Source organism: Phaseolus vulgaris, chromosome 9, assembly GCF_051622355.1.
Source record: "Phaseolus vulgaris cultivar YP4 chromosome 9, ASM5162235v1, whole genome shotgun sequence".
Classification (NCBI taxonomy): domain Eukaryota; kingdom Viridiplantae; phylum Streptophyta; class Magnoliopsida; order Fabales; family Fabaceae; genus Phaseolus; species Phaseolus vulgaris.
Genome location: NC_143506.1, coordinates 26,782,949 through 26,853,863, shown reverse-complemented (window position 1 = coordinate 26,853,863; position 70,915 = coordinate 26,782,949). Strand labels below are relative to the sequence as shown.

General features: G+C 31.3%; 7 protein-coding genes, 1 non-coding gene and 1 pseudogene across 13 annotated transcripts in view; 4 read left to right on the top strand and 5 right to left on the bottom strand.

Moving 5' to 3' along the window:
* LOC137820508 (nuclear transcription factor Y subunit C-1) overlaps positions 1 to 4,804 on the bottom strand; it is a 5,711-nt gene extending 907 nt beyond the window's left edge. Inside the window, exon 1 of the mRNA XM_068624632.2 lies at positions 3,910 to 4,804. Within this exon, the coding sequence (XP_068480733.2) occupies positions 3,910 to 4,577 (668 nt within the window). The 5' untranslated portion in view covers positions 4,578 to 4,804. The remainder of the gene's footprint in view (positions 1 to 3,909) is intronic.
* A 5,347-nt stretch (positions 4,805 to 10,151) lies between these two features.
* Positions 10,152 to 14,352, bottom strand: LOC137822616 (uncharacterized). 2 transcript variants are annotated; one of them, XM_068627529.2, is made up of 2 exons: positions 14,177 to 14,352; positions 10,152 to 12,740 (listed from the first exon to the last, which is right to left on the bottom strand). In XM_068627529.2, the coding sequence occupies exon 2, from the start codon at positions 12,722 to 12,724 to the stop codon at positions 10,397 to 10,399; it is 2,328 nt and encodes a 775-aa protein (XP_068483630.1). In that variant the 5' UTR covers positions 12,725 to 12,740; positions 14,177 to 14,352; the 3' UTR covers positions 10,152 to 10,396. The 2 variants fall into 2 exon arrangements, with proteins under 2 accessions (XP_068483630.1, XP_068483629.1); XM_068627528.2 differs by having other exon boundaries at positions 10,152 to 12,914; positions 14,177 to 14,320.
* A 6,270-nt stretch (positions 14,353 to 20,622) lies between these two features.
* Positions 20,623 to 20,696, top strand: TRNAR-UCG (transfer RNA arginine (anticodon UCG)). Its single transcript has one exon. It is a non-coding gene; the product is annotated as a tRNA-Arg (tRNA).
* A 3,680-nt stretch (positions 20,697 to 24,376) lies between these two features.
* On the bottom strand, positions 24,377 to 25,932 carry LOC137822578 (thylakoid lumenal 17.9 kDa protein, chloroplast). Its single transcript, XM_068627489.1, has 4 exons — positions 25,552 to 25,932; positions 25,340 to 25,454; positions 25,143 to 25,212; positions 24,377 to 24,746 (listed from the first exon to the last, which is right to left on the bottom strand). The coding sequence occupies exons 1-4, from the start codon at positions 25,809 to 25,811 to the stop codon at positions 24,526 to 24,528; spliced, it is 666 nt and encodes a 221-aa protein (XP_068483590.1). The 5' UTR covers positions 25,812 to 25,932; the 3' UTR covers positions 24,377 to 24,525.
* A 9,462-nt stretch (positions 25,933 to 35,394) lies between these two features.
* LOC137820998 (mediator of RNA polymerase II transcription subunit) lies at positions 35,395 to 40,188 on the top strand. 3 transcript variants are annotated; one of them, XM_068625382.1, is made up of 3 exons: positions 35,395 to 35,926; positions 39,345 to 39,434; positions 39,738 to 40,188. In XM_068625382.1, the coding sequence occupies exons 1-3, from the start codon at positions 35,570 to 35,572 to the stop codon at positions 39,834 to 39,836; spliced, it is 546 nt and encodes a 181-aa protein (XP_068481483.1). In that variant the 5' UTR covers positions 35,395 to 35,569; the 3' UTR covers positions 39,837 to 40,188. The 3 variants fall into 3 exon arrangements, with proteins under 3 accessions (XP_068481483.1, XP_068481482.1, XP_090151171.1); XM_090295045.1 differs by having other exon boundaries at positions 35,426 to 35,926; positions 39,370 to 39,434; XM_068625381.2 differs by lacking the exons at positions 39,345 to 39,434; positions 39,738 to 40,188 and adding an exon at positions 37,949 to 38,738 and having other exon boundaries at positions 35,424 to 35,926.
* Positions 40,189 to 41,422: 1,234 nt separating this feature from the next.
* NPC6 (non-specific phospholipase C6) lies at positions 41,423 to 44,577 on the bottom strand. The gene is made up of 3 exons (XM_068625365.1): positions 43,104 to 44,577; positions 42,427 to 42,603; positions 41,423 to 42,080 (listed from the first exon to the last, which is right to left on the bottom strand). The coding sequence occupies exons 1-3, from the start codon at positions 44,173 to 44,175 to the stop codon at positions 41,782 to 41,784; spliced, it is 1,548 nt and encodes a 515-aa protein (XP_068481466.1). The 5' UTR covers positions 44,176 to 44,577; the 3' UTR covers positions 41,423 to 41,781.
* A 7,615-nt stretch (positions 44,578 to 52,192) lies between these two features.
* LOC137820060 (uncharacterized) lies at positions 52,193 to 53,760 on the top strand. Its single transcript, XM_068623839.2, has 3 exons — positions 52,193 to 53,050; positions 53,198 to 53,341; positions 53,521 to 53,760. Exons 1-3 carry the CDS (start codon positions 52,193 to 52,195, stop codon positions 53,758 to 53,760), a joined length of 1,242 nt encoding a protein of 413 aa, XP_068479940.1.
* A 2,280-nt stretch (positions 53,761 to 56,040) lies between these two features.
* On the top strand, positions 56,041 to 57,006 carry LOC150025227 (uncharacterized; annotated as a pseudogene).
* Positions 57,007 to 63,373: 6,367 nt separating this feature from the next.
* Positions 63,374 to 68,905, bottom strand: LOC137820405 (CBS / octicosapeptide/Phox/Bemp1 (PB1) domains-containing protein). Of its 3 annotated transcripts, none has more exons than XR_016515357.1 (15): positions 68,668 to 68,899; positions 68,454 to 68,587; positions 67,362 to 67,530; positions 67,109 to 67,241; positions 66,855 to 67,019; positions 66,633 to 66,714; positions 66,412 to 66,525; positions 66,228 to 66,294; positions 65,937 to 66,042; positions 65,776 to 65,857; positions 65,102 to 65,196; positions 64,891 to 65,024; positions 64,493 to 64,578; positions 64,318 to 64,407; positions 63,374 to 63,885 (listed from the first exon to the last, which is right to left on the bottom strand). XR_016515357.1 is itself a non-coding variant. In XM_090294792.1 (15 exons), the coding sequence occupies exons 5-15, from the start codon at positions 66,945 to 66,947 to the stop codon at positions 63,718 to 63,720; spliced, it is 1,107 nt and encodes a 368-aa protein (XP_090150918.1). In that variant the 5' UTR covers positions 66,948 to 67,019; positions 67,109 to 67,241; positions 67,362 to 67,530; positions 68,454 to 68,587; positions 68,668 to 68,905; the 3' UTR covers positions 63,374 to 63,717. The 3 variants fall into 3 exon arrangements, 2 of the variants coding, with proteins under 2 accessions (XP_090150918.1, XP_068480585.1); XM_090294792.1 differs by having other exon boundaries at positions 65,776 to 65,843; positions 66,629 to 66,714; positions 68,668 to 68,905; XM_068624484.1 differs by having other exon boundaries at positions 65,776 to 65,843; positions 68,668 to 68,848.
* Between the last annotated feature and the right edge of the window lie 2,010 nt (positions 68,906 to 70,915).

The window sequence follows — 70,915 nt, the reverse complement described above, 5'->3', positions numbered from 1 at the left end:
CCCACACTTAAATCTTGTATTTCTAACATGAGACTCAAATCCCCATATCTTGCAATTGAATCCCCAAACATTGGACTCAAATCCTCATTCCTTGCAATTGAATCCTAAGAGGATCTCCAATAGTAAAACTCATTTTGGCTTCTTAAAACACTTTTTATGATCCCTCAATGCCATATAAGATTTAAGAACTTCATCTATTTTTCACTCCAGTATAAGAACCTAACTTGGATTCTTAATCCACGATGTGGGTTCCACTTTTGTCCTTAATGTGATTAAGAATCAGTTTTTATGGGTTCTTGTAGAATAACAAGTTTTCCACTTGGTATCTCACTCAAAAACACATCTAAAAACCATCATAGAAGATGAGCTAACATTTTACTGCAATCTCACAAAAGGCATAACTTGGTGTTAGATCAGATGAATAAAGACACATTAACAATGCAACTTGATTTAAGTTGAAGCCATATTTACAAATTTGTGCAAGTAGATATGCTAATAGATATGATTGATATATAGCTCAAAAACAAATCAATCAATCAATCAACCTCTAAAAGAGTTATCAAGTTATCAATGTGCTACATCCTTTCTGACTTCTGTTCATAAAGTCTGAAAACTTCCTTCTCCTCCTATTCCTCCCCCAAAAGGAAGATAAATAAAAAAACAGAAACCGTAACATTAAAATTGCAGAGAACAAATAACAATTTTCTGGTAAGTGTACCCTATCGGTTTTAGGCTGAGCCATATGTTAGTTATGTTATTCATATTTGATCTTTTAAGCTTTGTTCATTCGTTTGGCTCAAGATATGAGGGTTGTGTACCCTCCCAAATGTAGACACACATCTTTGATACAAGATCCTAAACTGGCTTATCACCATATGTCGGACCTGTTCTGAAATACTTATTGGGTCCAAGAGAGAGTATGTTAGTCATTATCTAAAACATTTGATAGTCAATAATATAAGATTGACAATAACAAGAGGGTGCCCAGAATTCAAATAATTGTGAACCAACTCAAATTTAAAAACCCTCTGATTGGAAAAAACCCGGACAGAACACACTTTTGAATGGACTGATCATAGGAAACCTTCAGGTCATTCTCTAGGGATTTGATAACTTTCAACTAACTGTTGAGGCAATATGTACCACTATATAATCCACCCATACCAAGATGCAACAAAAATAACATCCTAACAAACTGTAAATAAACTAGAAAAAAATTCCAAAGTAAAGCATATCAAATGGAAAGATAGATTATGCTACTAAAATCAGCTTCAATAAAGTAACACCATTACCATAAAATATGACAATAGAACAAAGTGCATGTATTTAACATATCAATTTTTCTCATATTATATTACAGAATACCTGTTATAGCAAATAATATTTATATTATCTATATTTAAAGGCCAAGAGACACATTATTTCATTGTCCCCTCAGATGGGACAGTGGGGGTGAAAAATATGCAATAACTATCTTTATTAGTAAAAAATAGTTATCAAGCTTGGACCAAGTATCAACTTGATTAAGGCATTAGGCCAACAGAACACTATTCTGAAAAGTTAGTAATCAAGTGTATATTTAAATTATACATATTAAAGAATACATGACTGAAAAATATGAAGATTGTTCTCTAATAAACTGTGAGCAAATCTCATGCTGATTAAATAGTCAATGAATTCAGAAAATATCTTAAATTGATAATCATATGGAGGTTATGCACAACATTGCCCGCCCGCTATGAAAATGAACTAGTTTGAACCCACTTAAAATATAGGTGACCTCCACCAGCTACCTCAAATATTATGGTCTTAGCAAGTGTTAAAACACTCAAACACGTCAATAACCTGACATTATCCATACTTACTTTGGCACTAAAAAAAGGGTTTGGTGGCATCTCAGCTCTCAACTACCAAATATGACCGACAAAAACAAAGTTGCATTTAACTGTTCCGAGATCAGAAAAACACTGGCTTTGCATATTCCAAATACCAAGTTGCAAATATTTCAAAAGTCTAAAAGTATGAGGAAATAAAAAGAACCTTAGCCGTGTTTAACCCTGTCAAGAATCTAAAGCTTGTTTAACCCTGTCAAGAATCTCTAAAGTTAATTTAATCATACTTTTTGCTCCCTAGAAAGACAGCCCATTAGCTAGTAATAATAAGGGACACCTGTCTCATAGTTAATGGTTGTTCCATAATGGAGTTCAACCGGTAACAACAACATGGATTGTTCACTAAATACACCATAATTACAAGTCTTATGGATTTCTTCAGATTCTTATTCCTATGGCGAAATGTAATATTAAAATATGACAATAACAAGTTTGAAGATATATGTTTTTGGTGATAGGCACAGATCACAGCTTTGAATTTTTACCCAATGAGTGTGATTGTGGGATTGTCACGGTGAGACATGGAGAAGTCTTTTGTGTGACACTCATAAAACATGGTAATGTCCAACATTGAAGTGACACACGACCACTTATTAGAACTCAAATGAACACCTATATTATATATAAGGCTTCGAAACATATAATATCTTATGCTCGGAAACATATAATATCTTATGTTCCAATAAAAGTTATTCTTTAGCTTTTTTCTAACAGTTATTACATTGTTTCAATTAAATTTTAAATTAGAGGGACACTGTTTCTAAATATTTTTCTATTTGTAATTTAATTTAATTTTTTTTAAATCTCTCTATTAATTAGCTTTTTTTCAAGAATATAATTGACCAACTATTTGTTTATATCTTTAGTTCCTTATATTTTGGGATTTTATTTGACTAGATTAGTTTTAAGTTTCCTGTTGGTATCTCTTCCGTCGCGTCGGAGGTATTTATTATTTACATCACCACAGATTATGTTGGTATCTCTTCCTATACCTCGGAGGTATTTATTATTTACATCACCACAGATTATGTTGGTATCTCTTCCTATACCTCGGAGGTATCTATTATTTACATCACTACAAATTATGTTGGTATCTTTTCCTATACCTCGGAGGTACGGAGCTACATCACTACAAATTATGCCTAAGATCTTGAGACTGATGCAGGTTAGAGTATTATAAAATAAATGTAAATAGTTCGGCTATCTTGAAAAAAATCAACTCTCTTTCTAAAAAATTCTGAATTAGTTCGGCTATCTTGAAAAAAGATCAACTCTCTTTCTAAAAAATTCTGAATTAGTTCGGCTATCTGAAAAAAAAAATCAATTCTTTCTAAAAAATTCTGAATTAGTTCGGCTATCTTAAAAAAAATCAACTCTTTCTAAAAAATTCTGAATTAGTTCGGCTATCTGAAAAAAAAAAATCAACTCTTTCTAAAAGATTCTGAATTAGTTCGGCTATCTTAAAAAAAATCAACTCTTTCTAAAAGATTCTGAATTAGTTCGGCTATCTTAAAAAAAATCAACTCTTTCTAAAAAATTCTGAATTAGTTCGTCTATCTTAATAAAAATCGTCTCTTTCTAAAAAATTCTGAATTCTGCTATGAATTCTGATACTTTATACATAACTACTCCGGAACAGAGTTGATTGGTTCGGAGATCTTAATTAGCACAAGATTGATTCACAAGTATTTTGGAAGAGGAACTCATCATGCATGTACAGATTTACCAATGTAGTGCTTTACACTCTTCAACCCGTACTTCCATAAGATGAAAAAAATATAATCTGTGTTCCACTGTTGAAGTATTAAATTTTATCTAATACAACACTTTACCTAGTTTGATTAAAGAGAGGAAGAAGAATTTTATCCTACCTACTTTTGTTCTATTGAACATCTAAAGATTTAGGTTTAGTTGTATATATTATTCATTCCTCAACTTATTTATTCTCTGTCTGCATTTCATCTCTCATTGTTTCTTCAAGATCAAACAGGACATAAGTGAGAAGTGAGTTATGTACCTCTGGCCATCAATGCTCCCCTGGGCACCGGCTCCGCCAGCGCCACCGTAGGAGGCGTCGTCGGCAGCGGACTGCCAGACTGACTGCCAGGCCTGGGACGGGGGCTGGACGTAGACTCCAGTGGCGGGATCAACAGCGGGACGGCCAATCATCATGCCGGCAGGCTGGCCAATGGGAGGGTAGTAGTAGGGCACACCACTAGCAGTGGCCCCGACGAGCGCAGCATCGTCCTTGATCTCGTCGCGAGGGACGATGTCAACAAGGAAGTCGAAAATGTCGGTGCGGGTGATGGCGGCGGCGATGTCGTTCTTCTGGAGGGTGCGGCGCTTGTTCTCCTCGGCGTGGAGCCAGGAGCGGATGGTGAGCTCAAGGATGAAGAGCTCGCAGGCCTTGGCGAAGAGGATTGGGGCCTCAGCGGAGATCATGCGGACGTCCTCGTCGGCCTTCATGATCTTCTTGATGCGAGCGAGGGGTAGCTGGTGGTTCTTGAAGTCGTTGACGTGCTCGATCTCTTGGCGTTGGTAGGACCAGAACATCTGAAGCTGCTGCTGCTGCTGGTGGAGGAGGTGCTGGAAGGGGGGCGCTCCTGCAGCTGCACCTGCACTTCCGGCGGCCGCACCGGCGTGGGGTCCCGATTGGCCTTGGCCTCCTTGCTGGGTGTTCTCCATTCCCCCAATTCTGATAATTGCGGTGCTTCTGAGTTTTGTGTTGAGTGTGGTGTGTGAGTGATTCAGAAAATGGGAAATAAAATAGAAGAGTGCGTGATGTGGTGTGGTGGGATAAGGTAAACAAAGAAAGGACCAGACCTACCCTAGGCCAACCAAGGCCTTCAACAATTCAACGGAACAACAACAACCGTAACTGCGTTATGTTGTAATTGTAAATGCCTTTTCCCTTTTCCCTTTTCTCATTTCATTCTCTATTCACCCTTTTTTTCTTTTTTTATTTCAAATTATTTATTAATAATATCATTATCTTTTCTTCCATTTCCTACACTTTTCAACTCCGTCAAACACGTACCTCAAAGAGCCAATACAATTTTAACAAATATATGACTTTTACTTTTACACCACAATAATTTTAATACTGAATAATAAATTCCAAAAATGATAAAAATAACTTTATATTTTTTCGATATTAAAAATAGTATCTGTCCATGTTCATGTAAAAGATATGACAATGCTTGTTAAAGAGAACTTTGTGAATAAGACTTCTAAATGAAGTAACGTTGAAAACTTATATATCTAAAGAATAGTAGCATCATCAACAACACCTTACTCAAACTAAATTAGCTTTTTTTCTTCAAAGAGAGTTGACTGATTGAAAGATTATTTATATATAAAGACAAAAGTAAATATCAAATTTATATAATTGGTTTAGATAAAATTTAAGTTCAAATTTTCCTACGTGGTTCAAAATTGTCTGATGATATATCGATTCAAGGGTATCAGTGTCTATTGAAGAATTATTATTTTGGATTGTCTAACCCTTCTATTTAATTTCCTTTAATTGTTGATGTCTCGTGTTATTTTGAAATTGAACTAATGTACATGTATTTGATTTGTATGAGAAAGTGTCTTGAAATCAAATTTGTATGAGAAACCGTAAGATAAATCATTTTTGTCTTCTATTTACGAACTTAAACTTGACAGTTTTAGTGGGAGGATTTAGAGAGAAACTTCGAGTTGTAAATCTAATAAATTGTCATAGTAAACTTTATTATGGACATAGACAAGTTATAGTTGAACCACGTGAATTGTTTGTGTGTGGTTTTTTGTACTCTATTTTATCCTCATTCTTAGTTTATGCATTTTCCTATTACGTTAATTAATTAAACGATCCAGTAAATTGTGTTTGTGCCCTACGCGGTGAACATGGAACAAAGAAACTCAATCAAAATTACTTATGCAAAGTATGAGGTTAAGAAATTCACTAGCTTAAATGATTTCGGGGTATGGCGGTTGAAGATGCGTGCTCTTCTGGTTCAATAGGGCCTTCTTGAGGTTTTGGAAGGAGATTTCAAGTCTGACAAATCCATGACTGAAAAGGACAGGATTGTATCTTTAGAAATAGTTCTTACTGCAAGTTTTGGAGAAGACTACAACGGCGTTATGGACAAGCTTGAAAGCTTGTATATGACCAAGTCTCTGATTAACCGTTTATACCTAAAGTAGACGCTATATTCATTTTAGATGTGTAGTGATAAGGTTGTTAGTGAGCAACTAGATAAATTTAATAAATTGATACTTGATCTTGAGAACATTGATGTTCAAATTGATGATGAAGATCAAGCATTATTGTTACTGTGTGCTTTTCCAAAGACGCATAATATTAAAAAAATATTAGTATAATGTAATTTAAAATTTATCTTTTTATTATTTTTGTGTGATAAAAGATTATTATTAACTTTTTTAATGTTAGGCTTATGTTTTTAATTCTTCATTAATTTTAGGGGTGGTAATGCAAGCTGGCCTACCCCGTGTTTCGCCCGTAAAATGCAGGTTGGGTTGACCCACCCCACGCTAGGAGTGCGGGCTCATTTCACTAGCCGTCCCGCATAAGATGTAACTCGCGGGCTTGCGGGCCAGCTCACATAAGATTTTTTTTTTCAAAAATTAAAATTTCATTAATTATAAAAAAACTTATTTCTACTACTGAAAAATTAAAATTTTATCCGTTTTTCAATTTATTTAATTAAGATAAAAATATAAATTCAAGTATGACGGTTGTTAAAAGGCTTGATTAAAAATAATTAAAGTTTTGTTTTGCATCCATTTTTTCCTATGTATGTATGTAAATGTATAAGAGTATCTTATCAAAATTTTGCTACAAAATATTTTAATGAAGAAGACTAATTTTTTAACTATCCTATTAAAATCTCTTCTTTATATTATTTTTTATTAACAAATTTTAAATATAAGACTTTACTTAAAACTAAATCCAATGTCACTCTTAATACTAACTCTTTTATATGATTAAAATAAAACATTCATTTTTTAGTATATTAAATTTATTTTTTTTAAATAAAATAAAATAAATGTCACAAATGTCACACTGCAATAATAGATGAATGGAGTATGATTTTTTTTAGAAAAAAATTAAATAACTATTTTTTTATTTACGCGGGCCAATCTGCCCCGCCCCGCTGTTGGCCCTTGGCCTGCGTGGATTGCAGGTTATGCGGGACGGGCCAAAGCGAGTTAGCGGGCTAGATTAGTGAGTCCGCTACGTACTTTTTGGTAGCGGGCCGCGAACCGACCCGCATGGCTTGCCCCACCCCGCATTGCCAGTCCTAATTAATTTTAATATTTTATTTTATGCATTTATTATTTACTTATATATATTTAAATAAGTAAGTTTGATTTTAGGATAATTTTTTTATCCTTATTTCACTCTTTTTTTTATATCTATTCAGATAAATATAAATTAAATAATTTTAATATGTTTAATTTTTTTTTAAATCTTATTACGCACATCTTAATTTTGATAAAAAAATATGCTTAAAAGAAAATTACTCCACTATTTTGTTAAGATAAAAAATTCTCTCATTTTCTATTTTTTTTAAAAAATCATTTAATTTTTAAAATACTAAAAATAAATTGTATAAAAGGAATCAATTTTCATTTATTAGATGCCAATTCGGTAGGAAAATTTTATTCTTCATAATTTTAAAATGAATATTTTCCATTTTCTCTCTTCAATGAAAAATAAAAATTTAATATTTTTATTTCATGTATCTCTTTTATTCTCTACTTAAAAAAACTGTTGAAGCGCATCATGTCCAAGAAGTGTGAGCGCAAGTGAACTTCTTCAGTACACTGTTGAGGGTCCAGGAAGTATGAGTGCAAGAGCTAGTGTTGAGGGTGTTCTTGAATTTAGATTGGAAATTTAGATTTTTTAATTTTTAAAATTTGTAAACAAAATAGAAATTTGGTTTGAAAAAAATTATAAAATATGAATTAAATTAAAAACTAAATTTAAATAAATGGATTGTTGGAGATCTCACATCGACTAGAGATTAGAGTCTTTCATTATATATAAGTGGGTGCAAACCTCAACCCTGTGAGCCGGTTTTATGGGGTTGAGTTAGGCTTAAAGTCCACTTTGTAACATGGTATCAGAGTCATTTCGAGCCTATCCTAGCGAGTATTTGTTGGGCCTATCATGCCACCCGCTATCGGGCCGCTATCGGACCACCCATAATATATAGTCTCACGCACGAGTTGGCAGTCTCGGCGTGAGGGGGGTGTGTTGGAGATCCCACATCGACTAGAGATTAGATATGAACTGTCACCTAAAACAGTGGAGGAACAACGTTATATTATGGATGGTATTCCATATGTAAATTTGGTTGGTTCACTAATTTATGCAATGGTCTACAAGCGCCCTAACATAACTTATGTTGTGAGTGTTGTTAGCAGGTTTATGTCTAACCTTGAAAGAGCATATTGGCAAGCTCTTAAGTGAATCCTTCGATACTTGAAGGGGTCACTTGGAAGAGACTTTGTTTATGGTGGAGCTAGATGATTAGTCGAAGATGTTCCATAGAAGTGTATGTTGACTCACATTTGGGTGTATGGACACAAGAAAATATCTAACATAATATGTTATTAATGCTTATGGTACTGCCATCAATTGGAATATCAGTCTCTAGAAGGTAGTGGTTTTGTCAACCACTAAAGCAGAGTATATTGTCATGACAGAAGCAATAAATAGAAGTCTTGTGACTTAAGGGTCCAGTCAAAGAGTTGAAGGTGCAAGACCAAGTGGTAATTATTCAATGTGATAATAGTATTGCAATACAATTGTCAAAGAACCAAGTTTTTCATTATAGAACGAAGCACATTGATGTGAAGTTGCACTTCATGAGAGAAAAGATAGCTCGAGGATTTGTGAAGGTAAGGTCTCGACAGATTACAATTTGTCTGATATGATCACGAAGGTATTGCTTGACAACAAGTTCTTTCATTGTTTGAATTTAATCCAGTTGATGGGTGATTAAGTATGTAATGGGCTTAGATAAATTATGAATGTTTTATCACTCAAGAGATTTGTACTGAACCAAGGTGAAGATTTGTGAAGATTGGTTCAGATAAAATCTAAGCTCAAGTTTTCCTAGACCGTCTAGAAGTGCTAGAGTGTGTAGTGGTTCAAGATCGTCGTCACATGGTATCATCATCTGATGTGTATTAGTGTTGGTTGAAGAACTGCTATTTTGGATCGTCTAGGCCTTATGTTCAATTTCCCTGTAACTGTTGGCGCCTCATGTTATTTTGAAATTGAACCATTATACACGTGTTTTGTTTGTATGAGAAACGTCTTTGGTGAAAATTTGTAAGATCATTGTTTTTTGTTTTGTACTTAAGAATTTGAACTTGACCGTTATTGATCAATGTAAAGAGTTGAGAGTTCAGTGTAGGAATTTAGAGAGAAACTTATAGTTGTAAATCTCAAAGATTATCATAATGAACTCTATCATGGACGTAAACTGGTTATAAACAAAATACATAAATTGTTTGTATGTGATTTTTCGTATTCTATTCTCTCATGTTTTATGTTCTCATTCTTAGTTTCTACATTTGTATATTATGTTAATTGATTTAGACGATGATAATGTGAATTGTCTTTGTGCTATACAATAACATTAAAACAAATTATTAAATTTTTTAGAATTTATTCATTTTGGGACTAGATTTTTATAGTTTAAAATTGTGATTTCATTTTTATACTTTCAAAAGAAAATTAAACAAACTCTTCCATCTTAATCACATTACCATCTAAACTCCATTAACCTATATAGAGTGCCGTATTTAAAAATTAAATGTGCACCAAACTATTTGATATACAACATAATTGTAATCACATATCCTATATACTTAAAATAGCATCTTCAATTTGACAAAAATAATAACCATAGTTAATAAGAATCTAGAAGAAAGTAATAACTTTTTCTACTGTGGAAACTCATTTAAAAATGTGACAAAGTTACAAGTATAGAACGATAATAGTGGATCCACAACAACAATTTAACCACATAATTATAGAACAAATAACCTCTACTCATTATAATATCACGAAGTATTTTATAAAAAAGAAAACTGAATATTACTAGTATTGCAATCAAATTTGTGAGGAACTTGTAAGCTATGATGCTTTTGATCCGTGAGGTGTAAGAAAAAAGAATGCATGTCCCCAGTCGAAAGAACTAAAAACGATGCTGAAAATTATTGAGTTGCAGAAACTAATAAGAACCGTAATTGGCATTTCATAGAGTTTCATAGATACAACTGAAATAAGTCCTGAGGGCAATGGCAATACTAATAAATGCAAAACTGTAGCCCCGCCAATATACAGCAAAAACAACAAAAAACTGTTCTAATGTATGTTGAGTTGGTGACTGTAAGCTATAGTTTTGCTGACTAATTAAATTTGCTATCTCTGGCTAAATGGAACACAGAATCTCTTCCAGTCATTAACAATACTTTAATTAACACTTCACAGCTCTCTTTTCCCCCAGACGTCTCCGCTTATATACAAACAAAATCTCCGGCTTGCTTCTCTTCTCTCCCAATCCTGCATCAGAACCTTCTTCCTTAGTTGTCTGGCACCCCTTAAGCATGCCCTCCTCCGTCAAATTCTCTTTGTGTTTCAATTCATCTTCCACAGATTTTTCAGTTGTCATTGTTATTTCTTGCTCCAGATCTTCAGCTAACACCTGAAGAAGCTCCATCGGCGTAGCAGCAGGATCAAGCTCCAAGCAACCTTTAGGAGCATTGGGACCCTCTTCACCAGTAAGCATGTATGAAGGTACCTGATATGAGAAACGAAACATCTGCGCCTTTGAAATATTCCTGATTTTTGTTGGATCAACATTCTGGCGAAATACCGTCTTGAAACCTGCAAGCTTGACAAGTGGGGCAACATTCACTCCTTGCTCTTCACTGTAGTCTTCAAGCACCTCCACCATGTCATATTTCTGTATGATTTCATCTTCGGTGAATTCATTCCAGTCAAGGGACCAGTTCCGATACAATGCCCATACATCACCTTTCTTCGGATATATATTGACAACCCCTCTCGAACCTTTTGTCCACTTCACCCTGTGCGAGAAGGAGTTAAGAGTGCTATAGGACACACGCTTTCCTATTCTGAAATCTCCACTGGTCTTTAGAAAGCCAGAACTGATCCACTTTATTGGGGCCAATTCGTCATTGCTTTTGGTATTCAACCAGCTTATCCTCATATTGAAAGGATTCTTCGAGATTACATCATGGATTAAACAATAGAAGCGGGGCATGCCATCATCGTTGTCATATGCAGCCCACACCTGGTTCTCACCAAAAGCATTTTCAATACGGTCTCCATCAAAATCATGGAAATCTGGGTCTGGAACATTCATAGAGAGAGAACCAGGCAGCTCAGGATCTGGATGAACAGAAAAACACTTCTTGCCTGCAGCCTTAGAAGCAACAAATTCTTGTGCACCAGGTTTTAAACCATTAGTTTCCCAACTTTTCCCCTTCTCACTGATTTCTGTGTCAGTATTCTTTGACTTGTCTAGACTCTTTGATGCAGAGGAAGCTTTCCATTCATCAAGCTTTTTAAGAATCTCCTTCCGAGCCTTTTCCACCAATAACTGCTTCATTTGAAGCTGTGATCCGTCCCTAACACCATTGCGTTTGTAATTTCCGGCAGCATTTACCCTTCCTGACCCAAATTCATTAGCCAAGTTTGTTCCCTCATTTTGAGATACTGTTTTGCTTTCCATATCTCTTCTATCGCTACCTACTTTATGTTCATCAGTGGACCTTCTCTTCCTTGGCTTGTCACCTTTCATAATAGAATATGATCCAATACAAGAGGACTGAAAAACTGAACCTGTTTTCTCTGCAGAATGAATTTTCCCAAAATGAGCATCCTCCCTCGACACAGCTGAATCTTCATACCTTCTCTTCAAGGCTTCGTAAGACATCCTAAAAGAACCAAGAGCTTCTGCAGCACTAGAAGCTGATGTTGGTATGTGGGAAATGCCACTAGGCATAGAGAAAGGACCTGATCCATGTGCTGAATTGACAGAAGACATTGTTGTCCTTCCGGGAACATGATTTCCATTACTTCTTTCCATTCTGCTTGAGTTGAAGTTATGTTGCTTCATCTGAGAAATTCTTGAAGTGGATGAACCACTTCTGTATCCAGGTGGAGTTGAAGTCTCAGAAGCCACAAATGGCTTATGACAGCATGTACAGACCAGGTCGGAATTAATATAAATTTTATGGTACTCAAACTTTGTCTTACAGAAATTGCAAATGGTCCAAAATGTGGGTTTCAACAACACAGGAGTGAATAAATTACTATATAAACCATTCTGAGTAGCTGCCACAGATGGTTTCCCACCAGGATTTCCAAGATATGTACGCCATAAGTTGTACTTTTGGTCATATGTGACTCTCTTGGCTTTATCAGATAATAAACTCCAAGCCTGTGAGATAAGGTTAAACGCCCCATCTGCACCAACGGATTTATTTTTATCAGGATGCAGAGTAAGAGCCAGTTTCCTATATCGTCTTCGAATTGTTTCTTCATCAGCCAAGGGTTGCACACCAAGGATCCTATACCAATCAACTTCTCCATTAACTTTTTTATCGGCTGAGATATACACCTCAATAGTTGCCAGAAATCGAGGAAGGCCATCAAGATTGGGATATAAATCTAGAGCCTTCATTGCGAGCATTCTTGCCCCACCAAAGTCCTTCTGTAAAAGCATCTTCTCTGCAAGTTCTTTTGCCCTTAAGGCACCATCCTTTTTACAGTCCATGCTAGCCAGTGCGTTTCTGCAAATGGCCACTAATTACTCTTCTTTATTTCCTTAATTAGAAGTATATATCATAGTGATACCAACAAGGAGGGAGGACAGTGCCCAACAATAAATATTTAGACCCAGAATCTGACAACTCCACATGCACAATAAAGATGTTTCCTTCAATTACAGAAGCCCCAAATAAACCCTATAAACATTAAAAAATGATACAACTACATTAGCAACAAAGGAAAGAAAAAACAAACCAATCAGGCCTAATGAATAATGGAATTTTGCCGAATGTTTATTTCTCAACATTGACTTCCAACATTCTTTTCTAAACAATTAGGTAACTACAAATTCAATATTTGAGTACTGAATTTTCAAATTAAGCTTAACAATATCATGATATTAGATTTCCATCACAATTCCACATCCTCAGTCGCTTGCAACCTTCCCCAACCACAATCCAGGGAACAACCAAACCCTTGCTGATCGTGGAGAATGAAATTGCAAAAGAAAGGATCATGATGCAATAAAAATGCTTAAATGCCAAAACACAGTTTCTACTTTCAATAAGTTCTTTCATTATCAGGGTAACAAAACCAAGCATGCTTCTTTAAATCTCTTACAAGTAAATTCTCGCTCATGCATTTCTTCAAGTGACCAGCTTTAATTTAACAACCATCCACAATTAACAACAAAGGAGATTAAAAACTAAATTCAAAATCTAAGGGTTTATCCGATTCCTTTCCACCTTTTGTTTTTCAAAACTAAACAATTCCATACTACTTAATACCAATTTCTCATGTAAAATCTATCTAGTTTTGAAAATTATTTCCAGAGAAAGTCTTTTTAGGAAACAAAAAATTGAAACAAAAGAGCAAATGGTTTCCCATCTTCATTTTCAATTTTCATCTTTTGCAACCTTTCATTCAATTCGGCACGCTACTTTGTGCCTTGCACCACCCTTGACAATCCGTCTGAGCAACCTTGTGCAATTGAATTTTGAAAACTAAAAAACTTATTGGAAAAAAAATAATCAAACAAACCCTAAGGCTCTCACCAAAAAAGGGCGAAGCACTCCTGCAGCCCTTTAAATGAACAAACAAAACCCGCAACGAAGGAACGATCAAGAACAGAAAAAAAAAGTTCAAAATTTCGAATACTTCTAATCACATAAAATTCAAGGTTTCAGAATTGTCCACGGCAATAGGTTGCAATGTCGCACCGTTGTGGCTGTGACAGCCACATTGGAGGTTCCGTTACGTTTACAAAAAAAAAAAAAAAATCAAATAAACAAACACCGTCTAAGAAACAGAAAATCCCTTGAATATTGTTACCCCAATGGAATCTACTAGTAACACTACAGATATCAAGAAACCGAAAAGCAAAACGCAATCACAGAATTCAAAACTACATTGATTCAGAAAAAGAGAATGCAAAATGAGAATCAGGTAAAGGCCAAACCTGGAGGCACACGAGCGAAGCGTAGCGGGAAATTGAGTAGAGAAAGCTCTTTATGTTTTGTGAATGATTTGGAAAACGGTGGCTCGAGAGTTGAGCGAATTTGGGCTCCGATCAGAGTTTCAAAGCTTACTCTGTGCGGTGCATGTTAGGCCTTCATGGTGAGATGTTTTTATACTGTGTTTCTCATTCTTCACCTCTGAAATTTTTTAAATAAGGCATTTTTGTTTTGTTTTGACCTGATAAATAACCACAATGATGAAATAATAAATAAATAAATAGCCTACAAAAATCCATCAGATTCATAAAAATCTTACCTGGCTTTTGATTAAGATAATATATTAATATGATTGTTATTAGGCGTTTCCCATAAATGATTTTCAATTCAAATCTATTTTAATAACTTTAAAACTCATGTAATATAACTTTTTTTCTATTGAAAGATATATCACATAAAAATTTAAGACTTGGATCATAAGAATAAAAAAAAAATCTAATAATGCATCTTAAAATTATTTTACAGAAACTACATAAATCAAATTTTTCTATATCATTTTTTAAATCTTCACATTTATATTTTCACCCACTATAAATATTTTTCAGTTTTCGTCAGCATAAGATAAGATGATTTAAAGTATCATTAACTTTGATTCTTAGTAAATGTACAACTACTAGTAAACTTATCAGAAAGTATAGAGGATTAAAGGAATAAATTTTTTATTTACACGAGATAACATAGAATCAATTATATCTTTGAAAGAATCAATTATATCTTTGAAATATTATTTATTTTAGAATTTCATCACAGTTTTATTTTTTAAAGATAACTCAATAAAAGTTAAAAAAATATATATTTAAAATTTTCTTTACTTTACCTTCCCTCTTAAAACTATGTAAAATTATTAGAAATATTAGAATACAACAAAATTCGGATTTCACATGCTACTAGAAAACATTATATACAGTCTTTGATTTCTGCATGTAATCATCATACTAAATGCATAGTTAACATTAAATGCATAGTTAACATTACCCTTGTTGATGTAATATTATTCCACTCAATTCTTTTAAATATGTCTCAATTTTAATTTTATGAGTAAAAAAATAATTAGAATGAGAAACTCCGCCAAAAATATTAATCTATCCACAAAATCGATAAATTCTATTGTACTAACTACATAGTTAAAAAAACATTATCTTAACATGTTTTTCTGCTTGTATTGTGTAAGGTTGTGTTCTAAAAAAATCTGAACGAGTAAAATAATTATTGTATGATTGTATTTCTTATATATGGTAACTTCAATTAAAGACATTTTTAAAAGAAAAAAAAATTAAGGCTATTAATTATATCTCCCTTATATTTTATTTTCCCTTTTCTTCAGCAGCAACAGTATACAAATATTATAAATGCATATCCTCTTTCAAATGTATCATATGGATATATTTTTATTAATTCGTTTCCATATTTAAAATGAACATTAAAATTTAAAAATCCTTTATCACATTACATTACCATGTTTTGTGTTTGTGAAAAGTTGTGTTGTTTTGTGAAAGGTTTCAATGAATTAACTAGTAAAGTGATGATTTTGTATGATTGATTTTCTTATATATGGTGGCTTCAATCAAAGATATTTTATCTTCGTCAATAAAAAGTAATACAATTCATAATTATCCTTATATTTTATTTTCCTTTTTTAGCCATTATTATGCAAATATTATAAATGCATTCCCTCCATCAAATAAGCCTTACATTTTTATTAACTTTCTTTACATATTTTAAATCAATATTAATTGAAACATTACATTACCATGTGTGCAGGATGAGATAAATTTGTGTTGTGAAATGAAGTTTTTTCAACTAACTAATTCTTGAAGTAATTGTTGTATAATTGAACTTATTATAAAGAGTAACTTCAATTGAAAATATTTTTATTTTTAAAGATATAAAAAGTAATGTTATTAATTTGATTAGCCTTATATTTTATTTTCCTTTTTTTTTTCTTCAGTTATATGAGACATTGTACAAATATACTACAAATGTGCCCCCCATTTATCAAATGCACAAATTGATTAGTCATTGAACAAACATTCTTCAGGATAGAAGAGATTATTTAATATAAATAAATATTATTTATCAATATAATGTTTGACTACACATAAATTGAGACAGAATTGTATTTTTCTAACAGTAACCCATTTTAGTATAATCTAACTGACATTGTATGTTTAAAAAATAATAATCTTCACGTTATTAATTAATATAATTATTTTTCTATCTTTATTCTAAAATGTATTTGAGTTAGTTTAAATGAGTTTCTCCGTAAACGTATTTAAACAAGAAAAAAAAACAATAAGAAATAAATGAAATTTACGTTTTAGATCAATTATAGAATTTTCTAAGAAAATAATTATGTATCAGTTAATTTTAATTTATTGATAAACTAAATTTATTTTTTCTATTTTCCACTTTTGAAAGTATTTATTAGTTTACAAATACAGATAACATGCATGTTATAGTTTATCATTAATCCTTTTCAACACAAATATAATTATATATATGTACATGTCTTAAAAAGTAACTTTTATATATGATTAGATTTTTTGAGAAATTTGTTAATTCAACTTAAATGCTATAGGATCTTCTTTTATAATTGGAAGGTATTGATATATCAGAATCCTAACAAAAATAATGTTAATTTTTATTTATAAAAATTTAAAATATTCTTCCTAGATTGTATGACAATTAAATTCACAATAAATGCTCAATATGCATGATAAACACTGAAGAATTATAAACAAGCAAACATCACTCAAGGTAAATTAAAGGAATTTCTTTATAATGTTAAATCTAACATATTTATTGAAAACGTGACAAGTTTTAGTATGTATCAACACTAATATATTTAGTTTTCCTGTTATAAAACGAGCACGTACGGTATATTTGTAGTATAACAAACTAAAATCTCCTCGTTCTCTTTTCTACTATTTTATTATTTAAGTAATTGAGAAAAAATTAAAAGGGAAATTAGTTTTTTCTTTAAGATTCTCTTTTGTAGTAGTATTTTCTATTTTCAATATAGAGAGTCTTATTTGGTATTGTAATATTTTCTTTTAGTAAAATTGCATTATTGTTTATTGTTTGTTTTGTTTTTTTACTTTAGTTATGAGTTCTAGTGTTGTTATTCTAGTACCCAATAGTGGTTTATGATTATATTTCCCTACTTGTCTTTATAATAGAGTTGTAAAAAAAATGAGTATTTTTTTTTTTTTATTGTAGGTAGTATTTTTCTCAAAAAAAAGAGAATTATTCTAGTTGCTGGAAATAAAGTGTGGTAGTGTGAAAATGTATGTCTAGCAAAGTAGTAGCAAGAAAAAACTTGGTATTTAAGTGTGTCCATTAGTAACCCACTTCTCATTCTTAGAAACTTACCTGGTGTATTGGTTCAAGGTTTATCGTCATTGTTCTAGTAGAAAGTTTCAATGGAAATAATTTCTCATTGTGGAAACTAGAGATGAAGACAATTTTGAGAAAGGACAATTGTGCAAAAGAAATTGAAGAAAGACATGTGGACATCATAAATCAAAGGTGGAAATAAATTAATGACAATATTATCGCAAATTTACAGTTACGAATTATAAATGCGGTTTTATGCAGAGCTTCTGCTTTAGAGTTTAGTTAATTCGTATGATCGGCTCATCATCAATATAACACATAACAATATTGATGGGCACCTACACTTTGAGGATGTTGTCAAAGTTATTCTTGAAGAAGAATTTAGGCGAAAAAGCAAGGTAAGGGTGAAAAGTTCAAAGCAAGCATACACTACCAAAAAAAAAAGACATTAAATAAAAATCAATTTGAGAGATCAAAATAATTAGTTACTATATTGACTAAATTAGATACTATTCTAGAGACTACAAAATTATTGGTATCTAAAGTGATTTTTATTATTAATAAAAAATTATAAAATAATTTCCTAATTGGTAACTAATAATGGTGATAATGGTAACTAAATTGGTAACTAATTTGGTAACCAAAAATAGTCATTGTATTGACTAAATTATATGTCAATTTAGAAACTAAAATAATTATTGGTATTTATAAAATGATATCTAATTTAGTCAATATAGTGACTAATTTTGGTTGTTATTTAATGGTTTTCTTATAGTGAGAGACTTTAATGGTGATGGAGGTAGATCAACAAAATGTGACTCTAGTGGAGTCAAACTCATGGTAGATCAAATTCTTCAAAAAGAAGCATCTCAAAATTGTAGCAAAAGTGGGCACGTAAAAAAAATGTTAACATTAAAATAATGTAGGAAAGAACTTTGAAGCATCAACCACACCAGGTGTTGTTACAAGTACCTCAGACGATAGAGTTATTCTAGTGAACGGAGTAGTAATTAATTCTAATGGTGGAAAACAACATGATAAGTGGATTCAAGTGCAACTAGACACATGACTTCACATTGAGATTGACTTATGTCAAGAATACTCAAAGGAGTAGCTAGAAGTGACTAAATGCCCAAAAAAATACTTAAGTGTACTTAGCAACAATAACCTACATAATTAAAATTGACTTGTTGGTCAAAAATTAGATGTTGTTTGTGCGACAAACAAACTATAATATAAATTATTATGTATGTGTTCTTTCCTCTTTATCTCTTTTACATTATATATTATTATCATCTCACTAACTTAAGAAGGAAAGTTACTATGTGAATACATATTAGAAATGTTTTATCAAAATCCTATTAAATCTAAGTATTTGATTAATATTTATACAGTCAGATGTTAGAACTATGATATAATCACTTGTTAAAGTAAACACAAAATATGTTAGTCAAGTGATTTAGTTAAATTTTAAATTTTTTGTTTGATGTAACCATTTAAACCGGAAGAAATAAGGGTAAAATAAACTTTTAAATACGTTTCTCTTATCATGTTTTTTTATAACATATTAAGGAAGGTTGTTGTGAAGAATTATGAATAAGCAAACATTACTTAAGATAAATTCAATAGGATTTTCTTATGTTGTATGCTGTAACTTACTCGTTAGAACTCCTAATAACATAAAATATATGACAAAGTTTTGGTACACACAAATCTAGATATTTTATCAACAAATAAAAAAGACTAACTGACTTAAACTCATACGATATTTTTAAGTGCTTTGTATATATTCTGATTCTATTAGGTGTTATAGATCACAGTAAAAAGCTATAACTGATTATTTAATTAAAAGTTATCTATCTCTAAATTAATTGTAATTTTTATTCCTATATTTTATAAATTTTCCTATTTTGGTCCTTAATTTTATTTTTCGCAATTTTAGTCCTTTAAATTTTAAAAATAAGTCATTTTTATCTTTAAATTTTGTTTTACACAATTTTAACCTCTTTATTTTTAAATATTTGTAACTTTGTCAAATATCCAATTCAATTACTTGTAACTTGTTTTACTTTACATATAACACAGTGAAATTGGAATTGCATGATACTTATGTTTTTTTTTTCTATAGTGAAAATGATAGCACTTGTAGAATTTAAGATGATATTTTTGTAATCTGAAAACTAAAAAAAGTTACAAATAATTAAAAATTATGAAAAATAAATTAGGGACCAAAGTTGTGGATCTTATAAAATAGAGGGCCACAAATTATAATTAAACTTTTAGTTTCGTATAATTAATTATTACATGTAATTTTTAAAAATTACAATGCTTAAATAGTTCATCTTTAAAAGTTAAAAAATAAGTAGCACTTGTACATTTATATTAAATATAATTTTAATATAAGAATTATTTAGGTAGTTTTATTTATTTAAATTTTATGTTTTTATATAGAAGGTCTCCGAACTTCGTCTTATAATGGTATGAATCAATGAATATTGAACCACCAAATATCAAATTCTTGTTTCCTTTTATTCTGTCATGTAAATATTCTTATCTTCAAATTTTGGTTAAATGTGATTTCTGAATATAAAATAATATCAAATTTTATTTAATAAAAAACATTAAATAAATATTAATATATTTTATTTTTAATATAATAAAAAGATTTAATCATTTTAATTTTATTAATAATTAATATAATTAAATATATTTCTTTAATAATTGTCATATATATATATTAATAAATAAATTTAACAATTATTAAAAATCAAACATATGCTTAATTATATTAACTACTAACAAAGTTCAAATAAAATTAAAGAAATTAAAGTTTTTTTTATTGTAATAAAAATAAAATATATATAATTTTTTATTGTACCTAAAAAAAAATAATATTTAGATAAATTTATTCATAAATTATTTTAAAATAAAAATATAAGAAAAAGAAAATTAATATTTTCATAATTTAAAATAAATTATAATAAAACCTTTACATTATTGGGTTTACGGATTAAAAGTATCAATTTATAAATATAAATGATAAATATAAACATAAGACCGCATAGCGCAGTGGATTAGCGCGTCTGACTTCGGATCAGAAGGTCGTGGGTTCGACTCCCACTGTGGTCGAATTGTTCTTTTGATAAAACTTTTTTCTAAGCCTTTTTTTTAGTCTTTGTTTGGTTCATTTTTTATATTTATATTTGCTATTTAGAAATCCAAGAAATGAAATTTATAGCAAGTTATTGAATTTGTTGGTTATTTTATCATTGATATTGGGTTGTGCAATGAATTTGTTAGCTTTGTTTGGATCATTTGAAGTTAATTAAAATATAAAATAAATAAACTGGTTTTTTTACAAAATGATAAAATAAAAAAAAGATAGTTTCTAATTAATTATAAAAATAATTAGTTATTTATTAAATACTTAAAAAAATAATAAAATTAGTGAAATATTCAAAATAAAACAATAAAATAAATATTATTATAAGAATAAAATTAATAAAACCAAATGAGCAGGAGAATCGATATAGGTATAGATTAACTGTTTTTATCAGTTCAAGTGAATTGACAGTTATTCATACTAAAATAATAAATATAACTTAAAAAAAACTAAAACCTTTAATATTCACTAGTTATTTAAATATAAATTTATTATGTGTATAATATAACAAATTATTAATTAAAACTTGATTAAATTTTTATATTTTTAAAATTTAATTAACTAACTCACAAGTCAAATTTGGTGAAACAATCTATAACTTACATAAATAAACTAAATTAAACTAATTTAATTGTAACTCAACTTTTAATAAAGTTAATCCTATGAAACGTTTATTAAGGTTAGATATTTTACAATTATTTTTATTTAACTTTACAGTTGTGAAATATTAACAATATATGAAATATTTATTAATGATATAATCAATTATGAAAAAAAAATTATTTGATAAAAAAATGCTATTGTAAGTTAAACATTATATTAAATTGTCTTTTCTTCTATGTAAGTTATATTAAATTTATTCTATTAATCTTGTTTGGTAGTCTATATTCTTGTTAATCCTAAGTGGAAAAGTTTTCCATAAAAAATATCTTGAAATTAATATATTCTTTTGATTTTAAAATTAATATAACAATTATGAAAAAATGTATTTTATTTTAAATCATTCATTCATATCATCGTGTATGACGATATAGATGGGGGTATAAAGAAACTTTCTTGGCATAACCTTAAACATTCTAAGATGTTTTTTAAACATACTCCCTTTTTAAAGATAGATAAATAAATGAATGAAATTTTATAAGATGATATTAGGATTTAGGGTTTAGTGAAATTACGCCTAAACTTATTAACTAGCCTAAACTTATTAACTAACATGATATTAGAGTTATAGGTAGAAAATGACTCTAGCCAATAAGATCTTACATCTTGACAAAAGATATTACTTATAATTTATATTCTGAAAAAATTACAGTTATATCTATATAAGTTATGTTTTTATTTTCAATTTATATGCCTTCCTTCATGAGGAAAGCATGCAAAATTATTGCACCATGTTTTTAATTTTGTACAATTTTTTAAAAATAATCCCACTTTGTTTTTAGAATGAGATTTTATTATTTTTAAGAAATTTGAATAACTTTTATTTTTTAAATTATTTAAAAAATAGTTTTTGTTTGAATATAGCCATCCAAATTTATTGAACTTTATATTTCTTGTTTGTATAAAGTATTTCATTTTCACCAATAAAAAAATATTTTTATACAAAAGTCATTATTTCAACATTGTTAACATCAACAAAAATAATCATTAAAATTTAACCAAAACATTTGGCTGACATTTACTAAAAAAAATGACAACAACAAAAAATTCATATCAATATTCACTCATTTTTTTTGTTACATCAACCAAAAAAATAGTATCATTGCTGTTAATAAAAAATCCTAGTTGGCATTAGTTAAAAAAGTAGTCCACTTAATATTTATTAAGAAAACCTAACGTTTGGAAAATAACCCCAACCTATAATTGAAAATAACTCCATCTGACAGACAATAATATTTGTTAATGTTAACAAAGAAATTGTGTTTGACATCAATAAAAAATATTAAATTTTTTTGACTAATATCAACTACGAAATAACACTATGACAACAACAAAATAACCTTAATCGACTTTTATTTAAAAGAAACTTTTGTTATAGAGAAAACAATGTTAATAAATCGTTGATGTCTTAACATTGACCAAACCAATAATGTTTCGACTAAAATCAAGCTAATATAAGAGAGAATAAAAAGGAAAAAACCATGGATTTAAAACATATATAAAAAATTTCAAATTCTTATTTTTTTATAAATAAAATTTAAAATTCTATGAATTTAATAATTAAATTTTTCTCCTAAAATTTATAAAATTTTATTTTTTAAAAAAATTTATTTAAAAAGCATTCTTTTTCATAAAATATTTTAATTTATTTAAAAAATTAAATTACATTCTAAAAATAAACACCTCATTATTTAACCTGTAGTTTTTCACCTCTCTCTATAAGTGGAAGTTTTCCAACGAGTTTTGCACAATTATTACTTTTGGCTCTAACCACCATCACTCTTGATTCATTTACCACCAAATTCAAAAAATTATTTTAATATCAAATAATTATTAAAAAATAAAAAATATCAATATTTATAATCTTTTGTATTAAGTCTTGGTTTATGTTATTTTGCGATCAAAGTTTGATCTCAGCTTGAGTCAAGCTAGTTTAGGCTAAGGTTGAATCAAGTTGTATAGGTCTAGGTTGAACTAAGTCGACCTAGACTTAGGTTAAGCATATTAGATCCAAGAAGTTTGAGCAAAGTCAGTCTGGGTCGATGTTGAAACAAACCCACATTAATTGATTCGAGGTGGTCCATGTTCATCCTAGTCGGGACTAACCCATATTTTGCCGAGTTAGGCTAAGCCAGGTCGATCCTAATCCAATCAAGATCAAGTTGAGCCTAGCTCGATCAAGACTAGGTCAAGTTGGATCGAGTTGAGTCTGCATGGACCCAAGTTAAGCTGAGTTGACTTAGGTCAAGGTCGAACCTAGTCAATTAGACCTAGTTGAATCAAGCCCAATTAAGCCAAGTTGGTTGGAGTCTAGGTTAAGCTGAGTCAACCTTGATCAAAGTCAAGACAAGTCAGAACGAGATCACGTTCATTTGAGTTGGACTAGATCCATGTCAGGTCAAGTTTGTTCACGGTCCATGTCGAGTCAGGTTCAAGTTGGTTGGACCCAAGTGGGATCGAGACAAATTAGGTCAAATTTAGATAAATCGAGTTGGGTTCATGTTGGATCGAGACATTAGGTCAAGACCATATTAAACTAAGTTAGCTTGATCCCACATCACATCGAGCAGAGTCTATCCAGACCCAGGTCAAGCCAAATCAACTCGAGTTCAGATCGATCTAAACTACAAAATACCAAAATATGAATTTGAGATTCAAATCCTTACTCTTTAGATAAAATATGATATTTTTTAATTTTAAATAATTTAGTTACTTTAATAAAATTCTATTTTTTTTTTCAAAATTCTTTATCCAAACAACATATTTTATCATAAAATATTTTAAACTATCTAAAAAATAAATTACCCTTTTAAAAGGGTCGTTAGACTTCCTTACCCAAAAATATTTTGTTACAATACATTTCAAATTTTCTAAAAAAATAATTACTCTCTTAAAATTTATCATCTAAACACACTTTTATAAGTAATTTTTCTTATGCAAACAATTAGGCTAGGTTAAATGCAGCAAAAAAATCTAATAAGAACGATTGTAGAAAATAATAACATATAGAATTATTAATAAAAATAAAATTCTACTATGGTGAGTCCGAGACTGTTGAACATTAAAACATAACAATTAAGGCACTCTTCTTTGACACCAATCAAAGAAGTAAAGCAAATAAAACATGAAAGAAAACTATTCCATGGAATCAAAACTTGGAGCATACCATCCCAACTGGTCATTAATTTGTTTCAGTCTTGCTTCTTGACCCTTTGAATCTCCGAATGCAGTAGTGAATGGGTACACATAAGTCACTTTCATTGCCACACATCTGTAAGCAACCACATCACCTTTCACCAGAAACTCTAGAACATCTCTTCCAAATCCTCCATCAACTTCAGCTTCTAGATATTTACCTGCATATAAATTTTAGTAAAGTGAAGTTATAACTCTGGCTTCAAACTCAAGATGTTTTAATGAGTTAATATTTAAGATAATCGGTTGTATCTTTTGTTAGATCAACTAAGTGAAAGTATAATGGATTATATTATTCTGGTTGTATTTTCATAGACAGATTAAAACAAAATAATCTAGTAATACTTAAGATAATCAATTAAACTAGTTTTCTGTAAAGTGCTTTCTAAATTGTATTGGATATTAAATCAATTGTCTTCAAATCATATCAAAACTAACACCTAAGATCAAATCCTCCAAATTCCAATTCTACAGTCTGATAAAAATGCTGGTCTTTTGCTATTATTTCTAAGTTAATCTAAAACTAAACAGAAGAGGATGAATTGAGTTTGTATTACCATCTGGGGTGTCTTCCACAAGCTGGAACTTCACATTTTTCTGGGTCTTTAGGATTGCTTCACGTAGTTTCTGAAAAATTAATGAATAATAATAATAACAAGTTAGACAGAAAGCAACCATAGGAAGAAAAGTTATAAACAGTAAAAATAAAGTTCATGGAAATATAGGAGACTTCTGAGGAATGTGCATTAGAAACCTGAATAGCATCATCCAATGAATTTGCAGGAATGAGCCAAGGAAAGGAAAAAGATGATGACTTGGGATTTGTTGATATACAACCTGGATTGATTGATGGACAAGGTCTAATTTTTCTGCAAGACAGAGAATATTGGTGATAATAAATGGTAGTGTAGTGAATGTTATTCTAGATTGAGGCAAAAGGGGGGAGCATGAAGAATAATTACATACCCATTTTGTAGTCCAAGCTCCAAGTTCTTGGATTGAGAGAAAGGAGTGGTGAGGGAGATTGGAGGGGATTGAGAAGTGAGGGATGGAATTGCATGAGAAGGAAAAGGAGAGGCTAAGGTTGCTGCTGCAAGGGCCAAAGAGAGGAGATTAGGTAGGACCCTATCTCCAAATACAAGCTTTGGAGTTTGAGTTTTCAATTTAGGAAGTGTGTTTGTGTAAGAAACAGCAAGAGGAGGTACAACACTCATCACACTCATCATTTATGGACTCCCTTTTGCTCCATCACTCTCTTTCTAGTTTTGCTTTCCAAGCAATTCACCAAAATTTGTTCCAGCCTTTCAAAGTTCATCCTTTTGCTCACTGCTTCCCTTCAACCTCAAAAGGGTACTTCCGGAAATTACTTTCTAAATTTATTATATTACTTTTTAGCTTCTCTCTCAGGTTCATTTTTCATGTAAGTATCAATTTTACATGCATAAAAATATTGAAGATTAGTTTTTTTTAAATGATGATTAGTTATATATAGTTTTCTTTATTGATGATTAGTTATATGTGATAAGAAATAATAATGACAGTAAATCATTAGCAAATTAATTTTTTTAACAAAGAATAAATAAATTAAATTAAAATGAACATTTCAAGGTATTTTAGAGTGTCCCAACTCTTATATAAAAGCCTCTAACCTCTTCGCCTCTTCATCTAGCTAACAACTACAAACATTCAAAGCATATAATTGCTCCCTATACTATAATACAACAATTTGTAATAGTCAAAATTGTACAACAATTTGTAATAGTCAAAATTGCATAATTATGCAGTGTACAATAACATAAAATCAAGATTAGTTTGCTATTGGTTGTCTGATTCTTGGTGCTTGTAGACCCTTGTGACATCAACTCCAAAACTCCCTGCAAGGTTATGCTTTAATTGCTGCATAATTATGTAGTACATATATCAGGTTTGGTTTGTTAAGTTGCTGCCATGATCTTGTAGATCTTTAACAGACCAGATGGTTTTGTAGCTGATGAGCATATTTGTATTCACACTCACTAGCCTTATTCATAGATTATTGGACTATAATAATAAATAAATCCACTGTTTTAATTAATATTCTTATAATTGGGTTTATTTGGGCCTTAACTATTATTATTGTTAATTTTGTGTTTTTAGAGTAAATTATCCGGAGGAAGCATCTACCTTTGTGAATGGGCCAAATATGCAAAAGTCCAAGTTGCTTCTTGAACCAAAACAGAAAACAAATTCTAAGGAGAAGAAAGAGAAAATAAAATCTACAATATCTCAGAAACAGAATTGGAAGCAAATCTTCTGCAAAATACTAGAATTCTGGAAAGATGGAAACTTAGAAACGGTTAACAAAATATAAACTACAATATTCTCTCAAGATCCTTGGAGCAGAAAAGCCTATAAAAGGACACAAGCATCAAGGAGAAGAGAGAGAGCTTCATAGAGTTTTCTTAGTTTCTTTTTTTCTTTATAATTCTTTTGTTTTGCCTCCGCATGGAAGGCTAAACCTTTTTGGTTGATTCCTTTGTAATTTCCCATTGAGTTATGAGGTTTTGTTCTATAAAAGTTTCGATTTTTAAGTCTCTATAGCAGTTGTTTTTATTGTCTAATCTCCTGGAAAACTAGTTTTTGTGAGAGGTTGTACTTGAACGCATGATTGAGAGTCTTCCTTGTCTTAAGCTTTGGTTTCTTAGTTAGTTCGCATCGTTCTAATTAATTTCTTGGGCGCATGATTCAAGAGAGAGGAGGTAAGCATTCCCATGGAGTATACGCATGGAACAAAGTGGGTATTGATTAAACCAGTAGACGCATGTTTTACTGGTGAGTTTCAGTTGAATCAGATCGGCGCATGTTCAATCTGGTTTAGCTCTGTTGGAGGATTGAGAAAAGATTAATCTTTAGAGAACCTGTGAAGAATTCAATGGTGGAAGAACTTGGGGATCAACCACTTTTTATTTGTTATTTCAATCTCTTTTATATTTTCTGCACAACTATCTCAAACCCCCTTTTTATCTTTATTGTTATTGCTAACTTTTATTGCTTGTAGATAGATTTTAAACCCTGATCAACTGATTTTACTATTGGATTCGTTGGGAGACGACTTGGGGTCATCTGACCACAATTATACTATCATCTCTCTAGTGTTAGACAAGTCTACGCTAGAATCATATTAATTTGACAGCAAAACGACAGCTATCAGTAGCATCTACATAATATAATCTAGGCCGACCTTCCATACCACCTCAACCAGCACAAGATAAAGCATAATTCAGCGCATAATATTAAAGCAAAATCAGAACTATTGACAATAATAACCTATACAATGGATTAAATTCAAAACCACAAAAAACAAACAGTGAATGATCGAACAAAATTGCAGGTGAGGCTTGTATACCAAAACAGTTATTTTGTTATCATGTTAATACAAATAAAGGGAGATAAAATCCAATTAGAGAAAGAAAACTTAACTTACTTAGCTTTCCTTACCTTGTGTTTCATCCATGCCCATGATTGAATTTGTGCCTTGGTAAGAATTTTCTTAGCATCTATCTTTGCTTGATTTAAAATGACCCTATTTCTATGTTTCCAAAATACACCATAACACTGAAACCAAAAGGCTTTTCCATAAACTATTACCTTCTTTATTAAGGCAGATGCAGGAAAATGGTTCAAAATGATTAATCAGTTCATTGTGATACACCGAACTAATCCCAAGCAACCTATTGCACATATTCCAATTCGCAAAAGATACCTTACACGAAATTAGAATGTGTGATGTCGACTCCTTTTCCCTCCCACATAGGGTGCACAATGTATCCCTCAAGATAACACGCCTTTTGTACAAGTTTTGCTTAGTTGCTATCCTATTCAAAAAAAGCCCTCCACACATAAAACTGAGCCGATGACATAACCTTTAATTTCCAAAGATATGCAAGTGACGCTAATACACCCCCAGTTCCATGATTTGCTAACTTTTTATAAGCAGATTTTACCGAGAAACCATATGATGGGGCTCATTCCAAAACTATAAATCCTCCTTATCTGGATAAAGGGGAACATGTGAAAGACTTGACAAAAACACATATCAAAGACTTTTCCCAAAAACCTAAATATGATTTGAAATCTCTTATTAGTAAGAAGTTTAAAATTAACACAACTTCAATCACGGTACTGATTGGGCCGAAAGGGTCCATTAGGCAAAAAGTTCAACCGGAAGGTTAAGCTGTGGATTTGAATCAAAAAAGGTAAATTGAGAGAATTAAAAGAAAAAGATAAAATAAAATGGAATTTGTTATTAAACAAAAGCCCATGAAAAGGGCCCAAATATGTAGGTGTGTGTAGTAAATATTGAGTATAAAGAGAAAAAGCCCAAATAACTTTGGGGCCCAATAAAAGATTAGTATAAATAGAGGGTCGTCCTGAGAGGTAAGCAGAGTGAATTCATTCTAATATCTTGTAAAACTGAATCTAACTTTGACATCGGAGCACCTTTCAGATACACAAACCCATCTGTGAGAGGGAGCCGAGACTAAAAATCGAAAGATCAAATGGAGTAAATTAAGTTTGACTGGAAGGTGTCCATCAAGCAATTCGATGAAACGAGAAAAATTTATGAACCAAGTACAAACCAAGAACAACTAAGTTGAAAGTTTGAGTCGAGAAGGGAGTCCGGAAGTAAAACCGAGAAGTCAACGGGTGGAAGGCAAAGAAAGAGTTTGTTTCTAGGTCCTTGTAAGAACATTTTAGCGCCGACCGTGGGACCGAGAAACAAAATGAGTGAAAGAGGAGAGCATTCCAGAGAACAAGAAGATTGTCAGAACGCCATGACCATGGCCATGTTAATACAATTGCAAGAGGAATTTGAGACACTAAAGAAGAGTAATGAAGAGGAGTTGAGTATGTTGAGAGCCGAGAATGCTTAAATGAGACAAAGATTAAATGAAGAAACTGTGTCGAATGCTTCCCTTGAAACTTTTCAGCCGAGAACACATGTTAATCAAAGAGAGAATAAGGAAGAGAGTTTCGGGGTCACACAAAGGAAGTTACCTAAGATTTCTGGTATTGTTGTGGGAACGTCAGGCAGAAGACACCCGTTTTCTGAGACTATAATAAAGACCCCATTACCTGACAATTGGAAAAGTCTAACAATAGAGAAGTATGATGGGAGTACAAATCCAGATGAACATGTTGCCATACACACAACTCAAATAAGTCTGTACACATGGAACAACGCCATCCTATGCAGAGTGTTTCCAACTACTTTGAAAGGAGCTGCTTTAAGCTGGTTTACCCGGTTACCATTGTTATCTATTGAATGTTTTGACACTTTGATAGAAAAGTTTGGAGCTCAATTTGCTACAAGTAGACCACATCACTTAACATCGATAGCTCTTGTAAACATAAGACGAGAACAAAATGAGTCGTTGCGAGCTTTTATGGAGCGCTTTGGAAGAATGACTTTAAGTATTAGAAACCTCAGTCCTGAAGTCTCTATGCATCATATGATAACTGCGTTGCCGACAGTTTGTGCAGAAAACTGGCAGTAAGCCTTGATGAACTAAGACAACGTACAACAAAGTTTATGCAAATGGAGGAGTTAAGGGACTTCAGGAATCAGGCAAGGATGGACGTGAAGAACGAGAAGAAAATAAATGAAAGAGAGGCAGGATATCAAAGCAGACGTTTCAGAGAGGAACCTCGTGGCCGAAAGTTTCAACAATACACACCATTGAGTACAACCCGAACCCGAATACTTCAAGAGGCGATGGCAACTGAAGTAATACCGCCACCAAGGAAAGCACGAACCCCAGATCGAGCTGATCATAACAAACATTGCCAGTACCATAAAAATCATGGCCATCACACTGAAGAATGCATAGCGCTGAAAGACCGAATTGAAGAGTTATCCAGACAGGGCAATTAAAATGCTTTGTTAGAGGCAGAAGAATGAAGGCCAGTCAAAGTCTAGAGCAATATGTCAGGAGTAGAGATCATGGAGGGAGAAAAGGAGAAAAATTTGGAAGAGCGACTGATATACAAAACAACCAAAATGAGAGAAGAGGAGGAAGAGATGAAAAAAGAGATCTAATAGATGGAGGAAGCCACCTCCATTCTCAAAAGAGAAGGAGCCGACAACGCAGTTTGGGAAGGCCGGTTAAGGGGTTCATTAATACTATCTCTGGAGGCTTTGCGGAAAAGGAAATGTATAATACGATAGGAAAGAAATATTTGAGAAGTGCCATAACCGTGAATCATGTTTTCAAAAGAAGAAGTTTGCCACCAATGTTATTTACTGATGAAGACTTCCAAGATATTGATCCTGATCAACGAGACCCAATGGTGATAATAGTTGAAATTGCCGAGTACGCGGTAATGAAAACTCTAGTAGATCAAGGGAGCTCAGTTGATATTCTATTATGGAAAAATTTCAAAAAGTTACATTTGAAGGAAGAGGACATGATCCTTTTGAAGGAGCAAATAATTGGGTTTTCAGGTGAAAAGGTTGACACCAAAGGATACATTGATTTGCCGACAACCTTTGGTAGAGGAAATGCAACGAAAACAATTACAATCAAATACTTGGTGGTAGATACTCGTACTTCTTATAATGCTTTGGTAGGAAGATCTTCATTGAATAAGCTGGGAGCTATAGTGTCAACACCACATTTGGCAATGAAATTTCCAATAGAACGAGGAGACATAGCGACCATATATCGATCAAAAAGCAGCCAAAGAGTGTTATGCGGCCGGATTGAAGATGGTCCAAGAGCCGCAAGTGGCGGCCGAAAGTATGGAAGCCAGAAACATTGTGGCAATGGTGGATTTGGATCCTAGAATGAATGATGATGAAAGGATAAAGCCAAGAGAAGAAATTACATCGATTCGATTAGGCGAAGATGAAACATAATGTACATATGTTGGGGGTAGTATGCTTGAGGAAATGATTTCCTCAGTGGCATCAGGAGAATACACATAAATTTGAGAAAGGAAATTACGAAGGGTTGAGGAAAATCGGTACCGAGAGAAATATTCTCGAACTTTCGGATTAACCCATTCATACCCGAGCCGAAGGCTTAATCTTTGTTCGGCTATTTCTTCTCTTTCCTCGGCTTCAACATCCATGACATCTTTGCTTGATGAATTCATACACGAGAACGTTTCAGGTGACAAAGCGGATTTGGCATTCTTATTGGTCTCAATCACTCTCCAATAGATTCATTGCTCGTGCTCGAAAATCCCGTAAACTTAGAAGAAACGGAAACAGAGCTCGATGAAGACATTATACCTTTTGTGAATATTTGCTTCAGCTTTAAAATATAATGAGCGGAGAAATTGCGTAATAAGATGAACGTAGTTGAAGATTTATAATTGTGGAAGAGTGATGACACATGAAGAGTCATGGCATTGTAACCATTAGATTTAGTTACATTTAGTGGTTGGGGACTTCTATCTTGCCACGTTAAGCAGTACAATCAAGAGGAAACGCGCAAACTGAAAAAGTCTTTTCGCAATTAATACACCATTAAAGTCATTTTTTCAAAATCTGTTTTCCCTCTCAAAATACAAAAGGGTGACGTTTCGCTTCTCAATAGGCATTTCGTCTCCTAAGTCTCCTTATTCTTGGGGGCTAATGTACTGATTGGGCCGAAAGGGTCCATTGGACAAAAAGTTCAACCGGAAGGTTAAGCTGTGGATTTGAATCAAAAAAGGTAAATTGAGAGAATTAAAAGATAAAAATAAAATAAAATGGAATTTGTTATTAAACAAAAGCCCATGAAAAAGGGCCCAAATATGTAGGTGTGTATAGTAAATATTGAGTATAAAGAGAAAAAGCCCAAATAACTCTGGGGCCCAATAAAAGATTAGTATAAATAGAGGGTCGTCTTGAGAGGTAAGTAGAGTGAATTCATTCTAATATCTTGTAAAACTGAATCTAACTTTGGCATCGAGGCACCTTTCAGGTACACACCCCCATCTGTGAGAGGGAGTCGAGACTAAAAACTGAAAGATCAAATGGAGGAAATTAAGTTTGACTGAAAGGTGTCCATCAAGCAATTCGATGAAACGAGAAAGATTTATGAACCAAGTACAAACCAAGAACAACTAAGCCGAAAGTTTGAGTCGAGAAGGGAGTCCGGAAGTAAAACCGAGAAGTCAACGGGTGGAAGGCAAAGAAAGAGTTTGTTTCTAGGTCCTTGTAAGAACAATCACAAATAACCATTTCAGGTTGAAATTTGAACTTTTCACCCATGTATAAAATATTTATAGAACTAGTACACTTTTATTTTATTTTTTCACATCACAATTCGATTTTTGGGAAGCCCAATTATGATCTTTGATTTAGTGCATGCTGACAAGAATTAGAATTTGATTTTTGAAAAACTGATTTTTAGTTTATTTATGTATTTTCTGTGTTTGCTTTAAAATATGAATGGAAACAATTTAAATTGTTTCACATGCTCAAAGACGCGTAGAATCAAATCAAAGAAGAAGTTGTCATATTTAGGTCTGATGAGAAGAAGATGATGAACAATACACATCAATGAATGATATGATTGAAGATACTCAAGATTACAATACTGAAGTATCAATGTTTACATTTGGACAAAGAAAAGAAACAATTCAAATTACATTTATTTTCCAAGATGCAGAAGGATCAATAGATTAAAGAACTTCCATATCCAACGTCAAACAACTATGTGAATAATAGAATAATTCAAAGCTTTCAATGATTACTATGTGAAAGCTATATAAAGACCTTGAAGAAGAAAGACAATTATGCATAAGAGACAACACCAAGCTTAGAAAAATGCGATCATATTCTTAGTGTGAATAGTCATACTATGAGTGTATTTTATATTTGTTGTTTAGAGCACTTATACTTCGGGGAGTGAGTCACAAATTATAAATCATTCAGTATGTGAAGATAAACCTGTGCGTTTCCATTGTTGCTCTCTGATTGAGAGTGTTTTTCACTTGTTGAGAGGTCTTAGTCTCATGGGAAGATTAAGATTGATTACCTGAAGATGTATAGAATACTTGTTACCTAGAGAGGTGTATAATACTTGTTACATGAGGATGTGTACAATAATTTTTTCTTGGAGAGGTGTAAAATAATTGTTACCTAATACTTGTTACCTAGAAAGGTGTAGAATACTTGTTACTTAGAGAGGTGTAAAATACTTGTATCTGGAGAGGTTTAAAATACTTTTGTTAGTGAAAGCTCTTAAATGATTTGCTTAAAGAGACTAGACGTAGTCTTGTGATTGGGTGAACTAGTATCAAACTTTGTGCATATTTCTCTCTATCCCTTGCTTATTATAATTTATGTTTTAATTCTATTTCAAATAAGCGATTTAAGTTTAGACTCCATTCAACCCCCTGTCCCCTTCTGAAGTCAATTGTACCTAGAATTGGTAGCAAAGCTAACCTTAAGGGTTAGTTCTCTACAAAACTTGAGGAACCAATCAAAGTGTGAACTCAATGGAATCCCTAAGTCAACTTATTTGAGAGACCACCACTATTCAATAAAGAGAAATATAACTCATGGAAAATCAAGATGAGTGCCTTCCTAAACTAAATTGATATAAATTTAATAGAGATTACTGAAAATGGTATATATTAACCATACCATAATGACATTGTTGTTAAAACCATCAAAATCATAGTACACTTTAAAAAAAACTGAGTCAAAAACAAAAAAAAGTTTAAATACTTTTTAACCACATAAAAGCATTAAAGAGTTCTCATCTTCATAAACAAATAATTTTTTATTGTGTGCAACCAACAATACAACATTTCAACTAGTCATCCCTACAACAAAACATAAGACTTACAATTGTCCCAGTGCCTACCACTTCAATTCTCACTCAAAATTACAAAATATAACAACAAATTTCTAATCAAAATAACTCATCACCATTTAGTTATTCTCTTATTGTTATTGCACTAAACTTCATAATCAGTATCTTCATTATCCACCTTCATCACATTCACAAAAAATAACATAATATTGGAGTTTGAGAATGGGAGTATTGTATATTGTCATTTGTCTAAACAAAATCCACTTTGTAAGCTTTTTTTAGAAAAAAGAAGTCATTTATAATAGAAAAATAAGTAAATTTGAAAGCACAACTTTGTTAGAAACTGAACAACAAAATTGATACATTTTTAAGGATATAAATATTTGAATTTGGGATTAAATTTTAAAAAACAAATTGAAGTATCCCTCTATAAATAATCTCATAATCCATAATTATATTTTATATTTAATAGTATTTAAATAACTTTTTAAAAGAAATTGTTCAGAGAAACTTTTCCATAGTACTTTTGTTAAAAATTAAATAAAAAAAATGAAATTAAATATTTATAAAATAAATTTAACTAAGTTAAAAAATAAAATTTTGAAAAAATATGTGAGAAATTTGATAAATTAACTTATTTCTAAGTTATTTTAACTAATAGAAAAAAATTTATTTGTTTATTTTTTTTCTTATGTTTCTCTCGTACAAGTCTGTTCAAAGAAATCAAATACTAATGTTTTTTATCAGCACCAAATACTAATGTGACGGATGTGATAAAATTTAAGCATGTAATTATTATTTATATAAAATAAATTATTTTTTATATTTACAAAAATTATCTTAAGACAAAATATAATATTTTAAAATTATTAAAAAGTGTCAATAAAATATTTCTCAAACAATTAAGTAAGAATACAGTAGAAGTTAAGAAAAAGGAAGTATTGTAAATTATCAAGTTTTTTATTTGGAAATAATAAATGGTAGTTATAACTATTTTAAAATACACTTTGTTATTAATTAAATTTTACGCAGGTTCGAATCCTGCTGTCGAAGTTTTTCGTTTCTTGATAAACTGTTCTCTTTTTGTTAATATTTTTCATTGTTTGTATTTTTTGAATCTATAAAAGGTTAGGGTTTTAGGATTTGTAAATCTCCTGGTTTTGGCGCTCAATGATTGTAAAGGGATTGAAATGGAAGAACAATCGGTGAACGGCATGATGTCGAGGTCGAAAACGACGCAAGAGTTAGCGATGGAAGGGCAGAAGTACCTGGAAGAAACTATAGAGTTCGCTTTTCAGATCCTCTCTTCCATGAACGACGAGCTCTGCAACCCTGTTCTGTGGTCCACCTCTCCCTCCGCCACTTCCGCCTCCCCCAACGCCCCCTCCGCCACCGCTGACTCCACTTCCGACAACTCCAATCTCCACTCCGACAGCGCCACAGTCTCTGCCGGCGCCGGAGGTGCCCTTGAGGAGGCCCGCTTGCGGTACAAGAACGCCGTCGCCGCGCTTCGGACCATTCTCACTGCCATTCCTAACTCCCAGAAGGTACCTGATTTCGCTCGTTTATCTTGAATTCCATACCGTGTTTGCTTTGTTGTGAAATGTATTTTGACAATGAATTCTATTGATTCATGGATTTTGTGAACTTTTTCGAGAGGTTATTATGTGCGTCAAAACTGAATGCAATACTCTATTGAGCTGTGAGAGGGTGGGATAGACTCTATTGAGCTGTGAGAGGGTGGGAACGGTACTGTTCGATGCTGCCTTCGGTTGTATGCATAAATGTTGTGTTAAATTGTTAATGTAAAAGGATAATACTTTGAGTTGGATTGGATTGGAAATGGAAGTAGTTCAACTCTCCCTGGATTGAGATCTGTAAATATTTCAAAAATCTAGTTCTAGAAATGGAGATGTCTTTTTAAGGTTGGGTTAACTCACATACTTCACTTATTAGTAGCTATGATATCAAATTTTTGTACTTCCTGGATTAGTTTACTTATTAAATGTGCAGAACAATGTATGTAAAGGATTTCTTTTTATCATTTTTCACTAATTCTTTTCTACCCGCTTTTGATAAGTGAAAGGTGTGGAATTTCTTGAATATTTGACCTGGCTCTTCTACACAAGTACAGATGCATTAGCATAATTTTTGTATTAAATTCAGTTCCCCATCATAAGGAGTTTTTATTGATTTGTGTTTCTACTGCCTAGTAGAATTAATGTGTATCAATTATTCTTTGTATTTTCTTGCCTGACCTTCATCAGTTTTATCATTATCGGATAGCAGTCGATCACAAAATGCTATTGTGGGATGACCACTATTCTGAAATTTTTTATACAGTTTATTATATAGGTCTAAATTCTCTATGACAGAAAGTTGTTAAATAATCGTGATTCATAATTAATAATAAAAAGTCGCCATACAAGAAAATACATGAACTAGAGTCATTGTGTAACCACTAAAAAAAGCCATGTGTTTTAAACAAAACAGACAAGTAAATATCAACCAAAGACACAGGTAAGAGGTCCAGCCAGAAACAGAGGGAGTATGTCTCGTCGTATCCACAGACAGGGAGACTGTAGGTCTTGTCGCTGGAGAGAGAAGAGATGTAGAGGAATGCAGGTCTCGCCCCTTTTCGTTGTGTTTTCCTCAAAAAACCTGAAATAACCCTTCCCTTCCAAAAGACAAGCCTAACAGCTAAGAAGGGATTTTGAAATCACAACATTGCAGTGCTATCCTGCTGCAATCCATTCTATTTCTGCCACAAAAGCTGCTGGAATGGAACATTAAGTGCACAGTGATCGTGAGCAATGTGCGGCCCTTGGTTAATCTGTGTTACAACAGCATTATTGTGTCACTATCATGCACTATTGAGAACCCTACTCTTGATATTTAGGATGTATTGTGGCTGTCAATTGTTCACGTGCATATTCATTGGATTCATTATAAAAACTAAGATCTTCTACCTTTAAGATTAGTGCCATCACTTTATGGTAATTATAACATTCATTGGTGCCAAATCGTGATGGCCCCAGAGGTTTAAACTGAGATGTGGTGTTTAGTTACAGAGTTCAGAAATCTGAAAGGCCTTAATTTCAGAGTTCCGAAATCTGAAAGGCCTTAGTTTCAGAGTTCAGAAATATAATCCTAAACATGAATTGTCCTTCAATATTTAGTGACTAAAATATTAGGAACTTTCTGTCAACTATAGGTCAGTTGCAGAAATATCATTTTTTGTGTTTTGGGACTATCACATGTACCAAAGTACGTTGAACTTGAATCAATGTCTAACTGTAAATTCATGTTCAATGTGCTTTGACGGGCAATACAATCATACCTGTTGTCATTCCAAAGTCAGCAACTCAACTACTTGACTTACCAAATCATGTTTATTGGCATCATGGGGGCATTTCTGCATGTGCACTAGAGTAGATTTATGTCACAGTTTGTAAGTTTAGGGGATCAAATTGCTGACTGTTGAACCATGCAAGTTTAACTCATGGTGCTCTATGTTATCAAAAAACAACCATGGCATAAAGCCGTGACAGATTTTTTCTGGCAACCAGGTGGTGATGAATTGGGTTCTCCATTATGGCTGGCCACTGCTTTGGACATTGTGGAATGGCCTTGTGGAACATCCCTGGTGGAAATCGCTGTCCTCAGGTTGGGTTGCACTGACCCAAGGCTTCTTAGATTTTATATTTTGAAAAAGGGGTTGGGTCATACAATCTGCTCCAAACCCAATCCAAAATTAAAAAAACCTAAACCTGCCACAACCTAAAATGCAGAGCTGTTCTGTTTCAGCAACTATAGCTGTGCGGTCAGCCACCGGTGGTGACACTGTTGCTGCCTGCGTTGTGTTCCGCAGCTTGGGACGTGTTCCACTGCAGTGCTGTGTTGTCCCACTACAGTGCCCCCCCTCCCCTTTTTTCCCTTTCTTGGTTTCCTCTTTCGTTCTGCAGAGCCACCCTCTGCCTTTTTTTTCTTCTTTCTACTCAATACTTTGTCTTGTCCTTATTTCAATTTCTGGTGTTTTGCTTTGATTTTATTGTTATTTGAATTTCTAAACTTATTATTATTATTATTATTCACATTATTATTAACTGTATGACTGCCTTTCATTATTTTTATGTTGCAATTATATATCTGCATATCTGGATATATTTTATTCTGTTTTGTCCACAATGCTTCTGCCATAACCTGTTATGGCGTCCAATATATTTTTCTAAAGGAATTTTGGGTTGCCAATATTTTCTGATATCTGATACCGAAAACATTGATGGTGCTTCAATAGTATAATAAAAGGTAAGAAACTCCTACGTACATGCCCTTGTAAATGTTCCCGAGCTGACTGCAGAGTTAAGTGGCTCAATGACTTTTGGCAATCTATTTGTCTATGTTTTATTACTTAAATATCTCTGGAATAACTAGTTTTTATTTTGCTAAACCCGATTTTTAGCTAATGGATTGTGAATTCAATCTTAATTCCTTGGATATCTTTCAGAGAAGGTAAAAAGATGATATAAATTCTCTATTCTAAGGTTCAATTTGATGTCCTTCTAAAAATGGGGGTATAAAAAAAACATGGATAATATATGATTGTAAAAAATTCAATGACAAACTCATATTTAAAATATTAGTTTTAAAGGAATATTAAACTGACTGGTACATATCACTTTGCATAAATTCTTAATTTGCTAAATATATTGTGGTACCATAAACTGGAATTTGAAGTTATTGATGATTGGAGTAAAAGAAAATTATTCATAAAGGATATTATTAGACAAACTCTCCCTAATGACACTTAAAGAATATTGGTATATAACATTTTGTTTTCATTCATATACATATCACTTGTTTGCTTAAATATTTATGTTTGTAATACTTTTGTGAGCTTTACAACTAAATTATGTCAAGTGAAGCTTTTGTTTTCTGGTTCAACTAACGTGGTTAGTATTCCAGTCAAAAACATTTGATACCGGTTCAGCTGCTAGCACTGCAGATGAAGCTGAAATTGTTAAGTTGCAGGAGCGAGCATCATCTCTAAGAAGGGTAGGTTTGAAAACCAGGTTTTTAATATATTCTTTCACGCTGTTCTTTACAACGACTGAGCTTTGAAATTCTGGTTTTAGGAGCAGATTTTAGTTCGTTGGAATTCAGAAGCATTTACTTTTCTGTCATGTTCTGTTTCTATAACGGAATCTAATGTCTTCCTTATTATGGCTTTTATATTTTTAGCTTATTTCTGAAACAATTTATGACCCATTGGTATTAGCTGAAGTGGTTCATAGACTGTCTTTTTTCTGTTTTTAATTACATCAGTGGTAAACATTGAACATCTGCTCATAAATGTAGGAGCTTGCCAACAAGAACTTGCTCCTGAAGACACTCATAGATCAACTGCGTGGTCTTATCACTGATATATCAACATGGCAAAGTCCTTTTTCAACCTGAAGTTTGGGACGAATGCAAATTGGCAGTGGTCCCGTAAAATGGAAACTTGATTCAGAGTACAGTAAATGACATTAAGGCTTGATATTTTCCATATGAAGTGTATCAGCTGATCTTTCAGACAAGCCTTAGTGATGATAGCTTGTCTGAAAATGGTTGTCCAATGGGCTTGTATTTTGTAGATTTTTTTCCCCATAAATTTTATAAAATAGCAACCTTCCAATCTTTAACAACAAAAGAAAATGTAACTAACTGCTTTCTTTTAAACCTTAGAGAAGGGTTCCTGTATTTTGTCTGAGATGAAACTTAATTGTATCACCATTTTTTTCAATTTATAGCTTGTTACTTAGGTGAATACACTGCATTTTATGTTTCAGATCTATTTATTTGGTTGAGGAGTATTTAGGAATGGAATGGTAAGGTGGTGGTGGTTCTTGGCGCATGTTTGTTTTTACAAATTACATCTCCTGTCCTCGTGTATTTTTAACGAAAAAGCAACGAAGTATTATGCCGGAATGATTTATATGATGAGTATCTTCCACTTAATTTAGGAGTTAATGATTGAATGATGACGAAATTATTCGGTATCTTTGTTGAAGATATTTTTAGAAGTTTGCTTGACAATTGAAAGGAGAAATAGTTTCAATTTAAAAATGAAAAAAAAGAGTCCCCATAGCCGACGAATTGCAAGAGTATTCCTTACAACTTTTTACGGGAAGAACGAAAAAATTATAGATATAATCAAGTGTCACGTTCTCACTGACTCTTTTGAATTTTACTTTATAATAGGAATATATATTAATAAACTTTGTTAAAGAATTAGGATCTCATGGTATCGTAAATCTCACTATATATCTCCTGTAGGGCAGCATGACCTGGTGTAATTTTTTCTTGGAATTCTGCATGTTGCAGAAATTCTTCTTCCAGAATATGTTCCACCTTTCACATCTTAAGCAGATTAATCCCCCTGGTGGATCTCTGTTCTTACCATGTACACCATTTCCACTGTAAGAGGGGTAGTGATTGTTGGTAAACACAAACTGTTATGTATGATTTTCGAATATTAGTATATCCAACTCTAGCCACTTGCATATTGACTACAGTGGGGATATTGGCTTAAGTGGTGTAATGCAAAGGAACATAATGTTGAATTTGATTTTCCAATCCTTGTTTTCACTCCCTGGAAAAAACAACACAAGCGCCATAAAACCATTATATTTATTTATGATTGTGTAACTCATGCAGAATAGGTTTTAGAAAAATGCTGAATAAGAATAAATCTACTTCGCAACTGAAATGACATGTTGACAAATACCTTAGAACCTTCCTGTTTTGTATTTCATTCCTTTTTGGTATGGTATCTAGGTGAATGATTTTTAAATTTAGCCCTTTAGTTTTAATTGGATGCGTTCCATGGCTTATGCGACTAAAATACTACATATCCAATCATTATAAAAATTTAACCTCACTGGTTGCATCTCTGACATCATATTGAAACTAAAATCTTAGTTGGTGAAAGAGGCAGTACTTTTCGTTTGTCTATCCTTCCAGAATCGCTGTTCAAAAAAATCACATGATACAGGCAAATCTGAACAAATTTATGGAGCTTCATTTATATTCTGAGTTTGTGCTTTTTACAACAGCATTGGAGTTTTCTATTTCGAAATTACTCACTTGCCAAACCATCATTTTCTTGAATTTTTTTTATAAATTTCCTTAAATTCTATCAGCCAGAGACTTTGTCACCTTCAGAGACTTCCCTTCCTTTCACAGCCAACTAATACTCATAGCAATCTAGCGAACTCCCTTCACCCTTCTATAGCATTCCACTTTCACAATAGCAAAATCTAGCACAGGAATTATCAGATGACCTAAAACTATAATAATTAGATACAGAGATAGCCACACAACTTTCTTTTCTCTTTGTAGTTTTTGCGTTTGCTTTGTATTAATTATGAACTGAAGATCTAGTAGTGAGAGAGGATCTCATATCCACAATAGCAGATTCATCAGCCCCTAACTTGATGGCCTCTTTGCTAGCTCTTATGAACCTTGAGACGGCTCCCCGAACATACTCATGAGCTTCCTTCACACTCATCTTCTTGCTCATTTCATCAGGGAAACTGCTCAAGAAATGGTCCCCATTAAGAACAGCTGCCAATTGAACTACCTCACTCTGAAATTCAGACAGGCCTGCATCTTCTTTTGCTTCAGTGCTCCTTAGAGGGGTCACGTCCGGCAAAGTCACTGAAATGAACACATTACCCTGTCTTAATACTTTGTATACATAATATAAGGTTTTGAGTTTAATTTCTATGCAGGCCCAGTGTAAAATGTTTAAAATGTAAACCAATCAGAAATCACGATAGGTATAAACTTCTGATGTAGCTACTATTAAAGCTAGTAAACTGATCATACATGACTATTTATGATTAAATAGTATAAAAAATCTTATTCAGAAAGTTTCGTTGTCAAAGTTGATGAAGTTTCCCCTTTTTGGCTATCTCTGTTCAAGTCTATCACGTTGTAATCCATATTGGAATGTATTATTGAGGAATTCAATTGATTGACAAAAAGAAGGTAGATTGGATACCTGGGCAATCCGTTCTGGGTGAACTTAACTCTCCAACAACCTGCTCGAATGTCCCAGCCCAAGCATCTCTGTGAGTCAAAAAGTTGGAGGAAAGGTTGAAGATCTTCTTTATGGTTGCAGGAATAGAAGAGTGCTCAAATTCTGAGTTTTCAGCAGGTCCTTTGGCACCACTTATCACTGAGAAAATGGACCAAGTGGTAAATTAAAATTAGTAGGCATGTCAAACTAATCAAAAGCAAGTTGAAGCTTTAGAATCTAACAAATGCACCCAAGAAGATTTGGTAAACAAGTATTTAGAACCGTATTGCTCAAAACCCATGTGTGGTCTGTATACTAAATTTGACTAGAAAACAACTATCCTTAGGCCTTACTCTCTCAAAACATCAAGGAAAAGGACAAACATGGTCTTGTAGCCTCAAGAAAAGAAAAATCAACCAACCACATGGAACTTAAACTCACGGCTCTCTCCAAAGTAACGGCAACGGAATACCGATAATCAGAAAGGACAATGGTCCCAGAAAAGTTAATGTGGCATCCAATGGACTAAAATCAAGCCATTAGAAAAGAAGTATTGGACATAAGTGTCTGACATCTCTATCATAAAGAAAATATGAATAATTGCTTTGACAAAAGAGTAGAAGCTAAAAAAGGAGAGTTAAATCGGATTTTGAGATTACCAGTTCCTTTCTTGATCCAAGGAGAGATCATAATAGTAGGCACCCGAACCCCTAACCTATCAAACTTGAAGAAATAGGGAGCAGGTCCGGTGTTCCCATCTGGATTAGGAATGTTGACAAATGGGGTCTTCACATGATCAAAAAATCCACCATGTTCATCATATGTAATGATGAAAAGTGTTTCATTCCACTGAGGGCTGGCTCTTAGAGCCTCGTAAACCTCCTTAACCAGCATTTGGCCATGTGCAACGTCGTGAGAGGGGTGGTCATCATTCGCGGGCAAGCCCTTCAAGTCAAAATATCTAGGCTCAATCACAGTCAAGGGTGGAAGCTTCCCATTTCTGGCATCTCTCTTGAACTTCAAATCAAACTGATGGAACTTGAATACGTACTTCAATTTCCTTAGATTCCTATAGAACAAAGTTGTGGGTATGTTCTGAAAGTAAATCCCAAAGTCTAAGCCATTCTCATGCATAGAGTCAAAGATGGTTTTTTGAGGGTACCCTTTGGCTAACTGCCTCTTGACATGACTCGTGGAACCATGAGAGGTTGCTGAGTACACAAAAAGCCTATTGGGTTGTGTTGGACCCGGAATTGAAGAAAACCACCTATCAAAAACAGCAAATTCCTTAACCAAAGCAGCATAAACCGGCACGGCCTCGGGCTTAAACCCTTTCATCACAGTCTCAGAGAGGTTCTGAGACACAGACAGTGCTTGTTCCACAAATCCATTCATGGAAGGGATTTTACCAGAACCAAATACCTGTTGCAACACATCTTCAAATGAATGCCCCGGATCCGGATCCACGAACTCCGCATCATCAGTGAAGCAAATTGAATCTTGCTTCGAACCTTTAGTAGAAACAGGGTTGCATTCATCTCCTGTTACCCCATTGATTAACGCGTTGATTCTTTCTTTCATCCACCCCAGCATGTGGTCAAAGGAACGGTTCTCCATAACCAAAACAACAACGTTTTTTATAGGTTGCTGTTGTTGCGCCCTTGCAAAAACGCAAAGGAACACAAAGAGAGAGAGCACTAGAATGGAAGATCTGGATTTTCCACCTCCCATTCTTTCCCTCAAAGATGGGGCCTTTTGCCAAATGGGTCGGTAATACAAAATGCTTTTCCAACAATGAATGTGGAATAAGTGAATGGTGATATAAATGAGAAAATAGAAAGAAGCTTTAATCACTGAATGTGGAAACAGTAAGATACTTTGTGCAGTTATAGGGAAGATTTTTAGTTACAGTGTTGGAGGAGCTTGGATGTATAGATAGATTGGTAGCAGAACACAGAACACAGAAGAAGAAAGATAAGGTTGTGGTTGGTTTTGTGCTATAACTCACTCACGCACTGGTTCACTCATTCACTCACTCACGCACGCACTGGTTCACTCATTCACCTTTAATGAACACTGGAGAAGGAAAAAGTAACGCAATTAGTGGAACGTGAATGGAAGGTGTCGTTTTGTGACTATTATGCGTAGTTGATGAGGATCTTACGTGCTCCTTTTTCGCGGGGTCAGTTTATTTTTTCTTTTTTAAGTATCAGTTTTCAGTTTTGTGGGTTTCTTCTACTTTCGTCACTACCAAATTAACTTAATAGGATTTTCCCCCATAACTCCAAATAATAATTAATATAAAACAAAATGTGTTTGTAATAATAAAAAATAAAAAATTCAAATTTAAAATAAAATAGGAATTTAATTACAATATTCGGATAATATAAATGTTTTTTTACACTGTACTATTAAATCATTGATTATTATATAATTACTTCTATACCAATTGAGTTTCTAATTAACTAAAAGTATAACATACAACGTTTCTTTTCTTTTTAAACTATTATATTAATAATTTAACTACATATTATATTTAATAAATACTTTATTTAATATTCCAAAAACACAATATAAGAGGATCTCATTTTTTTATTATTATTTATATATAAATTATGTTTAATACTAAAATTTGAATAAATAGATATTATTATTCACATATTTATATTAAATATATAGATTTATAATTTATTTTAATAGATATAAATAATGTACAGAAAACACATCAATTTTAAGAAAGATATCATTGATTATGTGTATAAATTTTATTTTTTTATTATGTTTGTCATGTTTTTAAACTGAAAAACTTTTTATTCTTGTAAAAATGTTGGATAAACAATTTTTCTCAATACCTTATAATATTTTTAAGACATTATTTTAAATATCTTTTTATTTGGTATTTTTTTTTATATTCATCCATTCTGATCCGTATAATAATTAGATTAACGTTTAAATAAGATAATTTTAATTACTATTTAAGATACGTAAATATTCATAGTGAAACTTTGAATATTACTTAATTATTTTATATTTATTTTGAATCACTTAAAATTACCTTAATATACTATATAGGATTAGTAATTGACAATATAACATAAAATATAATTATTAAAATAAATAATATAACAGTTTTCTTAATTTTTTAAGGAAAAAATTGATCAATGTTAGAATTTTTTTTTATTTTTCTATAAATATATTAAAAATAAAAAGACTAGAATAAAATTATGTCATTCTATTAATTAAAAAATTAAAAGGACAAATTACTTAAATAAAAAAATATTTTGAGTCTTATTAGAATATTTTTTTTAATAAAAAATAATTAAGAAATTCAAATTTATAAAAAAATTATGAAACGATATATTTAAACATGATTAAAAAAATTATAATTAATTAATTAAGGAAAAAATACTGGTGTTGGAGAGAAATTAACGGAATTATATTATACAGAAAGAAGTGAAGTGAATTATTAAATTACAGAAGAAAGTTGTGTTTCTCGTGACGAAGGAAGACAATTTATGGTGAGGTGGAAGTATAGCAAAATGTTTAAAGTTAATGATCATAAGTGTGCCAAATATCCAAACTTCATTCCTTTTCTAACATATACATTAATAAATTATTTAACCTTATCTTAACACTAATAAGTAATGACAAAATTATATTAATATTAAAAATAAGAAGGCTTTGGAAAGTAGAAACAAGGATGCGTTTGGTCCCACGCAAATCGGTGGGTAATTAATAGAGAAAGAACAAAGGAATGCATTAGTGTGATTTTCATTTGATTTGTTTGCATGCAAATTTTGGTCTTATTTGAACTAAAATATCTTCAATGTCAAATTTATTAAAATATAATTGTTATAGTGAGTTATTATATATAAAGTATTGACTATTTTGATATTTAAAGTTTTATTGAGTCTAAAAATATTATCTTAATAAATAAATTTTTGTTAGAAATTTCACCTATACTATAAATAAACTAATTTATAATATGTAAGCATAATAAATTTCACTACTGAATTGATTTAATGAAATTTATTTATGTTTAAATTTTACTTTCTTATTATAAATATTCAAAATTTATTATATTATTTGTTGGGTTCTTTCTATTCTCACTCTCAAGAATTTTAATAAAAAATGTGTGATAAAAATCCAATTTCAACTAAAAATAAAAATAATTTATTATATAAATGATATTTGATAATAACTATAAAATTAATTTTAAATATATAAGTAAGATATATTTATCGAAACCAAACTAACCACTCTTAAAAATAAATTATAAATGCACATTTTAAGATTTACATAGTTGTGGCCCGTGAAACTATAAAATAACTAAAGAATTTCACATATTTCATTCTTAACCATGGAGCTTGTCGGTGCTTCTTTGTGGACCAAGCACACCAAACTCATGCTGCTGCCACATTTTATAAACAAAATTTGTAAGAAAATAATAATTTTAACTAATTAATTTTGTTTGAACTGATTAAATATTTTTCACTGCTAAAATATTTAGAGAAATAACTTTCGTTTTCTAAAAATAGAAAATATTCAAAATCTTTTTATGATTATTCTTTATTAAAGAGAATCTTTCATTTTTAACAAAAGCTTTACTGTAATTACATTTTCTATTGGTGTTACTAGACCTTACTTAAACCACACTTCATGAGAAAGTAATGCTTTTACTTTTTACTTTTGAATAATTTTACTTTAGTTTTTTAAAAAAAAAGACGGAAAGTGAAGATGCATTTTCTTTCCATTGCAATGCAAGGATGGGCCAATGGGCCCAGATGGTTTATGAATTGAACACATTTAACAAAATTATTGAAATTAGGTATCCTACCCGGTCAAAAAAAAATGAGTTATTAATATTCAAATAATCATGAAGATATCACAACCTGCAAAGTCAGCTTATTTATTTTTGTAAAAGTGGATTGTTAATAATTATGAAGATATCATTTTAATGTGTAACATTCACTAAATATTGAAATATGTACAATGAATTGATTCAAGATATATGATCATTGTTTTTGAATAAAATGTGTTTGTAATTTAAATAAAAATAAATAAATTAGTTTAAGAATTCAATTAATAGAATTTGGATTCAAGTTAATCTTTCTTACAATAAGATGTAACTTAACAATAAATTGAGGTATACACTTATTTCTGCAGTTTCCAAAATGAATTCAAGAAAATGTGCAAATTAAATACTGCAAAGGAAATGAAGATTTTCGTTATTGAAAAGTAGACACTATTACTCATCAATATAAATCCTTCAACATGAAATGAAGGACAAAGAAGGAGTGGAAGAATGCAGATTCTTTTAAATGGATTAGACTCCCTCGGATAAAACTTCTCCAAAGCATAAATAAATCTAAATTTGTTGGACAACATGTCCAAGATTTGGGAACTCAAAACAACAATTGTTGTTGAGCCCAGACAAATTGGGAGTATTTAAACAAATTGATTTATCATATCAATCGATTAAAAACACTTAAGTTCTTTTTAAAGATTTAAAAATGATTTTTTTTTTTCTTTCTGTCTTTTTTGTTAGGTGAAATCAATAAGATATTTCGATAAATGAAGTGGTATTTTATCTGGGTTAAAGAAAATAGTAAGTTATTTTCATAAATCAATTAAATGATTTTAACAAAATATTGTTATGTTATTCAAACGGTTTTTAATTAATTTAATTGATTTCATTAAATGATCAAACTGTTTTAACAATCTTTCTTATCTTATATAAAGATGTTTTATGATCATTTAACACAACACTTTTTGAGAGAGAAAAACAAATTGTTTTAAAATCATTCTTGGAGATTACATTTCTGTTGTTCTTCATTTGTATCAAACACATGTGTATTCAGACTTCATTCTTCTTTACTGTTTTTGTTGTAAACAAATTCATATAGAGTTTTTGAAATCTGTGTGGTTAAGAGTGTTATGTGCTCTTAAAGGGTTCAATATCAACACTCTTGGTTTGTAATCTCTTTTTATTGCTTTAGTGGATTCTCAATGGTGTGTAGAGGACTGGATCTAACTCTTGATTAAGAGTGAACTAATATAATTCTCTTGTGTATTATCTCTCTCTTTTACTCTAATATTTTTCATATAAATTATTTTAAAGTGTTGTGCGTGTAAATCAATCAATTGAATTCTCGAAACAACTGGTTCATATTTTGATAATATACCTGTTATGCTTTTATAATAAGTTGAACAGGTAAATCAATTTGTTGATTTAATTGAAGTTTTCTATCTAACAATAGTATTTGCGAAAATCTTGCGAAAACAATTCACGCTCTCTTGCTTCAAGCCACATATTATAACAATTGGCATTAGGAGTTAAGTTCTTGCATGTTATTCAAGTTTCGATCCTAAAATCTTTTTTATAAATTGGTTGAAAAACTACCTTTTGGTGAAGGGGCTTCCATAAACAGATCACCATTGTTTTGTGGAGTGAATTATCAATTCTTGAAAGTTAGAATGAAAATCTTTATTGAATCAATTGATAGAGGAATCTAAGATGCTATTATAAATGACCCTTTCATTCCTAAGCATGGAATTGATAAAGTGTTTGTTGAAAAACCTTGGTCTTAATCGACCGAGACTAAGGGAAAGAAACCTCAGTATGATTGTATTGCTAAGAACATAATTTAAAGTTTTTCAATGTGTCACAACAAAGGAAATGTAGGACATCCTAGAGGTGACTCATGAAGGAACTACAAATGTGGAAAGAGCAACGAAACATGCCTTGATTCAAGAGTATGAGTTGTTCATAATGCTATAGGGGAAAGAATTGCAGATGTGCAGAAGATATTTACTCATATAGTAAATAATTTCATTGGTCACGAAAATATCTTTTAAAGAAAGGAGTTGAACATTAAAATCCTCAAATGCTTGGACAAATCATGACATATAAAGGTCACTGCAATCTCTGAATCAAAGGGCTTGATAACCTTGACCACGTATCTTTGTTTGGGAAACTCAGGGAGCACGAGCCTGAAATGAATAGGTTGAATGAGCACGAAAGTGAGAAAAGGTAAGTCAAAGGGATTGCCTTGAGATCTTTCATAATTAAGTTCACTTAACTAAGGTGAAGGCAACCAAGAGACGGTTTTAAGATACATGAACTTGTAAATAAGTGGCTCCTCCTTTTTAAACATAGACTTAGAATATTAATGAATTGTGTTTTTGAATTTTCAACACATTTCTCTTTGATTCTCTCTTTGCTAGAAGTTATCAAGCCTAGTGAAATCATAAGGAAGTTGGTTTAACCTCTTATTTGAACCTTGTACCTAAAACACACACCTATTTTATTGTAATAAAATAAATTTAAAATGAAAATAAAATTTTAATAATAGTTAAGGAAGTTAACAAAAAAATATATATTTGTGAGTGTATGTGTCACAAGGTTATCTTTTAAGTTGTCCTATGGATGTTCTGTGTGCCTCACATTTTGTATATATATATATGAGGTGGTGTAAGAATGTAGAACCACATATTCTCACAGAAGTTGCAACTACATAATCATCGTCATCATCATTGACATACAAATTTTATCATATATGAAGCAAGAAAACCTAAAAGACAACTAAATTTCCAAAGATTAATTTATTGTACTTGTTGTCACAAATAAATTTTTGTTACCTTCTTTAACTATATTATTATTGTTAAGAATTTATTTTTGTGGGAATTTATTTATTACATTGAAGACTTGAATTTACTACTAATGTTTTGAATTTTCCCAAACCACATTCAATTAACATAATTAAGGTATTAATTAACTAAATAATCTAAAACTATAAATAGGTTCTTATTAAATAAAAATAAAAACTACAACATTATATTAAATTATTTTTCTTAAAATATTTTTCAAATAAAAGAAATTAAAAAATATCATCCAACTAGAAAAAATATCACAAAGAAATATAAAATAAATTTTAAGAACTCGCTGTTTTAGAAAAAAAAACACTCAAAACTTGCTTCAAATAATAATTTTAAAAAACTAAAAAGGTAAAATTGTGCTCCTATATACTATTTAAGAAAATTAAAACATAATAAAAATAGAATATAAAAAATAAATAAAAACTTCTTCCAAAACATAATTTAAAAAATATAAAAAATACATGTAATTAAGGAAAAAATAATAATAATTCATAATAAATGATCAAAAGTATGTTTAGAAGCACAATCTTTTAATTTTTAAAGTTGTATTTGCAAGCATAAATTAACCACTTGAATAATTTTTCATAATCTACCATGTATTTAAATTTAGCATAGAATTACATAATCTTCATAAATAAATCTCACTCTTAAAATTAGAGATAATAAATGAACTCGTCCTCGAAATTATTGATCCCGTCTTGATTTTAATGAGAAATCTCATTGATTGGGTATTACTATGACTATGAATAAAACTTTATTTTTTAAGTTGGGTATAAGGATGTGTATGAGTATGTACATGTTCGTCTCATCCCGTCCTCATGTATATCTCCCGTTTTAAGTGACTAAAACACCTTTAGTATATTAAGTAACCTAAAAAACTTATATTAATTTTTCTTTGATCCTTAATTTTCAAAATTATTTATACTACACATTTAATCATTTTTAATTTTATTCAATTGTTATTTAATACTCTAATAAAATTTATTTTTTAATACTTGGAATTCAACATGTTTTATGTTACATTCAACAACATGTTTAAGGAAAATTAACTTACTTTGATTTGATTACCTGGTGGTTCATTATCTAGGAAAACCTTAACAATCTAATAAGCATAACCTTCAAGTTTTGTTTCATTAAATCTTTAATTTTAACTCTAAATGACTTGCACGGTTAGTTTGACAATATAAATAATATAAAAATATAATTTTATTTGCCATTAAAATACTATGAACAGTGAAAAAATATCATGCATCCTCAACGTTATATGTAATATCAGCATGTATAAAATTTTCGTTTCCATTTGTGTGTCTTCTCACCTTCTGTAGCTATTAATTAATTTAATTTATTAATGTTATTATTATTTTTTGTTTCTTAAATCAAATTAGAGTATTAAAATATTTCTTTTACTTTTCTTTTCAAAATTTAGTATATTTTTACATAAGTCTAAATTAAATAATTTTTTATTACATTTATATAATTATATTTTTCATTTTCTTCTTTTAAACAATTAAAACTTACAATCAATACAATGTATAAATGTTTCTAATTAAGAAAATAAATCACACTAAAAATTAAACCATACCAAGTTTGCTAAAAATTAAACCATACCAAGTTTGCTTAAACAGATTGTTAATTAATCAAATTGGTTTAGCACCCAAAATAGTTATAAGAGCTTTCAATAGGTTTGTACATGTGTAAAACTATGTCTGCACATGTTAATTTGGGCTTAAGTAAAATGAAAACACCTTATACATCCAATAAAAGGAGACAACCAACATCAATTTAAAATTTAGTTATGCCAGATATATCACTATCAAATCATTTATCATATATAGAACTAGTAATTAATTTCATATACACATAAATTGATCTCTTTAAAATCTAAACGATCATACATCTTTAGCTTAAGACCGAAGCATCATCATGATTAGCCAATTCTCTTTTTCTTATATGGTATGTAACTTTTGTATCAATGTTCTATTATTTCACCATTTCATTTAAATCTTATGAGTATCACGTGTTTTTACCACATGAATAACATTGGATACATATTTTCATGGCTAATGTTAATGGTTATGTGTAGGCTAACATGAAGACTCTCTCTAAAATAGCAATAATTTTATCATCAATGATGATGTTGCTTCCTGGCATAACACACTCAATTGTTGTAGAGTCTAATGGAAGCTATATCAAATCAGCTACTTTTTTGTCTGAAAAGTTTGAAGTGGGACCAGGAAAAATTGTAGTAAAAACATTATTAGATATTGACTTTCCAAAGGGTCACATTGGGGTCAAGAGTTTTGATGTTGAAGTAGTTGATGAAAATGGTAAATCTGTACCTTTGTATGAAACTTACCTTCATCATTGGTTTGCTGTAAAATATATTGAAAACATTACCATGTCAAACTACATTAAAGAATCTCACGACCTTCGCAACGGTATCGAATTCGAAAGAAATGATGGTATGTGCCAAGGTTTTTTGCTTCCACACTATTGGGGCTTGGGAGGAGAATCACGAGGAACATCCTCAAATCTTCCAGATCCTTTTGCAGTTGAATTAGGTAATCCTACAAAATTAAAGGATGGGTTTAAAGAAAAATGGTTATTTAGCATCATGGTTATTGATACTCGTGGTGCACATGATAGAAAAGGTTGTTCAGAGTGTAGGTGTAAGCTTTTAAATCTCCCAACCAACTTTTACAATGTCACAATGGGCATTAATGGTCAATTATTGCCAAGAAATTATAAAGGAGGACTCTTTTGTTGTCAAGATAACTTGCAATGCAAATTAAGAAATGATTTCCATGGCCCAATAAGAAATCTTTCCCTAAGATACAAAATAAGGTGGGTTGATTGGGATGAACACCAGGTGCCTCTTAGGTTCTATATACTTGATTCAACTGATCGTGTAAGATCAAATGGTTCTACACCAATTCATGATTGCCAGGTAGATGATTTATTCAATATATACTATAGTTTAAAAATATAAGCAAACTTTTGAAACTCACTTATATTCCAAACTAAGCTATTAGGCTATTAATTACTTTTTTTTTCGTGGGTAAGTGAGTAACATAAATTTCTCAACTTGTTATAGGCGGAATATACTATTTCAAGAAATCATGACAATGACTTCCCTCACGTTAAGAAAGCAAACATCCCAATGACAAAAGGTGGTTATCTTATATATGGCACTGCTCATATGCACACTGGTGTTGTCAACACTACTTTATATGGACAGGTAATATTTGAATTTATTTTTTGTATTCCTATATAATTTATATCATGTAGATAACCTTATGTTAATTTTTTTTTTCATAAATTTGTCAGTAATAAAATTTGTTGATAAATTATATATATTTGTAAGAAATTAACTATTTTAATGCATCTTCTCTAAATTTATGTTTTTGCTTTACTTAGGATGGAAGGGTTTTATGCACTTCAAATCCAAAATATGGAACAGGAAAAGAAGCAGGAAATGAAAATGGTTACCTAGTTGGAATGTCAGTTTGCTATCCAAAACCTGGTTCCATCAAGATTAAAGACGGCGAAATTCTAACATTAGAATCCATATACGAAAACAAGTTTCGTACTGGAGCTATGGGACATTTTTATATTTACTTGGCAGATCAAATACCAAACAAGGATTTGAATATTTGATGTGAACTATTTATTTATCTTTCTATAACAACTTATTTAATTTGTAGAATACTTGTAATCCATAAATAGTGGTTATAAATTATCACTATGTGTATTAATGTTGTTTTACTTTTAGTCCATTGTTTGGTCTATAATTGTGTTACTTTTGGTTTACTATGTCTTGGCAATTTGTTTTACACTCTACTTATAAAACATTCTATTCCTGTATCAATAAAATGGAAATATTAAGTTTGTCCATGTATGATTTGAGTATCATCTGGCGTGTTGTAGATCTTTCACCACATGTCAGTTGTGTTAGCTTTCTCTAACACTTATGCATATAGCTTGGTCCATTGAGTTCTTCTATAGGCATCATTTGATATTTTCTACAAAGACAAACTTCTAGTCCTTTTTAGCACCCCGTTCATCTGACGCTTTCAACTAATACTTTGTTAACTCTTGTCATCGTCTGACAAGTCTTTATCTCGTTCTCTCATCGTCTAGTGAGTCTTCGCTCCCACAAATTCTTTCGATATTGTGATGAAATCTCCTAAGATAAGTGTCTCATGTTCACTTCTACCTTGAAATTGGGAACCCAAGACAGGATCCACGAGGCAACTCTTCTTCATGATGTCGCAAGTGACCCTCATTCGCTATGGGTTAGGTTGTTATGACTCAGGGTTTAAACCCTAAACCCTAAAAAGTAATATCAATAATACAAATATTAAGACAATATTAATAATAAAAGTATTAATTTTAAAGAAATGATAATAATAATAATAATAATAATAATAATAATAATAATAAAGTATTAATTCTATGAGGAGAGAGAGAAATAGAGAAAGGAAAGAGAAAATAATATATACACTTTTAATCACATTTCAACACTACAACTGCATCGTATCAACTAAGGTTAGAGAAAACTGACATTTTTTTAAAAACTCATTCTAGACAATATGTGTCATCATATGAAAAATAGCATACAAAGAAAAAAAAAACAAATAAGGATGGTTAGACCAAACCCATGAAAAAAACAAAGAAAGAAGCTCCCAAGAGTAACCTAAGCAACTACATTTATCATTTATATATTTATTTAATTAGTAAATTTAGTATCTTAGGGAGGTTTCTGTAACCTCATCCATTTTATTTATTTCATTTATTTTATATATTTTATTATATATTATTTATCTTCAACCACACACTTATTCATTTTATTTATTTTATTTTATTTATCTCTATTTATGCACTGGTGCATTTTTTTTATTTATATTCATATGCATTGGTCCATTTTATTTATTTTATTTTATTTATCCCCAGTTACACACTGGTCCATTTTATTTATTTTATTATCTATAGTTACGCACTGGTATATTTTATTCATCTCTAATTACACACTAGTCCCTTTTATTTATATTTTTATTAAAAAATTATTATTTTTTATTTAACAGACTAATATATGATAGAAATAATTTAGAAAGAAAATTCATTGTCTAAGTATGATAAGACTACAGATAAATAAAGATTTGAAGACATTGTAGATGGAGGTTTCACCTTGAGGATTCAAATGATATTATTTTGACAATCATGGTAAAATTCTACAAAATTAAGTCAAATAATTTTTATACAAAACAAAATTATATTACTGAAATTGTAAAAGATGAATTTTATATAATTTTTGGTATGCTATTATTTTACATGATAAATGTTCTCACTTTCTTGTCTTACTATTGGTGAATGAAAATAAAACATACAAATTTGAAATATGACTTACAGATATAAATGCTCCCAACTATCCTAACTCATTCTCTGTTGTCATTGTTGCAGTTTTCCTAGGAACCAATTGGATCACGAATGTTGTGGATAACTCAGGTACCTTCGTGGGACGAGACTTTTCATACTAACATTCATAGAAGATAAGGATGCACCAATCGTTCTAGAAGGACCCATTGTGATTACCTTCTATATGATGCCAACCCTTTATATTAACCCTCTAATAAACATGTTTCCCCGCCATTATAGGATAACATAGTAGTAGTATGAAAGGAAGGATTTATATATAAATAAAACTCTTCTTTTCTCTTTAAGAAAAATAAAATAAACATGTAAAATAGAAGAAGAAAAATTCAATGTAAAAATTGTATCACACACATATATGTACATAAATTTTTGTATTATATCTCTCACTTGTGAAGATGTAATTTTTTTTAAAGAATTACCTAAAAATAAACATATATATAAACTATTAATAAATTGATTAATTAATATTTTAAGGAAATAAATAAAAGAGAACGTTACAGTTAGATGGTATCAAAGTAACATTGAATGTGAGACTTGTGAAATATGTCAATCAGATTTGTTTTATGATTGTTAACTTGTATAATTCCAAATACAAAATACTAGGAGGAACAATGAGTTGACCGAAGCAGTACAAGCTATTAGACACATGGTCGTTGCACAATTAAAAAATCAAAATACTTAAGGAATTATTGAGTCATAAGGTTTAATTGAATTTAGGAGAAATAAACCTCCACAAAAAAGCTAAATTGTGGATTAAAGAGATGGACAAAATATTTCGAGTTATGAATTGTTCTAATAACCAAAAGGTAAATTAGATTGTGTTTATGTTGGAATGAGAGACTGAGTAGTGGTCGGATAGTACCAAGAGATTACTAGAAGGAGGAGGAATAATCATTATCTTGGAAGTATTTAAAACAATTTTTTTTAAAAATATTTTCCCAATGATATGAAGATAGCAAAAAAATAGAATTCATGCAATTAAAACAATGGGATATGTCAGTTGGAGAGTATGCTTCCAAGTTTGAGGAGTTAAGGAACTACTATAATTTCTTTTATCACCCAAATAATAAAATGAAGTGTATATAGTTTAAGAATGGACTTCGGTCTGAATTGAGAAAAACATTAGGAATATTAGAAATTTTGATTTTACTACGCGTATTTACAAGTGCATACTTTTGGAGGATTTTGAAAAAAGTCAAAATAATAAATTGTGATGTTTCGGACCTTAGCCAAACAAAAAAAAAGGCATAATGGGGAAAATCTTATAACCTCCCCCAATAGAAATCCCACCCAATCGATTTTCTAGGAAATTCAAGTAGGCATGTAAATAGTTACATTAGGTGTCTAAAATATGGACAAGATCATTATGTCAAAGACTGATATTTTAATAGACCTATTTGTTTCAAGTGTGGAAAACCTAGTCATGTATATTTTGGATATGGACATGAATTTCAATCCTTCTGTATATAAGGCAAGACCTGTGATAATAAGGAGAGTCTACACCATGGTTGAGGTTGAAACTACTCAAAACCATGATCTGATTCAAGATATCGTTTCATTAAAGATTTTTTGTCTAACTTAGGCGTAACTCATTCATTAATGATTATGTCAAACATATTGAATTGCCAACCTCCTTTCTAGATTCTATTTTGGTTGTTTCGACTCCCACAAGTGAATTTGTAACTACCAATAAAGTTTTTCTAAATTGTTCATTGAAAATATGAAATTCCTTATATATTTAATTTTTCTACCTCTATTTTAATTAGATGTAATTTTAGGCTTGGTCTGGTTATTTTCCAGTCAAGTCCTTCTTAAACGTGTAGAGAAATCATTAATATTTTCCAACACTAAGAATCTTTTGAAAACATCTACCAACTTTGTAAGTGAACCTTTAAAGAATGAAATTAAAGTATGTTTGTTATTGTCTTTTGTGGAATTAAAAGAGGTAGTTGATTTGAAAAATATAGAAGTTGTTCAAAAATTTCAAGAGGTTTTCCCTAATGATATTTAGAGTTTGTCACCCAACAGAGAAATTGAATTTTCAATAGTTTTGATGCCTAGAATTGGACCAATTTCTATAGCTTCATATAGATTGTCACCCTCTAAACTGGAAGAACGGAAGAAACAATTAGAAGAGTTACTTGGTAAATAATTCATTCGTCCTAGTGTGTCACCTTAGGAAGCTCATATTCTATTAGTTAAGGAAAAAAGACAGAAGTTTTAGATTGTGTGGATTATCGTCAATTAAATGAATTCATCATTAAGAATAAATACACTCTCCCTAGAATAGATTACTTGATGGATCAACTAAGTGGAGCCTCTGTGTTTTCTAAGATAGATTTATGGTCAGGATATCATCATATTAGAGTAAAGGCAGGAGACATGCGCAAAACAACATTCAGGACTTGGTATGGTCATTATGAATATCAAGAGATGCCTTTTGGTGTAACCAATGCTTATGTAGGGTTCATGGATTATATGAATGATATTTTTTGTCCATTTTTTTTATATCATTTTGTAGTTTTTTTTTATATATATGGCATTCTCATTTATTCTAAAATAATTGAGAAGCATGAAGAACATCTTGATATTATTGTTCAAATTTTAAGAGATAAATAATTGTATTCTAAGTTGTCTAAGTATGAATTTTGGTTGGAGAAGGTAAATTTTTTGGTACACATGATTTTCAAAGAAGTGTCACTAGATCTAAATGATGGGGGTTATTTCTCGGCAAGTGAACTGAGTCAACTATAATACACTTGATAAGAGGGGTTATTGTATCCTCGGGGACTTTATGAATGCATTCATGGGAAATCTTGTAAATAGTTGTGAAGTAAACAAAATGTAAATTATATGAAGTTAAAATTAGGTGCAAAAGGAGAAGATTTTATTTTAATATGATGTTGGGATTGAATAGACTTTGTAACTTTCTTGCACTCAATGGATTATAAATGCAATGTAGTTCAAATCCATTGATCCTTAAGCTCAAACCAAGTTGATCACTTCATCATGGTTATCTAGAAAAAAAACTACTATAATCAATCCACTACAAGAAAATCATTAAATAGTAATCAAAATTAGAGACAAAAAATAATTTGTCACTGAATTGACTAAATTTGATACTATTTTAGAGACTAAAACATTATTGGTATCTAAAGTGGTTTCTATTATTAATAAAATATTATAAAATTATTTCTAAATTGGTATTTAAATTAACTACCAATGTTTTAGCTACTAATATTTTAAATTCTAAATTAGTCTCTAAAATAGAGACTAATTTAGAACATAAGTAGTTAGTAGCTAAAACATTGGTAGCTAATGGTTAGATACTACTTTAGAAACTACTTTATAATTTTTTATTAATAATAAAAACTACTTTAGATACCAATAATTTTTTAGTTTATAAAATGGTCTCTAATTTAGTCAATAGACTAACTAATTATTTTGGTATCTAAAATTAGTTTTTATTTGTTGATTTTCTTGTAGTGATCCTAATATGAGTTGGATAGACACTTAACAAGAAACAACACTTTAAGGAGGCTTAAGGACAAATCAATGGAGGACAATGTCATCCAAATGAAGAGCCAAACTCAAATACATCATGAGTGCCATGTCCTTATCACAAACACTTGGCGGAATTGAAAGGAAAGCAAGAACAAAACAAGAACACAAATAGAAACACAATTGAAATGTGTAAACTGAAAAACTGGACATAATTGAATCAAAAAATGAATCTACCAATTGAAATCATCAAAGGAATAAGATGCACCGAATAGAAACTTAAAACAGCACCTAGAACAAGAATAAACGGTAGAAATTGAAGAACAAGCTAAACTACCGATTGGAAATGAAAATGGAGATGAAAGAAGATGAAACTTATGTGGATGAAGACTTGAATGAGATGGAGTTGGAGATGAACATGCCACTTGGTGATGGAGCTCCAAGATGAGTGTAGAAAGTCGCCACTTAAAGCTCTCCAAAAGCTCACAAGATAAGACTATGGAAGAAGGAGAACCAATTCTCTCTCAAATTGAGTAGAGTTTCTCTATATCAAATATCCAATCTGTATTTTACAAAGGCAAGCACCTCTATTTATAGCCTTAGAGGTGCTGAAATGTGAAGCTAATCAAATTCAAATTTTCCTCTAAATGACACTCACATTGGCGCCAACTAGAGCATGAGGAAAGTGTGACTTCCTTTCTAGTTTTGGCACCTCCTATATTACGCCTACACTCTCCCCCTAAGTCACATGGACAATGTGACTTTATCTAATACATTTACACCTATTTATTTAATATCCACACCACCTACAACTATACAAGAGTAATTCAAATGATGCTCTTTTATTTAATGCTTGGCCTTGCCCCTCATGGTTTGGACTTGGGCTTTCTTATGCTTGGCCTTCTTGGGCTTGGGCTTTGGGCTTTGGGCTTGGGCTTTAGGCTTGGGCCTCATCTTTTTGCAAAGACTAATAAGAAGAACTTTAAATACTTTGGCCCTTGTCCATTTCTTCTATTGATAACATCTTTTTGATTCTCATCAGATCCCTTAACTTACAATAGTTTGAATCTGAATTATTGATGGAATAGTTCATGCCAAACACTTTAATTCCCTCCCTAGATATTGAAATCTTTGGATGATTTGATTTAGTTCAGAAGATGAAAGATTTTCCCAATATCATTCGACTTCTAAAAGCAATAATAGTGATCCCTCACACATGAAGCATTAAGCATAAAATCAAATCAATTTAATTGAATCATTCATGCATTTATAAATAAGAGAGTACATAAATGTTACATTTTCTTTCAATCCCAACGAGAAGGAACTTAGCTACTCATATTAATGAATACAAGAGAGTGAAAGTTTAAGTAAGTTAGCAACTAAGGACACATTGAACTAAATTTCGCTATTTTGCTTCATCTTCTCCTTTTTCCACCATTTCTCCAGACCATGGCCTTTTCTATTTATAGTGTTGAGTTCTTGGCCTTGTTTTGCATATGAATCGCTTAACACATAGTGGATCTATTCAACATATTAGCTTTCTTCAGCTCAAGGAATCTTATGCGCTCAGCTTCTTTCTAGCCTAACTCAGTGAATTAGCCTTTGTTTTCCACAAGGTTTCCTTTATGCTTAACAATTCATGGCCTTTGCTTAGCATCTCAATTCATTAGACTAAGCTTCTCTTTGGTGCAGATTTGCTCAGTGCTTCTTTAGGTGCTCAGTGCTTGGAGGCTATTCTTTCATGTCCTTTTTGCCATCAATCCACTCAGCACTTAATGCATGCACTCAACGGATGTTCTATTTCTCTCCCTTTAGGCTTAGTTTCTATTTTTCTTTCATTTCCTACAATATTTCACCAAATTTCACATGAGATTATACATGCCATTATAATTAGCATTTTAAGTGGGAAGAAGTTCAATTTATATTATTTTATTTTGAATTTACCCAATTTAGGCTCATAAATCAATGTAATAACTAAGAGCAATTGGCACATATCAAACTTCCCCCTAGATCCTTTCTTGCCCTCAAGCAAAGAACACTTGTAGGTTTCTAAAGCAATAAGACAATAACACGCTCTGATGATTGGTTGGCTCAAGAACTAGTGTGAGTATATTCAAACTTAGTCATTTCACTCCTTCAAGTAATATTTCTACTAGAGTTAAACAATTTACTAAATTTCAAAAGAATGATAAAGTTGCACTTCATCACACCTTATCTAATTTCAACACAACTTTATCATTATTTCGCAATTAAGTGGTTGTAATTTATTTGCTTCCCATCCCAACTAAGTGTTTCACTAAAGTAATCATTTCAGTACCCAAAAATTGTTTTGTATATAATTTATAACCTCCATTTATACACATTCATCTTCAATCACTAAGGTCTAAATTTGGCTTGTAACTCTGCTAGGCTAAAGAAGAAATATGGATTTTTCTTGGATTACAAATCCATTCATTCATTAGGGTGAGAGATCATAGTATAGTATGCACATAATTCTTGTCTCCAATTATTTCACAATTTAGCTTGGTAGCCTTGATATGATTTTTCTTATTGTATTGGTGTCAAATTTTTCACTTAGTCATTTGGCTATAATTTTTCTCTTTTTTGATTGAGCATTTTCTTTTCTTGATACTAATTTTTCTTTCTTTTTCATCAAACTTACAGTTCTCTTTTCCATGTCATAGCCTAACTATTACCTTGCCATTCATTATTTTCTACATATACTACTACTCTCTTTCCTTAATGCTAGGAAGGGTAGGATTTTAGTATTTTTTTTAGGTTCAAGTATGCACAACACAACATATTAATTGGCTAAGACTCAATAAGGAACAACATATTCATTTTTCATTTCAGGTTGGCTTTTTTCTTTAGATTACCAATTGTAAAGAAAAATATGCCTTGATCCTTTCCAAACTTCTTGTGCTTAATAATAGTCCAAAATTCAACACAAAACCATGAGTTTACCTAATACTGATCCTTGCCACTCTTTGTCATTCTAATAAACCTTTAGGCACTCTCACTGGATTGGACTCCACCTTGTGCTTTCTTTATTGTGTGAAGTATAGCTTCACGTTTCCTAACTTTTTCATTTCATGGACTATTTTTCTCTCATGACAACTATATGAATGGTCACAAAGTTGGGCTTAAAGCTAGTTTTGAAAATATAACATATTTTGAAGCTCGACCAAAAATATAATCAAAGTTCAAAATCCAGCTCGATCATTTTGTAAATTGAATTCCCGAACTTGGGGGTTTGTGTACTACTCAGTATCAAAAAATAATAATATAATATTACTCATCTTTAAAGTGGGGTAAAATCATCTATACATATGAATAACTCAAATTTTCTTGAAACTAATTATGTTACAATTGACTAATCAGTCCAATATTTGATAATAGACTAATCAATCCAAAAGTCTATAAATATAGTTTTTTCTCCGGTTAGTACTTACTTAATCTCATTCATTCACTTAAATGTTCATTTCTCTTTCTAAATTTTTACTAACTTGAGTGTTGAAAAATCTTTTGTCGATGGATCACCACTCAACACTCCATCAATCCAATAACCCTTCAGGTGGAAAGATCAACTCGTCTAAAAGCTTATACATCTACCTTAAACGGTTCCAACTCAATTTTGGTATGAACAAAAACTATTAAATAGAAAATGAATTAAAAACTTTAGATAACGTAATTATTTTAAAAAAATACAATATAGTTAAAAAATAATTATCTTATTGATATTAAATAATAAATATGTTACTTAAATAAATTATATACCTAAAATTATAGGTATCTTAATTCTAAATATTTATTAGTCTTGTTTATACTAGTTAGTACTTTTTAATTTTAATATTAAACTAGTTATAGTTAATAAGAAAGAATAAAAAGAAAAAAAAAACACAATGTCATTTAAAATAAAGGATTTTTCCCAAGAACTATAATCAAACAGTGTGATCTATGAAGAAATTAAAAAATATTTAAATATTTTTTATACTTAGATTTTTTTTTATAAAAGCTTTTATATTAGAATTATTATGGAACTTGACATATGACTTAAGCTAACATATCAAGTAACAACAATCATCTCACATCATATAAAAAATATTATTAAAAAAAATATAAAGAGATTAAACCAAAATATATATATTAATAAAAATGATAAATAGGTACTATACTTATTCCTAAAAAATTCTAACATACTACAATTTTTATTCTTATGTTTTACTCACCATGTAATTATGCATATTTATTCTTAATTATTGTTAACAAGACACACAGCATAAGCATTGCACAAATTTATTGACATACAACAAACACTCATCACAAAAAAATATCATTATTCCCAATAAAATCAATTCTGATCGATTGATATTATGAACTCATAATGTCAGAAAAAATGGACAAGGCTGTTTGTTATTGTACACAGTCTCCATGGTTGATGAGGCTGCAATTCCTAAAATTACAAGTATACAAGCAGCAAGGGATGACCATCCCAATCAATTTTCAGAAAGCACAATAACACCAGCATGAGAAAAAAATGCTTTAACCTTTTCCTCGTATATATATAGCGAAATTGAACAAAATTTCAGAACATTAATAAAGATGGCTAGAGGACAGCTTGCCCTCCAAAATTCAAGTTCAGCTTGGCCTCTTCGCTCACAAACTGGTTTCTTCATTCAATCAAACTCGCTTCAAGTACGTTAATATGCCTAAGCCAGCAACAAGTGCAGCTCCAGCTGCAGCAGCACTATATGCAGAGGCCCATGCATCTGAGTAAGCATAACTTCCTGAACGAGAAGTTTTCACATTACCCGGTGGTCCTGCGTAGTCTAAATGCAATTTCAACCCCTACAACATTCAACCATCTGAAATCAAACTCTTTTCAAGACAGACTTATACTTTATAAACATCTTTACCATAAATAACAGGTCCAAAATCTACATCACCGGAATTCTACATTTTAGTCCCAACATATATATTTTGTACTTTTGGTCCTTATATAAAAATTTCCCAATACTTGTAATTCTAATAAACAAGAGGGACTAAATTGTAAACAATTTTCATATGGTTACTAAAATGTAGTCTCTTTAAAGTAGGGATTAAAACAAAAAAGCAATATTGAACATGGAACTAAATTTATAACTTAACCTCAATTAGATATCCGTCATCTTTCTCTAAAAGATTTTCTCAGATCTACAAATCTAATATTCCCTTTTCAATATTAAAAAAGGAGACAAAACTTCCTTCAGGACTTCAGACCCGCAGACAAACCTAGCATACCTTCAAACCAGCTGTCTTTGCGTGATCCACAGCAACTGCAAGATCACTGTCTGAAGCCAATACAACTTTATCGTGATCTTCATCTTCATACTAAAAAGGAAAATACAACCAGCTTACCTTAGCAGAGGGTAAATATACAATCTCAAGAAGAATATAAAATAGTCTTGAAAAGTACCAAAATTTGAGGTATATTCTTAGGATCAATATCATCACCAAGTCTCTGAAGGATTGAAGTTATAACCTCCTTTATGCTCCGGGTATCTGAACATGCAAGCAACCATACAAACAACTCAACTGATAATACAAAACATAATTGTCTTGAAATAAGCTATTGCATGCAAGTTATCAGAGAATGTAGGCATTCCCTGAAAACAAAAGTCAAGCAGACAAGTTTGCCTCAGTTATTACTACAGAGCTAACTGCCAATATGTACATGCAATCCAATCACATTCAAGTGAAACTTATAGAAGGATTATATACAAGCATATATTGAAATCATCAGTTATATGCTGTCAGAGATAGAAAGAAATTGCAGAAAAAATGTTGATCGGTAACATGTGATAGTTTGCATACCACATGTGAATCTGTGCATTCTGCCCTTTTTATCTTGTATTTTGAAGGAAAATGTATTAGCCATGCTTGATGAAAGATAAGGAATGGACCTCCCCGTGTCTCCTCCATCAGAAGCCAATTTCAAGGAACTGTCACTGGTGCATTATCATAAGTGTGTAAGTAAATAGAAAAATACGAAAATATTTTTCGAAATAACTTAGATGCAAATAACCTTCGTGTATCGTCATCATCATCATTTGGAGTTAAGGCCATGGCTGAATCCCAAAATCTTTGCATCAAGGTGGTTGCAGCTTCATTATTCCCAACCTGTTAGTGGAGGAAAATGATATCATCATTACTTAGAAACCTATTTGTACCCATCACCAATGTTTTTTAAATTTTTTAGTCGTATTCCATTAGGTATTGCAGATGTTTTGGTCAATCAAATTTCATCTCCCTTTTTCTTATCTACAAATCCTATATATACTCTTATGAAAATTGTGTAAATGAAAAAATAAAGATGTAAATTAGTTGCCTTAGATTTAATCATTAGTAGCTGCTGAAAAGCTTTCAGATTTTTAAATTTCCAAGCAGCTAAAAAATTGGGGGTGAAAACCAAAATCAAAACTAGAATTTTAACAGTTTAAGAAAAAAAGAGTGGACAATCAAGAACTCATAATTTCTGTTGAGGTATTACCAATTCATGAACAGTAGATGAGCCTACGTTTAATAATATCAACAAAAACCAAATCAAGAACATGTCACAATATTTTATTCAAGAATCATTCTAAACGCTATGTCACGAATAAAGCCATTTATCCCATTTTCATGCAACATGGATTTAATATTCTAGTCAACAATAGCATAGTAGTGGATTCCAAAGTCCAAGATAGATAGATAATACACCTGACTTACTGTCGCCACAGCAGCATGAGTAACATGGATCACATCGACCACAGCAACTACACTGCCATCTGTTTTTAACCACCTAAACTAAGTTAGAAAAAAGGTTGAAGCATATACCCGTTAAATATTCCCTGTCCCATATGTAATGCAATTAACATTACCTCTATCAATCACAGGAAGATGCAAAAATTTTCCGTCATGCATAGTGTGAAGTGCATCAACAATGGGCGTATCAATTACTACACACTCTGGATTTGGAGTCATGACCTGCATATTTATCAATAAGAGCAACAAGAAAACGATGAACACTCAAAATGACCAACTTTTTATCTAACACGATTGAAAACATAGGATCTTAAACATTACTAGATATAGATGCTGCAGAATCAAAGAATGGAAAAGGAAAAGTAAAGTAAACTGCTCATTCTAATGAATGTAAAAATAAAAAGTACCTTCTCAATGGGAGTTGATTCAGGAGAAAGATTTTGTGCAATTACCCGCAACAAGATATCTTTCGAACTGAAATTTTTAAGCAGCCATCAAAATATTCTATGCGTACATAATGAAAGTTGGGAGAAAGGCAAAAAAATTTCAGGAAAAGAGGACTTCTGGTCATGTCAGAGACCACAAACTTACGTAAAGATGCCACGAGGTTTGTCATTAACTGTCACAACAGCACAACTCTCATGAAATTCAACCATCTTTTTTGTTGTTGTCAGAACCGAGTCTGTTGGAGATACTGTTACAAGCCTAAAAAGAACCATTATCTGTTAAAGTAACTTGGATGTAACAAAACATGCAGACAGTTTAAAATTTATATAATTTTTTCAACTCCAACAAAAGAAGGTATTACCTACTTTGAATTCTCAGAAATGATTGTAGATAATGATGGCTTGAATATTTGCTCCCGAAGAGTTTCAATGAATGATGTATTGGACTCTGTGCAAAGGCCAAATTAGCATAATATACAACTTAATATTAAAAACTGTGAACATAACTAATCTCTAACTGTTTTCCAAGTAAACTACGACAGAAATCAAAGAAGAAAACATGAAAAAAAATGGTTGACAAAGCAGAACCTGATGTTCCCCAATGTTTTTCAACGCCTTCAACGGCTGCTGCAATTGCTTTTCCTTTCTCAGCTGCCCTTTCCATACGGGCAATGGCATCATGCAAACACTTTGCTATGTCTAGTAAAGCCAAAACTTCTCCATTCTCCACCACAGGTAAATGTCTGAATCTCCCTGTCAACAAATATCAGCCATGTATTCAAAAGGCAAGATATAGAACAATAACTAACTGGAAAAGTTTAGTGTTTCTCCATCTATACTACCGTGCACCATCTTTTGAAGGGCTTCCGCAGCAAGAGTTTCAGAAAGGACAAATACTGGATTCCTAGTCATGACTTTGGAAACTGGTGTGTTTTCAATGTTAATCTCTTTGGCAATAACTCTTGTTGCTATATCCTTTATTTAACCACAAAATAGAACATGAAGCTATGTAAGTTAAAACTGCAGAAGCCCAGGCATGGACTCAACTTTAATTTTTTCTTATTAAAATTTGAGTAAAACATGTATGAACCAAACCTTGTCCGTGAGGATTCCACAGAGTAAAGCATTAGAATCAGTTAGTAATAAAGCATCGACTCTACGGGCGGCCATTCGACGACATGCTTCATAGATGGTTGTTGTTTCAGGTACTGTCAGGGCCTTTGTAAGTCGCAATGATTTCACTGTCCGCTCTCCTGCTAATGCCCTGATCCAATTTCATGTACAAACGAGGGAACATCCCATTATTTAAATTGATAGGACTTTCAACGAAAAATCTTCTGTTCTTTCTTAGATATTTATGAAGGACCTATTGCTTAAAAATAACTCTATTTGAGTGCATTTAACAACTCCTGAAACGAATTCAATTTTCTCAAGTCAACCTTGTAGGCATCAACTGATCCCTTATGAAAATATGAAATTAAAGAAAGCAGATTGTTATCTATATAGCCATGTCATGATCATCAACCTATGCAACAGACTCAAATCTATAAGGGGGAAGAGGAGAAATTCTTGTATGGACATAAATGTCAAGGCATAAATCTACTTGAAAAAATAAATTATTCCAGAATTCAATTTGTTTGTACTTATTTTACGCCTGCTTAGACTTTAACAAGATGATACATAAAAAGCGTTCTTCAATCAAGTAAAGTTGGTGGTACAATCATAGCAACCGACCCCAAACCAGTATATTATCAAAGTCAAAGTCCTTTATTCTCATTATTGTAAACCAACCACTCGGCCAATCAGGCAAGATTTTGCAAAGCCTCGTTTGTTTGACGTAGACACTTTGAAAATACCGAGTTTTACAATTATGGCAACACAACCCAAATAGCTGCTCAGAAAGCGATAATCATCGGCAGACCACAAAAATAGCTACAGCTATAAAATCCATAATATTTCAAATTATTACAAGGTTAGCACTTTAAACAATAAACACAGAGCAGATGAAATCAACAAGCGCACGCAAGATAAAAGGATTTTCTTCTTATAAAAAAAAGTCAAAAAAATAATAATTAAGGAAGATTAAGATTCAAATTAACGATGCGATTAATTTGGGCATGGTAGCAAAAACATATATTATTTGAGCGGCGTAATTAACAAGAAAGATAGTGAATAAAAACAGCATACACAGGTGGGAAAGAGGTCATTGATTTTCGAGAAGTAACGTGAGACACTCCTGATTCGGAGGCTTTCCTCGTCGAAGAAATACTCCTTCGAGAGGCACCGGTTTGACTTGCCATCTTTCCTCTGTTCCAATATCGCTGCGACAAAAAAAAAGTTAAACACATAAAATCGGTCAGAAAACAAAGAGTATAAAAATTGAAGTCTAAGAGAGTCGTACAAGCAAGCTACAGCTCCGAATTGAAACAGATTGATTGAGTTGGAATGATGAAGTTGAATTGGAGGCGGCGCAGGGTTTGGTGGCCGGAAATACTGCCGGAAAAAAGGGTTCCCACCAGCGAGGAAAAACGAGGGGGAAATGAGAGAGGAAGAAGGCAACCCTAGAGAGAGGAGAAAGGAAGAAAACAGAGAGTGAGAGATTGAGAAAGAAAAAGAAGATTTCCACGATTCTGGTATGTAGCCAATAGAAGACGTGCACGTCACTTATCCCTTCTTGGTTGGAAATTGGTAATAATAACAAAGTAATAAGTAATAAAATAACAACCTTTGACTACCAAAGTCATGATGAATTTTTCACGTGTCAGTGTGATGTACTATTTTTAGTTAAAATGTCACTGCGAAATGTGGCATCCAAATTCTTTTGAAGACAATTTAGAGAACTGATTAAGAATAGAAAATACATTTTTTCATTAAAAATGTATATTGATATTGAGAAATAATCAAATTATTCTAACACATTTTTTTTTATCAATCAATATCTTTATATAATAATTGATCAAAATTACATTCTATATAAATTGATATCATTTTCAATAGTTATATATATATATATATATATATATATTCTAATACATTTTAATGTAAGTTCAAATAAAAAAATATTTTAAATCTTTTAGTCGATATATACCTTACAAGCATATAAACCCATTTTTAAGCCAATTGGAGAGGAATATCAAGGTGATGATGATGTTCCCAGGTTGAGTATGGTAGTATTTGAATAAATTTATTATCTAACCTATTTAAAAAAATATTAGTTTAGATTAAATTGAATTAATTAGAACAAAATTTAAAAAAAAAAACATTCTTTTATTTAAAGTTATAATTTTTAAGTATCAATATAATTATACACAATTTTATAAAAATTAATTTAAAACTTTAGTTAAGACAATAAGTTAAGTTATAAAACAATTGTTTAAATTAATCCTACATAAAAAGGAAAACATAATATCATTTATATATAACATAAGTATAAGAGGAAAACATAGTATCATTTATATATAACATAAGTATAAGAGTAGATATTGGTTGAAAATAGAGAATCATCAATAGTAAACTCATAACTCAACTCTTATATAAGATGGCGGATACGAATTTGACTATCTCATCTATATTTTAAAAGTAAAAGTTCATCCTTATTTACATCTTTATGTCTAATGAGTATGAATTGTTTATCACTTCCTCATCCCCATTGGAAATCATGTATCCACATACCCATGTTTGTATTTGTTTCTTAATGTTTCAAATATTAATTAAATAAGTTTTTTATAGAGTAATGATACATTGACACCACTTGTATTCATTTGACACCAAACAAATTATTATTTTATTATAATGTAATACTTTATTCCAAAAAACGATTGTAGAGTGGTTGTTTTGTACTATTAAAGTATCAAACAAACTTTGTTCAAAATAAAAATCACCGCAAGGTAAACATGATATTATAAAATATTCAATGTTAAAAGGATACGCATTTTGTTTTTCCCAATATTAAATATTAAGAAACAAATTATAATTGTATAAATATCAAATGAGAGTATCAAAAAACAATTCAATAAAGATAAAATAATTATAGAAAGAGTAAAAATATCAAATGTAAGACCTAGAAATAAGTTAGGGAGCTAAGAACAAAAGAATAGTTAATGTACCGATCGGATCGAATGAGCCACGTCACTCCATCATTGATCGACCGACCAGATAATTAACTATATTAAAGAGAAAATCAAAGATAAATTATAAGTATCGTAACATCTTACAAATCAGGGTAATGTCCTTATAAATCTGAGTTGCACCCCTGCTAAATCTGGGAACTATAAGATAAATCAGCTAATACTATTTTATTGAAGATACACATCAAATACGACCCATGAATGAAATAGTTCACTACCAAACACTATAAATAAGTCTTCTATGTAAGAGAGATACACTTTTATCATTTACATCATACACTCTTAATACATAGTACTTACTTTATCGTCGGACAACCTTCTGCAGGTTTACTCCCTATCGAGCATCAAGGAGTTGAAGAGCTAAATAGTTGAAGTTCTAAGAAGCGCAAGAAGAGTGAAAGAGGAAGGACCGAGCACGAGAGAGCGAATACAAGAAAAACAAAGAAGGAGCGATCGAGACATTAAAGACAATTGTTATTATCAGTTCCAAGTACTATCCAAGCCCCTTTTAGTTTATAAAAG

What these genes read in the sequence shown, in the direction of transcription:
- LOC137822578 (XM_068627489.1), bottom strand. Translation starts at nt 25,811, where the DNA reads ATGATGAGTGTGATGAGTGTTGTACCTCCTCTTGCTGTTTCTTACACA. An exon ending in GAGCTTGGACTACAAAATGG is followed by an intron (nt 25,455 to 25,551) that starts GTATGTAATTAT and finishes TCTGTCTTGCAG; the next exon opens with AAAAATTAGACCTTGTCCAT. An exon ending in TGTGGAAGACACCCCAGATG is followed by an intron (nt 24,747 to 25,142) that starts GTAATACAAACT and finishes ATTTATATGCAG; the next exon opens with GTAAATATCTAGAAGCTGAA.
- LOC137820998 (XM_068625382.1), top strand. Translation starts at nt 35,570, where the DNA reads ATGGAAGAACAATCGGTGAACGGCATGATGTCGAGGTCGAAAACGACG. An exon ending in CCATTCCTAACTCCCAGAAG is followed by an intron (nt 35,927 to 39,344) that starts GTACCTGATTTC and finishes TTAGTATTCCAG; the next exon opens with TCAAAAACATTTGATACCGG. An exon ending in GAGCATCATCTCTAAGAAGG is followed by an intron (nt 39,435 to 39,737) that starts GTAGGTTTGAAA and finishes TCATAAATGTAG; the next exon opens with GAGCTTGCCAACAAGAACTT.
- LOC137820060 (XM_068623839.2), top strand. Translation starts at nt 52,193, where the DNA reads ATGAAGACTCTCTCTAAAATAGCAATAATTTTATCATCAATGATGATG. An exon ending in CACCAATTCATGATTGCCAG is followed by an intron (nt 53,051 to 53,197) that starts GTAGATGATTTA and finishes AACTTGTTATAG; the next exon opens with GCGGAATATACTATTTCAAG. An exon ending in ACACTACTTTATATGGACAG is followed by an intron (nt 53,342 to 53,520) that starts GTAATATTTGAA and finishes TGCTTTACTTAG; the next exon opens with GATGGAAGGGTTTTATGCAC.
- NPC6 (XM_068625365.1), bottom strand. Translation starts at nt 44,175, where the DNA reads ATGGGAGGTGGAAAATCCAGATCTTCCATTCTAGTGCTCTCTCTCTTT. An exon ending in TTGGATCAAGAAAGGAACTG is followed by an intron (nt 42,604 to 43,103) that starts GTAATCTCAAAA and finishes CCATTTTCTCAG; the next exon opens with TGATAAGTGGTGCCAAAGGA. An exon ending in ACCCAGAACGGATTGCCCAG is followed by an intron (nt 42,081 to 42,426) that starts GTATCCAATCTA and finishes TGTTCATTTCAG; the next exon opens with TGACTTTGCCGGACGTGACC.
- LOC137822616 (XM_068627529.2), bottom strand. Translation starts at nt 12,724, where the DNA reads ATGGACTGTAAAAAGGATGGTGCCTTAAGGGCAAAAGAACTTGCAGAG.
- LOC137820405 (XM_068624484.1), bottom strand. Translation starts at nt 68,566, where the DNA reads ATGGCAAGTCAAACCGGTGCCTCTCGAAGGAGTATTTCTTCGACGAGG. An exon ending in AATGCACAGATTCACATGTG is followed by an intron (nt 64,579 to 64,890) that starts GTATGCAAACTA and finishes TTGCATGTTCAG; the next exon opens with ATACCCGGAGCATAAAGGAG. An exon ending in AGAATATACCTCAAATTTTG is followed by an intron (nt 64,408 to 64,492) that starts GTACTTTTCAAG and finishes TTTCCTTTTTAG; the next exon opens with TATGAAGATGAAGATCACGA.